This window comes from Peromyscus eremicus, chromosome 5 (assembly GCF_949786415.1).
Source record: "Peromyscus eremicus chromosome 5, PerEre_H2_v1, whole genome shotgun sequence".
NCBI lineage: Eukaryota > Metazoa > Chordata > Mammalia > Rodentia > Cricetidae > Peromyscus > Peromyscus eremicus.
This window is the reverse complement of record NC_081420.1, coordinates 92,882,087-92,954,175: the sequence shown is the minus strand read 5'-3', so window position 1 is coordinate 92,954,175 and position 72,089 is coordinate 92,882,087.

Sequence of the window (72,089 nt, the reverse complement as noted above, 5' to 3'; positions counted from 1 at the left end):
GTACAGGGTTGCCACCACCCTATCATTGCCTTTGCTTTCAAACAGTAAACAGGTTAAAAAAAAAAAAACTAAAAAAACAAAAGTAAGGTAGAAGCTTCTTAGAGCACATCATCCCAGGAGCTAGGGTGTGTTAAAATACTTGCACATGATGATAAAGAACACATTGGGTGACATATTCGAGGCTCTACATTTGGGGTGGCAGGCCCTGCTGCTCATCTTTTGGGCCATGCCTTTTATTGGTATGGTAGGACCTATGGATGCTAATTATTTGAAATCTGTGTGATGATGTGGAATGAGTAAGAATATTCTTTACGTGGGTACCTACCAGGATGGCCATACTGCCCGTATACTGTCCAACACCCCCCACATTGTTGGTAAATCATCTTGCCCTAGGATGCTCAGGTGTCACACCCTACCTCCCACCAGGATTCTCAGTAAACTCACCACCAGAAGAATTAATACTACTTTACTAGAGGAGGGAACCTTCCAGAGACATGACCAGGGCTCCTTCAAATTGGGCAGCAGCAATTTTTAAATATGTCAATGTCATCCCTGTAAAAGGTCACACATAGGAGCAGTTTTAAGACCTTCCTGGTCCCATTCCACCAGTGAAGAGCCTTGTCCTTGAGTTACCACCTTGTGTTGTTTCTTTCTCTGTGCGCTAATTCTGTTAATGAGGATACAACCTCACAGGATTGCTCTCAGGACTGAGTGAGGAAAAAAACACAGGACCAGAGTCCATCTCTAACATATTGTGGGTCCTTAAAAATGAAACAGTGCTCTTTGAAATCTTTCTTGATTGGAGACTTACTGGTGCTTGATACTTGCATATATTTGTGGAGTGCAGTGTGATCATGTGGTTCATGGATTCCGTGTGAGTGTTCCAGCCAGCATAATTAATCTTTCTCTATCCATACAAGTTTATCATTTCTTTGGGTTAGGAAACCTTTAGACTCCGCTCTTCTTGGTTTTGTTTGTTTGTAATATATAAACAACATGTGTAGAGCAGTATCTCCCTACTCTGCTGTGGAATACTGCAACATAACTGTCTTCTGGTACCAGTTATTCAACCTTCACTGCCCCTCTCCCCGCCCCAGCCACTGGTGACCCTTGGTCTAATAGCAGCTTTTCAATCGTGAAGACCCCACTCTTGAGTTTACATGAAAGCTCACAGCCTGGCAGGAATGAATGGTGGGAAGAAGAAGGGAACAATCATGAATGAGGAACTCAGGCTAGGAGAACTTGAACATGGACCACCGTTGACAACTACAGATACATTCATTCTTCCCCATCACTGTGATCAGTTATTCGATCGAAGCAACTCAAGGAAGGTTTATTTTGGATCCTTCCAGACAGGGAAGGCCTGGCAGAGTTCTCGGCAGTGGGAGCATGTGACTGGGACTCCTCCCATTTCTGAGAACCTGGAAGCTGAGGGAGAAAGGCAGAGGCTGGACTGTAACCCTCAAGTGCCACCCAGCCTGCCTTTGGCCCACTCCCTCCAAGTAGACCCCATTTCACAAACTCACAAAACAGTGCCCCCAGCTTGGAACAAGGGGAACCTGGGGTGCATTTCACTTCAGCCCTAGCAGGGATCTTGATCTCATGCATTTTGTTGTCCTTTCCAGCTAGCCCTGTCATTGCAAGTGGCAAAGCGCATGTCACTTTGTGGATGCTCTTGTTCTTTTTCAAAACTGGGCTTATTTAATGTGTATTTGGAACCAAAAAAAAAAAAATCAATGAAATGAACAGCTCTGGGAGCCAGAGTGAAGGCAGTTGAGAAAGGACAGAGCTCCAGAGGTCCCGTAGGCATAATTCAGGATGCTCTGAAGTTTACTGAGTCCTGGATTCTATAAAAAGATTAGTTAGGCAATAGTTTACCTTAGGCCATTAGAAGATGGACTGGAGCCAAACACCCTGCCAAACACGGGGCAAAGCTGGAGGAAGGAATTATTTTTAGTGTTCTGAGGTATTAATAATATTCCTATAGGAGGCTCATTAGTTATTGGTACTTTGTACTGAATGGATAAAGCTGTGTGTGTGTGTGTGTGTGTGTGTGTGTGTGTGTATGTGTGTGTATGTATGTGTGTATGTGTGTGTGTGTACATGCATGTATGAGTTTATGAGTATGTGTACAGACACATGTGTGTCTGAGGTAGATACATGTGTATGCAGGTGTGTGTGCCCATAGAGACTGGGTGAAGATGTGGAGTACTCTGCTCTCACCCTCCTCTTTATCCCCTTGAGTCAGAGTCTCTCTTGAACCTGAAGCTTGTTTCTTCACTAAGCTGTGTGGTCAGCAAGCCTCAGCAATTCTCTTGTGCCTCCCTCCCCTAATCTCTGGGGTTCTAGGCACACATGGCCATCCCCAGCTTTTATGTGGATGCTGAGAAACCAAACTCAAGTCCTCTCACTTTACTCAGGAAATGTTCTTACCCACTGAGCTTTCTCTCCAGACAATTTCAGTATCTTCAAGCCTTCCTTTTCACTCTTTTTGTTCATACATTCCTTTTCTTTTTCCTTTGGTTTTTTTTTTTTTTTTTTTTTGAGGTGGAGTTTGTAGTATGTAGTACTATGTAGTACTGGCTGTCCTTGAACTAACCCTGTAGACCAAGATGGCCTCAAACTCGGAGATCCGCTTGCCTGTGCTTCCCAAGTGCTAGGATTAAAGGCATGCCCATGCGTCTGCTGCCGGACATTTCTCTTTTAAGCCACAATCAAGCACCCACCATGCCTAGCTTTAGGACATTAAACAAGGAATCCAGTGTCAGCATGATGTCCCATGATTCTCTGTCCCAGGTCTTGCTGTCTTGGCACTGTCACCCCACTGAACACCCTGACTGCACAGAAAGTAGGGTCTGCAGAGGTCACAGGATGAGATGTCTCAGTCTTGCCCATCAGAGACACCAACTTTCTGCCTTCCTCTCTTGGGGATCACTCACTGTAGGGGAAAAAAAAAAAAAAAGCTACCATGTTGTGAGGTCACCTGCATGGAGAAGAGCCCAGCCACTCCCTCTTTCCACATGAGGGAGCCATCTTAGAAGTGGATTCCCAGAGCCCTAGCCAAGCCCTTGAGGACTGCAGTTGGCTCCAGTTTTGACAGAAGCTACCATGGTGGCCCTGAGCTAAGCAACTCCTCCCTTTCTTATTCACAGACGCCCTGTGTGAAATATGCATGACTGTTACTGGTGCAGTCTGTACAGCTTTCGAATGGTGCTTTACACACCAATAGATAACCAAAATAACTAGGAAAGACCAGTTCTGGCTGCCCAAGTAGAAAGTCCAAACTGTTCTGTTTGGAATTACCAACTAAAAATGAAGTATGCTCTAGCAAGTGTGATCTCACACCTTATTCCAGACACTGTGTGCATCTGTGCCATTCCCCCCCCCCCCCGAGTTTATCTAGTTACCACAAACCATCCAGGACCCTGGCTACATGATGAGCTTGTTAAGACCACTACATTTAGCCTGACGATGGTGATGTGAAACACTTGCCTTTAATCTCAGCACTTGGGAGGCAGAGGCAGGCAGATCTCTGTGAATTCAAGGCCAGCCTGGTCTACAGAGAGAATTCCAGAACAACCAAGGCTGTTACAAAGAAAAACTCTGTCCTTAAAAAAAAAAACAAAAAAAGACACTACATTTTATGGGTAGGTGGGTTTAACTATTTAACAAACAGGTGAGTTAGTCATGCAAGTGCTATCTTGTAAATATTTAAATGTGTAAAAGGTAATCCTCTCAAGGGATTACCACTCACCCCCTCCCTCCATGCAGATGGAGTTTATCATGTATTCTCTGTGATTCTGGATCACCATTATGTGAGGCCGGAAGGGTGGCTATGAAGACAGAAGGTGCCAGCTGTACAGGACATGGCATATCCTGTTATTATGGTTGGAGTATTAAGTGTCCCACAAAGGTTATGTTTAATACTTAGTCCCAAAATGGTGGTGCTATTTTTGGGAGGTCAGGGACACTTTAGGAGGTGGGGCTAGCTGGGAGGAAGTAGGTCATTTGGGGCATGTGGTTGGGCTATATTTTGCTGTCTTCCCTTCCTGTTCTTTGTTCAGCTTCCAGTCAGAAATGAGGGGAAGAAGCTTCTCTGTCACCTGTTCCCACTACCATGATGCTCTGCCCAAGTGCTTGGAGTCACATGACCTCCGGACTGAGCGCTCTGAGGCTGTGAACCAAAACAAATCCTCCTGTTTTAATGTTCTGTCAGGCATTCTGCCCGATTAATGAGAACAGCAGCTGACACACCTCATTGCTAAGCAATGTAGGACTGTTGAAGCCTTTTCTGTGACATTTCTGACACTAACCTCACAGCCAGAATGCTGTGTCACAGCCTTACTTTCCACAACTCTAGAAGCCAGAAGCTCACAACCATTGGAGCCAGCATGGTAAAGTTCTTGGGAAGACACTCTGCCTGGCTACCAGAGGCTGCCTTCTTATTGTGTCCTCAGAAGGCAAAGAGTGAGAGGCCATCTCTTCTATACGGCCGTGATGCCATCCAGGGAGGCTCCACCTTCATGCCCTAGTCATCTCCCAGAAGGCTGTACCTCCCAATGCCACCATCTTGGAGGTTAGAGGTTCATAGACCTTCAGCTCGCAGCACTGACCTTGTGCCGAAACATGCAGGATGCTCCTTTCCAAATTCCTGTCAGTCTTCTCCTGCACTCCCTCTATGCCCTTTTTATTTAATTTTTAAAGCCTTTAAGATTTCATTAATATTGAAAATTTTTCTCTAAATCAATTCATAGATTTATTAACTTTGTTTTAAAAGGAATCTTTCTGTCTCTGTTGCCAAGGGAAGATCAATATGATTTGCCAAAAATAGATAAGGATAAAACTAAATGCTGTAAAAAATAGACAGATATTATTCATTCCAAGAAGCTGTGGGAGCCAGAAGAGAGCTGAAGACCAAGGCTCATTCTCTTCATGTGTAAGGAGGTGGGCAAGGTGGTGATGGTGGAGATGAACTGATACTAAAGCAAGATTCTATCCAATCAGAAGGACGGAACAAGGTCACTTAACGTGGACTCCGACTACCACCCAAACCGTGGGGAGACTGGAGGAGCACTCCCTCCATCAACTCCCGTCAAAGCAGGTGTCCCCAAGTGTGCTTCCCTTGTGTATCCTCTGATTGGTCAATACCATTCCAAGCAAGAGCTACAGCTCTGCGTGATGCAAGCCCTCAGCCTCAGGGCTCTAATCATATTCTTTCCTGGTCTGGACCATGGAAGTTGAGAACTCCAGCTGTGGTACATATGCTGTCTGCTCTCGCTGTGTGATTCTGAGCAAGGCAATGGACATTTCTGAGCCCATTGGTAAATGAAGATGATAAGAAATGATCATTGGATTGCTGAGATGATCAAGGGTCATGGTGCATATGACATTTGCCTTCACTATAAAGAGGTTACATCTCTGGTGCCATATTTGCAACATGCATTTGAAGATACTGTGTTTGAGTTCCAGGAAAGCAGCCTACATTTCCTCCCTTCCTCCCTCCCTCCCTTCCTTCCTTCCTTCCTTCCTTCCTTCCTTCCTTCCTTCCTTCCTTTCCTCTTTCCTTTCCTTTTTTTTTTTTTTAGAAGAAAACTTTCCCTTTCTGACAATCACCAGGGCTAGAGGTTTTGTGAGTGGCATCTCTAGTTCCAATACCAGCTGAGCCATGGTCAGAACTTCCTCACACTTGGTTTAGATATTCAGGTTGCACCTGGCTGCTGACAAGCGATCTCTGCTGATTTACCTGCTTACCAGTGCAATCAAAGGGTGATGCATGGGAGAAGCAAGAGAGGACTGCATGGAAAAGTATCAGAACAAGTTCATCCACTGACACCCACCCCCTGGGAATGGCAGGATGCTGTCAGGGTGGGAATAGCAGAGAACTAACCTGGTACCTGTGGGAGCCCTTTTTCAGGATTCCAAGTGGCTTTACCCAGCAGGTCTGCATAGAGAAGATGATTGGACCACGGGCCTGAGTGCAGGTGTCTGAGATGGTCTGCACTTGGCTGTACTGGGGGAAGGTCTTTTACTCCACCTCTTGGCATTCCTTTATATACCCTGAGACAGTCAGTCCCTGCTGGAATAGGGTCCAGGCCCTCTCAAGGCTATCCTGTGTTTTCTATCTGTTTCTCCCCACTCGAAATCCTTCTATCTAATATTTCCTACTGCTCCTACTCAAGAGCACTCTGGGGAAATGTGGGGGTGGTGGGTAGCTAGTAAGAAGGTGCCAAGCTCATAAGAAATAAACTCTTAAGTGCATTGATTATGAAAAGCCAGGTGGAATATAGAGGATGTTCTCCTCTGTTCCAACACACAAGATCCCTTCACTTTTTCACTGCTTCCTCTTAACTCCCTGATGTTCACGGTGGGACTTGCCCTAATATACTAAGGCAATGAGCATTTTGATGCCTCTATATACAGTGTCATTAAGGAGCAGTGGGTAAACCTGATAGGTCAGGCTCCGAGCTAGGACCTCAGGATTATTTTAAGGAGCAGTCTACAGAATTCTCACCCCGTGGACAAGGACATGGAAACTGGGGGGTTGAAGGTGTGTGTCCTGCATTGGTTTCTTGTTTCTGCAGTAAACAGATTAGCATAAACTCAGTGTCTTGAAACAGTACAGATTTTACTCGCTTTTAGTGTTAGTGTCACAATCCCACCTCACAAGGCTACAGTCAAGATGTTGGCAGACCTGGCTGCCAGAGGCTCTGGAGGAGGAGTCCATTCATTGCAGCTTTCAACTTAAGAGCTGCAGATGCGCCTGCACAGAGTGCTTACCCAGCATGCTCAGTGCCCTGGGTTTCATCCTCAGCATCACATAAAACCCAACATGCTGTTGTATCCCTCTAATCTCAGCGCTAGAGAGGCGGGGCAGAAGATCAGTAGTTCAAGGCCAGCCTGGGCTATATGAGACCCTGTCTTGAAGGGAGGAAGAAGGGGAGGGAGGAAGAAAGGGAGGGAAAAAGAAATGGGGAGGGAAGGAGGGAAGAAGAAATGGAGGGAGCGAGGAAGGAAGAGGGGAGGGAAGAAGGATGGGAAAGTAATTGGTTGGTTTTTGGTACCATGCATTTCCTCTCAGTTTCTTTTGATTATTCTCTCGGCACCTCTCACTTTGTCTGATACCCCCACTTTTGGTGAAGACCAATCCAGGGCCTGATGTTGGCATGGTGAAGTTGTCGCTCCCTTTCCTCATTGTCCGTCATCTTTGGCATCTCTGAATGGGATTATGCAGACCCTCGAACCTAGAGCCAGAGAGGTCTGCTCTCCCTTGCCTCCCATCCATCAAGTGCTAGTCTGTGTTGGATCCCCGCCAGGCTGTGCTTGGAGTGCACCATCTGCACAGGATGCGAGCAGTATTTGTTCTAAGGGGTCCAAAAGCAGCGACCTGAGTAGCATCAGCTGGTGCTTCAGGATGAGCATCATTTCGCCATCTTTGTAGAAAAGGCACCGTGTTCTCTTGCACTCAGCAGTTTATGGGGTGCCATATTGTCTTTACTATTCCAGCCCCCCCACACCCCACTTGCCTACTTCCAAATGTGTCTGCCTGTTATTAAACAGCTCCATGTTCCTGTCAGAAAGAATCATTTCATGGAGAGGGAGGCCCATCCAGATCAGTGAAAGATACCTTTTTGGTTAGCATATCTGAAGCCTACAGATCCCAGTTCTCTGTGGATCTAAAAAAGCCTCCATTCCAGACCTCCTGGACAGTCACTCATCTGCCTTGTAGAGAAAGAGCTCCTGACTGAGGGAAGATGCCCTTCTGCCTGATAAACTCAAACCTGCCAGGACTGGCAGAAAGGGATGTTCTTCATCCCTCCCAGGTATTTGCCAAACTTAGAAAATGTTCGTTGGCCTTGTGTCTAAGCTGTCTTCAAGGTGAAGAATCCAGTTTATTAGTCTTTTGTAACTCTAGAGGAAGTAGACTCATAGCAATGGCTGTTAATCTGTTCTGTGGATTTAATACTCAGGTTGCATGGTGGCTATTTTTTTTATTATGTCAAAACATAGACTAATATATCATATCATATCATATAATAACATATCATGACATATGTTAACTCTATGTGGGGGTACTTATTCAGTGCCATTATGTTCATTTACGTCTCCACTATCTGTGAGAATCCCTCCTCTTCTTCACTTGCATTCTATGCTTTCAGCTACCCATAGTAAACCATATTCTGCAATTACTAAGTAAAAAATTCTACAACTAAGCAATTTGTAAGTTCAAACAACATACTTCCTTCTGTAAAATGATGAAATATCATGCTGTCTTGCTCCATCTCACACAGGACATCAGCCAGCCCTTTGTCTAGCGTATTTACACTGTCCACACTACCCACCTGTTAGTCACTTAGCAGCCATCTTGAATGTACAATGGAATATCCACAGTGTCATGGTGATTACACGTAGGGCCATGCTCTTTGCAGCTTCAGGCACCCATTAGACATCTTGGAATGTATCTCTGTAGATAAGAGAGGGTATCTATTGCATAGCTAATATTCTCTCATTGTCTCAAACTCTGTTTGTATTAAACATGAGTAATGTTCTCCTTGATCCCTGTGATAACCTCTGCTCTACTTCCTCCTTCTGTGAATTTGCTCCTTCTAGGTATTGTATATAAATGGAATCTGACAATATGCTCCAGGTTGGTCAATTAACACCTACCATCCAGGTCTATCCCTATTGTAGCATATGTCAAGACCCCACCCTTTTATTTGTTTATTCTCTGGTAATTTCATACATGAAGACAATATGTTTAGATCCTATCTCCCTTATACTCCCACTGGTGAGTTCCTTCCCTCTTCCTGTTAAAGCATTGACTAGCTTGATGCCATGCAGGTCTTGTGCTGACAGCCATAGGTGCTGTGAGTTTGTGAATGCAATGGCCCTGTCATTTCCAGAAGACATGATTTAGCAGCAGTCCTCCCCATGTACTGGCTCTTACAGTCTTTCCTCTCCCCATCATCGATGATATTCCCTGAGCCTTGGGGGAAACAGGGTGCAGTTCCTTCATTTTTTTTTTCTATTGGTAATACTCCTTTGTACAAAAGGCAGTTTAGTTGGCAGATGGTTGGACTTCCTCTCACTTTGGGCTGGGGTGAGCGATGCTCTTATGAACACTTTCACACAGCCAGCTGTCTAAATCTTGCCCTCAGTTCCTTTGAAAATTGATCTCGGAGTGAAGTTGCTGGGTGGTAGGCTGGCTGCATCCTCACCTCTTCCCAGATGTCGTGACTGTGTCGTTACATTTGCACAGGTAGCTTGTAAGCTTGTAAGCCAACAGCACTTGGCTTCCCTTTCTTTATTTTTTTAAGTTTAACCTTGGTTTTCATTTTTATTTAAAAAGTTTTGTTTTTAATTATGTATGTATGTATGTATGTATGTATGTATGTATGTATGTATGTATGTTTGGGTCTGTGTGTGGTTATGTGCACAAGTGAGTGCAGGTGCTTTCAGAGTCCAGAATAGAACCCCTGAAACAGGAGGCAGTTGTGAGCCTCCTGATGTGTGTCCTGGGAACGAAACTTAGGTCTTCTGTTAGAGCAGTGTGCACTCTAAACTGCTGACCCTCTCACCAGCCCTTGCCTTCTTAGTTTAAAAAGGGATATCTCACTGTGGCTTTCTCTTATATTTCCCTAATGATTAATGATGTCAAGCATCTTTCCACGTTACTTCCCCCCTCCCCAAGTTTCCATTTTCTTTGAAGAAAGTAACATCCACATCTTACACTCAGAGGCCATTTCTCTTCCTTGCTTTCTCTTGGCTTGTGGCTACATTCCAACAACTCGAGTTTCAAGGGCACTAATTTCTTCTGCTGCTGTTTAGAATTTGAGGTAAAAAGAAAACAGTAATTGAAATAGACAGTCGTTATTTACATCAGGGAGGTTGGTATTACACACCCTGGTGCTCTTTCATTAGCTGTATTATGTTCTTATTATGTGTTTTACTAGGTAATTGTAATCTGTGGCTTTGGGATTTTGTAGCTTTCTTTTTGGTTTACTTTATAAACAGACAGCAGTGTGAGTGTAAAAGAACCAGGCCTTCATAGGAAAAAAAAAAAAAAAGAAGAAGATGATGAAGGAGAATGAAGTCTCAAGCAAGCTAGAAGAGATATGGAAGCCAGAAATGAAAAATCAGCCCTTCAGAGGTTACTAATCTTCAGATAGGTTTTCTCTATAGTTTTCAGAGGTGACCAATTGAGCTCAGTTGCTTGGAATGTAGTTTGTCGCTCTAATTGCGAAGCATTTTAATTATCCGGCACGTTTTATGCTGCTATGAAATGCTCATTCCAGAGTCTGCTGGAACGCCTCTCTGTGCAATGAGAAAGTGAATATTCTCACCAGAGATTAGGTGGCAACATAGGCAGGACTGTCCAGTCAAAGAGAAAGGAGGACACGACTCACTGCCGTTGTGTGCGGGCAGGAGATGGTCACTGCACCAAAGAGCAGGCGAGGCAGATTGTCACCAATCTGTGTTGACCATCGGAATCGAAACAAGCCCCTGAAGGTCTGGTGATGGACTGCAGATGCTTTCCTCTTCCAGCCTCTGCTCACTTTGGCTTTGTTATGCTGCTTTAAGAACGTCACAAGACTGGGTCTGGTCCTTAGGTTCTGGCATTTCATGGTGAGGTATTTTGATATTCCAAACATTTGGTAGAAGGATGGAAAGGTTAAATGGAAATCATCTGAAGGCTCCAAAGAGATTAATATTTAGTGAGTGCTTAGTATATACCAGGTGCTATTCAGGCCATCTACTGACAACTGAGAGATTAGGGGAGGGTCACCATCCATCCATTCATCCATCCATTCATCCATCTATCCGTCCACCCTTCTATCCAACCATCCATCCATCCATTCAGAAAGCCAGGAAGTCATCCATCTATTCGTCCATCCATCTAACCAATCATCCATCCTACTGTCCACCCACCTATCCATCAATCAGTTCATCCCGTTACTCATTCATCTATTCATCCACCCAACTGAACTATCCTCCCATTCATTCATCCATTATCCATCCATGCTCTATTCTTCTGTTTTCCTTTACTCCCACCCTTTCTTTTCTTTCTCACTTTGTTACTTCTTATCTACAAGAATTCGCTCAGTGCTCATAACACAGTGCGCATGCATCCTAGCCTTTGCTGACACAGTAAATAAACAAAACAAGGTTTTGTATTCTGTGAGGCTGTTAGATAAAACGGGTAATTAGTAAATACAATTCTCTCGACTGAAATCCTCTTACATGTTTGTTTATTTGTTTCTAATATATCATTTACGGTGTTAGCCAGGAACTAGATGGGAGCCTGAAACTTTACCCTTCTTTTAACAGGATAAGTTCAAAATTAAAAAATTACTACCCACTGTAGGCTGTAGACAACTAAGGGACAGAGAACTCTCTAAAACTCCAGGACTCTAACTTTGGGAGTGCTGAGGCAGTGCACCCAAGTGAGGAAGGAGTCAAGTAGGGAATCCTGGGGTAAGACTGAAGCAGGTCCACCCAGTAGATGGTGATTCCTTCTCATTGAAGTCCCTTGCAGATGTGACTCCCTTGGAAGCCACTCTCTTTAGTCCCAGGTAAGGATGTCTCTGGAGAGCCCTACCTTGAAAGCCACCAGGAATCTGCCAGTAGGGGTACCTAGGAAGGTTCCTGATTAGAGGGACAGAATTAAGTTGCCCACAGGGTGATGCCTCCAGAGAACTTCACACTAGAGCCTAAGGCCTTCGGTGTCCCTCTAGTGCCCTCTACTGGCATGTTTGACATGGTGCCAGCTGGCAGAGAGAAAGCAGTTTTGGGTCCTAATCCGGGCCAAAGCAGCTGGGTATGTCAAAGACAGGTCATCAGTTGACAACTGGGACAGATGTTCGTAAGTACTGTGGGAAAATAAACCAAATGAAGACAATGAGAAGGGCCAGGTGTACCATTTGATAGAGAGTATTCAAGAAAGGCCTCTCTGGAAAGGTGGCATTTGAATGTGGTCTTAAGGGAGTGATGTCACTGGTGGAGCATTCCAGATAGAGGAAATAGCAAGTGCAAAGGCCCTTGGGTCAGAGATGATATGACATGCTTGAAGAAGAGGCATCAGTGACACAGTGGATGTGAGTGAGGACTTAGAGATGCCTGAGAGTTAGCGTGCGGTCACAGCATACATACTAAAAGAGGAAGGCTTCCTTCTGGAGAGCCTGGTGTAGGGAAGCTCCTCCGACTGCTTTCTCTTCTTCCCAGAGAGCCACTGAGTAGATTGGCGAGGGGTGGGGCGATGTGGATGGAAACAGAGACCCCACCGGAAGCTCTGCAGTGATCCAACTTAGAAAAGACCTTGGAGCCAACATAAATACAAGGTCAAAGTGGTTTCAGTTCTGTTTGGGGTGATGAATGAGCTTGGAAATAAAGGTGGAGTTTGTGTACATAAAGCACTCATGAGGACTCTTATAATGATGAAAATGGCAAATTATATGTTGCATTTGTGTTCCCTCACTACAAGGCACTTAAGAAACAGAAAAGCAGTGACATGACTCAATTTCCTGATGAGACTAACAGTGTGTATGTGTGCTGGCCCTGGACCTTCTCTCACCTCCATCACTTGGCCAGTGTAGAGATGGTCCTCACCTCTAAGCTTTCTCCTTATAGATAACACATCTGTAGAAAATCAGTGGCTGTCACTATGGCGTAGCTAGCATCTCTCACTGTATTCATGTAGACTGGCTGAGCAGCAAGCCCCAGCGACCCTCCGGTCTCTGCCCGTCTTATGCTGGGATCACAGGAACATGCCACAGCACCCGACCGATTTTGTGGGTCCTGAGGATCCACGTTAAGGTTCTCATGCTTCCACGGCAGGCACTGTATTGGCCAAGCCATCTCCACCTGCTCTAGTTCAGTATTTGTTGCCCTAAGACAAACCTAAATGTATGTTTTCTAACTGTACAGCCCATGACCTTTTCTCTGTCACCGCTGTCTCTGGCTCCTCCTGGACTGTCGTTAATTAGGACTCCCCACTCCTGCAATCTCAGGAACGACCAGCTGTTTCCTAGCATGGAATGGGGACTGTCCCTGATCCCACTCATGCTAAGTCACTGGCTGGGTGGGACACGGACAACAAATATTTGGCTCTTGGAGAGACATTCCTACCATGTTTCTAACAATGGTGGCAGCCGTGTACGCTGTCCTTCATGTGAGCTGAAGTTTTATGATTCTGTGTTTATGGGAAAACGCTGTTACTATTCTTAGACTGGCGGTTCTCACTTATTCATAGCTCGGCTCTGCTTGTGGGTGGAATGAGAAGTTATAATAGAGCGCAGGTGCCTCGCATTGTTTTCCGTTCCTCGCTGGATCGTGTTTATTAAAAAGGAAATCACAGTGGTGTGTCTGGAACTGCCTCTGAACAAATAACCCACAGGGAGGAGTCCCAGGAAGGTGGGCAGGAGGCAGCGCACCAAGAGAAGCAAAAACAAGTTTGTGCTAATTGGGATCAGGCGCTACTTTGCATGAGAATGCTGAACAAGAGCGTGGCTGCGACATAATTACTGGCCTCAACCTTTGTTGGCATACTTCACATACTTCCACGGGAAGAGCCACAATTTGAATTTAACACATTTCTTGCCCCCGCCCCCCGCCCGGGCCTTTAAAGGAATTTGAAAACAGGATTGCAGAAGAGGTCTTTTCTAAACGTTCAAGTTGCTCACGAATTTATTGATACACACACTACCACCACCACATTGTAGACAACTCTATCTCACTTGGTGCTATTTGGTTCCTTGGAAAAGCCATTCTGACTCATTCAGAGGAAAGCTGGAGACTTTAATTCAAATGAGATGTGACTTAGCTGTTGGAATCCACATCTCCATAATCTTATGTCAGTTTTCAGCCAGATGCTTGAAAGACTCCATGTGAATGTGTGTTTCTATATGTGGATGTGGTGTGTGTGCAAAAGGCAATCCCTGGCCCATGTCATTGCTTTGGTCTTTGAGGCACCCGCAAGAGATGTTCCAAATCCCGCCACAGAGCCATGTACCAAATGTACTTCTTCATTCAGAAGTCACCGCTTTGTAAAAAAAAGATAAATTGGACATAACCCATGGCACTGGTACTCATGGTCCTGAGCCGTGGATAGAGCAATATATCCATAGGAGCAGAGCACTGGGGTCACTTGCTGTAGTTTTAAGGCATTGGAGCGGAAGAGAACAGTTCATCCAAATGGGGGTACGGGGTAATCTGCATGTAGATACCACATCAGAGGACACTGAGGAGGTAAATTAATTAATCTTCCAGTCTCAGGAGGACTGGGAAGGGCTTTCCTCATGCAGAGGCATGAGCCTCAACAAACGGGGACACCTGAGGACATTGACACATTTAGGGAATAGCATAGAGTCCTCCATGGCTAGCATGTCCAGTTTGTCCAGGGGATGCTGGAGAGACAGGGAAGCTGGACAGAGAGGAAGGGACCTCAAAGCCCACATCCCTGACAGATGAGAAGAGGAGGCATGGTCACCAGCCCCCCCATCAAACATGGTCCTATTTTTAGAAGGGGTCTGGCTCCTGAAATACCTCGGCTCCTCCCTGGCTCCTCGCCTCTCTGTTCATTGAACTGAGAAATTATCAGGGCTATATTCAGCCCTCACCAATAATAACATGTAACCAAAATATCTCATGGATTTGCGACTTAGGAGTGTTTTGACTGTTCCCAGCAGACTCTTTGAGAGTCACAGTGTGGACCCCACCCCCAACCCTGTCTGGCTTTTTGATGAGTAAAAATGAGCCTCTTTCTTTTCTCTCTCCAAAGTGATGTTCTTTTGTGGCTTGTCTGCGTCTCCAAGAACAGCCATACTCAAGCGCATTCTTCATCTCTAACTGAAACTGAGAAGCCACCCTGGCACCCTTCTGGGCTAGGGGTGGGTATCAAGGGTGTAGAGGCTGCCCACCTTTCTGCAGTCTGGGGAAGGAGGTAGTTCTTAACCTCTGTTACCACCTTGCTCCTGTCAGGATAGGAATGTCATCTTTATGGACAGGACATGAACCTTAACAACAAGGTAGCAGCAGTAATTTACACAGGAAGTGGGAGTCCATTGGACGAGAAGCATTCTCATAATCTCTGCCATCATTTCCTCTGCAATTCTAGCTATTGTTTCCTTTAGCCAAAGGAGCTTTGACCTCTGCCTCACCGCTTCCTCGAGAATCAAGAGCAGACTATCTCCTTCCAGCCTGGTCTCATTGACGTTGCTCAGTGAGTATATAGTGAGCTTGTGTCCTTCTGAATCGAGGTCAGTGGCAGCCACTAGCACTCTTCAATGCAGGACCATGTCATAAGGCTGGCTACTCTTCCCTGTGGAGATCAGATGTTTGCCCTATAGATTATGGCTTCAGAAGGCCCCAGGTCAGCTTCCAAACACTGAAAACCCTTGGGAAGTGAATTGGGGAAGAAGAAAATGTATAGCATGTTTCAGGGATATGAGGTGGCACTTTCAGGGTGATGCCTAGATTGGATTGGACAATAAGCATAGAGATTGGCGCTCTGGCATCTAGAACCAGGCCTGCTTGCCTTGGGTACTCACTCGCTTATTCTGATTTAGCTTAAACTGTGCCTCAGTTTTCTCATCTGTCAAATGGGAATCGGTCCTAGTCTGCTTTCCGTTACTATGATAAACACCATGGCCAAAAGCAACTTGGGGAAGGGTTTATCTGGCTTACGGGTTACAGTTTGTCACTGAGGGAAGCCAAAGTAGGTGGTCAAGACAGGAACATCAAGGCAGCAACTGAAGCAGAGACCATGAAGGAATTCTGCTTACTTGCTTGTTCCTCTTGGTTTGCCTAGGGATGGCACCACCCACTGTGGACTGGGTGGACTGGGCCCTCCCACATCAATCGATAGTCAAGTCAGATATGCCCACAGGCCAGTCTAGCGGAGGTAATTCCTCAGCTGAGGCTCCTTCTTCCCAAGTGACTCTAATTTGTGTCAAGTTGGCAAAAGCTAATCAACACAGGATCCCAACTGTAATTATGAGGTCTCAGTGAGGACCCACGCACCGTGAGAGTGGCTGCCTATTCAGCAGTAGTCTGTGTGACCCACTGAGAAGTGTAAGTTTTTCTCTTTTAGCAGCCTTGGGGTTGAGCACATGGCTTTGCCGATGCCGAGCAAGCTCTCTCTTGCTGAACTGCTGCCCCAGCCCAGAACTGTAACCTTTAGAGGTTTAGTTCACTTGGAGTCCTCGTGGACACTTAGTTCGCCAAATCCTATGTTTACACACCATGAATGTTTTCACGATACCTCTGAGGAAAAGGAGGATATATGAGCATGAGTGCAGAGCAGGCATGTTTCGGGGATTGGTGTTTAGGAATCACTGTTGCTTGGTTTCTTTATTTCATCATGCTCTTGGCTGTCCTCTCTCCCTCTCCTCCCTGTCTCTCCTATATAACAGACATTGACATTGAGCCTGTGCCATCCATGTGTCCACACTGCCCAGCAGGACATTGTATAATAAATTGGAGGTGCTTTATGTCTGTATGGTTCAGCTCAGTGGTCACCCATAGCTACCACGCACTTGAAATGTGGCTAGTGTGACCGAGGGACAATTGAAGCTTGATTCAATTGACTTTAATTTAAATAATTTAAGCAGCCAGATGTCCCTGGTGGCTGTTGGAATGGACAATACCATGGAGGCACTACAGACTCAGACAAAAGGCAATCTGTGCCTTGCTGCTGAGGACCTCTGGTCCTACAGGGGTCAGACATCCTGAGTGACAATCAGCAGCAGAACGTTCCTGAGCATGGAGATTGGTACCTGGTGCTGGGAAAACTGGTGTGGCCATAGTATCCGAGAAGATGCTAGCACAGGGTACAGAGCTTCTGTGAACTTCTGTTTTCTCCTAAGATTTATTTTTTTACTTGTGTATATGTATGTGTGCCCGAGTGAGGTTTATGCACACCACATTTGTACAGATACCTGTGGAGGCCAGAAGAGGGCATCAGATCTCCCAGAACTGGAGTTATAGGCAGTTGTGAGCTACTCCATGTGGGTACTGGGAACTGGACTCAGGTCCTCTGCTAGAGCAATGACTGCTCTGAACTGTGGAGCCATCTCTCCAGTCCGTTTGCTTGTTTTGAAATCGTGTTTTTACCTGTGTGTGGTTTTGTGTGTGTGTGTATTTGTGTATGTGTGTGTGCAAGCCCTCACACATACGCATGTGTGTGTGTGGGATGTGTGAATATAAGCACATGTGTGCTGTGATGCACACGTCGTATGAAACAGGATCTCTCTCAGCGGTCACTGCTGCATAGGCCATGCTATCTAGCCTGTGCATTCTCATATGTTGTCTCTGTTCCCCAATCTCCTGGCAGGAGCTGCTGCTTTGGGGTGGCTTCTGAGGATCTGAATTTAAGGCATTGTTCTTGTACAGCAAGTGTGTTCCTGACTGAGCCATCTCCCCAGCCTGAGAAATTAAAAACAAAAATCTACTTATTTTATGTGCATGTGTGTGGAAGTCAGAGGACAGTTTGTGAAGTCTGTTTTCTCCTTCCGCCACGTGACTCCTGGGGATGGAACTCAGGTTGCATGGCACATGGCAAATGCCATTCACTTGCCAAATCTCTGGACAGCCACTTTCTGTAAATGCCAACACATTTCCTCTTGACGGGGGCTATTACTACCAGCCACATAGATGACGTTTCTCAGATTCAAGTCTGTGATTCTTTTCTTTCCCAACTTTGGCTTATTATCAAGGGGAGCCTGATCCCCTCGCAGCCTGCTGCCTGATTTACCCTTTCACCTCTCCAGCTCCTCTGTTGGGTTCTTTTTCACTCCAGTTCTGGGTAACCACTGATCCACCCCCATTAGTCCTCACCCCTGCGAAAGGCAAGTTTCATAGAACTGGCTTAGCACTTGGTAAAGAAGGCGGTGACAGCAAGACCACAAGCTAATAAATACACTGGTATTCACCTCATGCTGGACCTCAGTATGATTGATGCGTGTGTTGTTAAAGCAGGGTGTCACATGTTCATGCTGTCATCCTAGTCTCGAGATGACTGTGAGGATGGGGCCAAGTCATTTCACAATCTGGGTGAGCGTTCCAAGCTTCTCAGAAGACCAACGCAATAGAAACTCAAGGTATGAAATTAAAGGTGTGATCTCCCAGTCATTTTACTTAGCACCTTCTCCATTGTGTTTTCTCAGCACATCGGGTGAGAGCTTCATTCACCTTCCCCTCTCCCATGTGAGTGCACAAAGAAAGGTTTACAGTGCTCTTAGAAGGAACGTTTCTCTGGAAAAACCATATAACCTATTACATTTGTGTCCCCGCTCCACCGCCCCCCAAGGCCTGAGCCACTTCTGTCCTGTCCACTGGAAGGCACTGGTCCATCAGCCCCCAGCATCAGCTCCAGGCTAGCTCTTTTAAGGAATGCCCACGTTTACCCAGCAGTGTGCATTTCCCACAAGGTGGCTCTTGGCAGGGGTATGATACCTCCCCACCTCCCGGCAGTCACCTGCTTGGTTCATTCCAAATCCTAGTTTAGATTCCCAGCTATTTTGGGGGGAGTTGACAGGTCTGAATTAAAGCGATGAACTTAATCTTCTTGTGGGATGCTGTAGCTGGAAGGGGTTCACTGAGATCTCTGTAGTGTCTAAAATTATCTGTCCTGCATATCCCACCATTGGGAAACACAGACATGGCTCCAACAGGTCATTTTTATTTTAAAAAATAAGATATTAAAGTCCAGAAAAGGCTGCTACCAGTAAGGCTAGTCAACACCACTCACTTGCCCTGTGGAAAGGTCTGTGTACACCACTTTGTGTAGATATTTTAATGCTTACTTGTGTAGCTACAGGCTGTATTACAATCTCCACTTTAGGGCGGAGGAGTCCTAGTAAATGTCGGAACTGGGACCACTCACAGTCATCCTTTTTTTTTTTTTTTTTTTTCTAAATCCCAGGCAGCAAGCTGGGGGCAAAGGTGGGATTTAAACCTTTGTCTTCACAGGACAGGAAAAGGAGAGCAGCCTGGGAAGCGGGCAGGCTCCGTGGTTGTTTCTCCCCCCTCTTCACCTCTTCACCTCATGTGCTGCTTGAAACCAAAGGCTCCAGATTGGAGACACAAAGGAAGAATTTGGAGCCACTGCAGTGAGCCTTTTTGAGCTAAACTGCATGTCCCCAAGGCCAACGTCTCCAGAACACAGTTGTGAACTATAGCAAAGGGAAGCTGTATTATATAGCAGGCCTTTTTCAAGTTTTTCTGCAAGTCCAGTGTTGGGATTGCAACCTTAATCATAGCACCGTCTTTCTGAAGATACTTCCAATGTTGCGCTCATTGTGGGGAGCAGTGATGTATTTATTGACACCAAAATGGAGACTATGACTCAGACATTAAAAAAAAAATAACCTTTATATGGGTGAGAGATGGATTATAATGGTTGCATGGTACCTAGGGTATCTACACCAGAACTGTCTGCTCTCTTAACATCACACATATAGATGCTGATGGGCTTCTCTTGAGCTCTGGTTACAGGACACGGCACCTGTGCAGTTTAGTGCTAGCATGGCATGACAAGGCAAACAAAGGCAGGTTTGGGATGATGGGGACATGCCTGGCCTTGAGGAGGAGGCAGATTGAAAGATGCCGCTGCCAAGAAAGAAAGAAGACAGAGAGAATTTGCACCCACACCCAGTGACATGCTAGGTGATCATCTCTGCCTAGCAGATCACTCTGCACCAAAGCAAGGGCCCCCAGCAGGGAATGGGACAGGCTGGAAGGAGTTTGTAAAAGTTGGAAGGGATATAGGGAAGCAGAGGAGATAAGTGGCATTTACTAGGCACAAGGATGTGCCTGCCATGGCTTGTGGGGCTTTGTTGTTGGTTTGTTTTGTTTTGCAAAGACATGAATGTCTTCTAAGTAATGACAGTGGCAATGATAACGGTGATGCTGGTGACAGTGATATCAGTTCTGATGATGATGTTGATGGTAGCAATGATGACATTGGGGTGACATGTTCCCCAGACTCACTCTGTCTCACGCAATGTCCCCAATTCTCTGTGTGCAATGGCATGCTGAATCACTCTGGTCCTCAGTCTCCTCATCTACAGAGTGGGAGGAAATAACAACAGTGACTTCATCAAAGAGTGTTGGTGAGGATTACATGAGGAAGTGCACACTAAGCACCCAGATAACACCCTGACATTTGCCAGACTCTCAGTCAGTGGCAGCCGTAACATTGTCACTGTGATTGATTGGTTGGTTGGTTGGTTGGTTGGTTGCTTGGTTGATTGATTGTGTGTGTAATGTATGACTGTACTAGTATTGTGTGTATGCATGTGTGCATGCACACATTTGTGTGTGTGTGTGTGTGTGTGTGCATATGTGTGTATGTGCAGAGGCCAGAAATTGACATCAGATATCTCTCTCTGTTGAATTTAATTTGCTTTTTGAGACAGGGTCTCTCACTTAACCTTGAACTCACCTATTGGCTGGGCTAGCTGGCCAGTGAGCTCTGGGGATCTGCTTGTCTCCTCTAGCCTCAGCTCCACCAGTGCTGAGAGTGTAGAGATGTGTGTTCACGCCTGGCTTTTTACACATGAGTGCTAAGGATCTGAACTCAGGTCCCCATGCTTGATTCCAGGCATTTTCCCTACTGGGCCATCTCCCCAGCCCTGCTAGCATTGTTTTAGGTACTCCTAAAACAATTGGGCTTATGAGAAAGAGCCCAATGAATAGTCTAGAAAGGAAGTGCTTGACATCTCTGTCAAACCTATTGTTCCAAGGCCTTTCTTCTTATCCTTAAACATCCACTATCAGGCCTGAGGCTGCCCAGGGGTACTCTTGGCTGGCAGTTATAGAGGTTCTCTGGAAGAGGAAGACTATGTCTGCGATGCCTGACATCATATTCAAAGCCTGTGGCCCCATGGACAAAAGCCATGTAGCCAGCTGGTTAGAGATGCCCAGAGGCCAGGCTGGCTGGATAAGTGCAGGTAAAGGAGCCTAAACCTGCTCCCAGGTGGTCCAAGTAGCCATAGTGATTAGAGCCAGAGAGAAACTAAATTCTAGAGGCTTGCACTGTCTCCAGGGAATACACTAATTGAGAAATAACATCCATAAAAATAATTCAATAGTTGTATGTACAGCTAAAAACAATAACCAAGTGTGACTGGCTGTCTAAGAATTAAGCTAAGTGAGATGAAACATCTTCACTGGCGGGCACTCCCAGTGAAGGGCTGTGGCACTCCTCGCTCTTCCCACCACCGAGGGCCGGGGACCTCTTCTGGCTGCAGAAATTGTCACTTCTTAGCAGCAGCTCTCAGCACCTTACTCCACAGGGCTCTTTGAGTGGCAGATGCTAGGAGAGACTCAGTTAAGGCTGTTTCTCAGAGTACAAGGTGACAGGCTCACCCAGGGCCGGTGGTGGTGGTAAATGCTTAACCACCGGATTTCTGAGGTAGAGCTGTGTACTTAGTACATCATAGACACACCAGCATGAGAGTACAGACATGAAGTAGGCACAACCCACAGCTCACAAATAATAGTAAGAGACACGGTACTCTTCCTTGCAAAGTCAAGATGGTCAGTTTTCACCTGGTGCTTTTGCTGAATTTTTCCCTACCTGCACCTGTGTTGCCCAACCATCACTGAGTATGTGATTGGGACGTGTGTCTCCAAAATGAATATTGGTTGGTATTTTTATTTGCCGTAATAAGTCAAAGTCAATGTGAAGTGCTTGAGGTATGAACTGGAACACTGGTTGCTTGTTACAGATGTGACCTCCTTGCTGAGTTGCTGTTCACAGTGAAACATCAATAGACATGTCACGCTTTATCTGAATTGATAACGTCCTACATCCCACTCTTCAGTCCAGACAATAGATAAAACTGTGAAATCATAATAGTCTCCAGAGGCTACCTACTGTTTCCATGGCGTGGATGCCACTGTGGCCAGTTTTAAAGTTAGTGTGACATTACCACACAGGGGGTGGGGAGACATGGCATCTTCATATAATATCTCCACCATGCATACACAATATGGACAATGACCTCGGGAGCATAAATAAGAGGAAAACAATAAAATCATTGATGTTATGAGTTTTGAGCTTTGTTTTGTTTTTTACTTCTTAGTAGCATAATTTATCAGGTTACACAGTGTAATTATTGCTTTCATTGGTATGATTGAGCTATTTCTCACATACCTTGCAAAAAACCCATTAAAATGTGCAATTCAGTCATGGGATTGTGCCTTCTTCATCGTGGTCTAATTTTATAACAGCCTGTCTTCCATAAAAGAAATGCTGGGACTGGAGGGATAGCACAGTGGGTAAAGGGCTTGCCGTTCAAGTTCAGATGTCTGATAGCACACTTCTGTACTTCCAGGGCTGTGATGAAATGGGAAGCAAGAACAGGAAAGTCGCAGGTCCGCCAGCCTCGCATGTGCAGAGGTGGACAAGAGAACCTGCCTCAATCAAACAAAGTGCAAAGAGAAGACAGTCCTCTCTCTCTCTCTCTCTCTCTCTCTCTCTCTCTCTCTCTCTCTCTCTCTCTCTCTCTCTCTCTCTCACACACACACACACACACACACACACAGAATGGGGAAAAAAGAAATTCTTCACTCACAGCTGTCAATCTATTACTCTTTAACTGTGTTCTTTAAAGAGTTGATCTTTGTAACATCATTTACAGCATTTCTTTCATGCCGGGAACTTTTCTAATATATTTTGTTGTGATAGAGTTGACACAATAATCACCCTTTTACACAGTAAAGTATAAAATCCAGTGACTTTTCTTACGTTTTCAATACTAAACTCCAATCAACAGTCAATTCCTAAATATTTTATCTCCCCAAAGAAGTCCTGTACCCATTAGGCTGTCATTTCTCATTTCCCTCTCCCAACCCCCAATAGCCACTAATCTAATATTTGTATCCATGCACATGGCTATTCTGGGTATTGTGTTTACATGGAAGCATGAGGTGTATGACCTGTGGTGTCTGACTTCTCCACTGGCAGAATGTTCTCAAGGTTTATTCATGTTGGAGAATACATCGCTATTCCATTTTTCTTATTCTGAGTGACTAATGTTCACTGCGTACTGTACCTTATTTATCCAGTCACTGGTCGCTGGGCATTGGGTGGTCTCTGCTTTGGGGCTATTGTGAATTATGCTGCTATAAGTATTTATGTTCTGGTCTCTTGTGGGCACCTGTTTTCCATTCACTTGGGCATTGGAATGAAATAGCTTGGTCATATGGTAATCCTATATAAAGCATTTTAAAGAGATATAAAATGGTTTTCCATGTTGGCCACACCATCTATATTTCCAGTGGTGAATGTATGAGGGTTATAACCTCCTCTTACCCTTTGGCAATACTTGTATTTTAAAAAATTATAACCATCTCAGTAGGTGCTTTTGCTTTTGCTTTCTTTACTGACTAATAGTGTTGAGCCATTTTATGTGTTTATTGCTTCTTTGTTTGGGGGAGAGTTTTGTAGTTTTCTTTTACATTTGTGTGTGTGCATGTGCGTGTGCATGTGTGGTGTACATGTGGAGGTCAGAGGACAACTTATGGAAGCTGGTTCTCTTCTTCCTTCATGTGGTTCCTGGGCATCAAATGCAGGTTGTCAGGTTGGCAGCAGGTGTGTGCCCCTGCTTAGTCATCTTGCCATTGCTTGTTATTTGTATAAATACATTGGAGCATTACCTATTTAAGTTCTTTGTCCTCCTCTCTAACTGGGCTCTTTGTCATTTTGATTAAGTCATAACATTTATTTATATATTTTGGACATGATACCTTTACCATATAATTACTGTGTGGTTTGCAAGCTTTTACTCCCATTCTGAAAGCTGTCTTAATAATATTGATAATGTCCTTTGAGTAGCAAGATATAAAATTTTAATGAAGTCCAGTTTATGTCTTGCTTTCTGTTCTTATACTTTTGGTGAAGTATCTAAGAAGCCATTGCCAAATTCAAGGTCATAAAGGACTTACCCCGAGTTTTAGCCTCAGAGATGAACAGTTTTTGCTCTTACGTTTAGATTGTTAACCTATAGTACATTCATGTTCATATGTGGAATGAGAAGAGGGTTCGCCATCATTATTTTGCATGTGAATGTCCACTTGTCCCAGCACCATGGACTGAGAAGACTGCTCTTCCCCCATCAAATGATTTTCGTAACCTCAGCAAGGGCTGGTTGTCCATCAAAGTAAGGACCGTTGTCAGGACTCTCGGTCCTATTCCACTGACCTCTGTGTCTCTCCTGATGCCCGCCTTGCACTGTTTCAATTCTTGTCCCTTTGAAATGATCTTTGAATCTGGAAATGTGAGTCATTTGACTTTGTTGGGATAAGTTTGGATTTTAGGGATCCCTTGTGTTTCTAAACGAATTTTAGAATCTAGAAAATTTCATTTTAATCAAGGCTACATTCAAAAGTTGGGTTATGCAACCCCTCGAAATGTAAAGTGCAGCTCCTGTGAACCAGTATGAAACAGCTTCTGCTCATCAGGAAGTACCCTTGCACACCCAGATCCACTTCCTATTTCTCACTTTGAGCCCTCGGTATTCATGTATTTGTTAGTTCTCCTGTTATTCATTTGCTCTATAAAAGATGTTATAGCAGAACATCATAGCTACAATCTTGGGATTCCAAGGCAGAAAGATCTAGACTCAAACTCTGCTTCTATCACATAGCTGGGTGGCTTAGGGCAAGATACTTCAGCCCCTCAAATCCCGTTTCCCTGACTATAAAATGGTAACAGTTGTTATCCTTTCATTGTGCTCTTGAGTGGATTAGAGGGAATTTATAACACCAGGCACATAGGAAGTCAGTAAATAAAACAAATCACATCCTTTGATTATTCGAGGGTGTTTAGTTTTTATCCTCATGCAGTAAACTTGTATCCACTTCAGAGAAGCAGATGCTCTATGTACAGCCCAAGGAATTCTGCCCAGGGAAATAAACATCTGCTGGCATGGATGGCCATCTTGGACATTGAGAAAATGAGTAGAAGCTGAAAGCTTGTGTGTGTGTGTGTGTGTGTGTGTGTGTGTGTGTGTGTGTGTGTGTGTGTAGCTGGATTGTTTTTATCTTCCCTTCATACACTGACCATGAAACATAACCATAAATGTTTCTAGAAAATCAGCACATTAAAAAAAATGAAAAAAAAAATCAGCACAGGATTACAAGTTACAAATCTTAGAAAATACCAACTCGAGTCCTCATGATCCTTCAGATGAGTCCCTATTCCCTAAGAAAGAGGATGAGGGAAGGGGGACGAGTAGAGTGTCATTAGTGGTAACTTAAGCTAGCTTTAGGTTTATTGTGCTTGTGCACTGTGGACAGTTTAAGGAGGAGACACCTTTGTGGTATCGCATTATACATATAGATCACTTTCTCTTCCCTCTACCAGGAATTGAATGCTGGTGTGTGTCTGGTAATATACTGGCTGTTCATGGCTGATCCATGGTTGTAAAGAGTTTTGGGGCTTAGTCATTCAGAAGTGTTCAGTAGCCAGGAACAGGCTCTCTGGGACCAGCATGAGTGATGGAGGCACCATTCATCTCTTTAAACATGTAATTTAGAGGAGCTGGTTGCAGGGCTGGCTTAATGACTCAGTGATCGCAAGGCTCTTGGCTTGGCACTGTGCCACTTTCATGTCCCTTCTCTTGTGATTACCAGATGGATTCCACTGGTGCAAAGGAGGGGACTTCCTCCCAGAAGCCAGCAGCGGGTTTTATCTTATCTCAGACTGGCCAAAGGTACTTCATACAGTCACCACTAGACCAGTGACATTTGTGTAAGAAATCAAGAACATGCCATGCATCCGCCAGCAGGTCCCGCAGGCTACTGAATCACTGGTTACGCTACAATCTCAGATGCATGTAGCAACTAACGGTTTATTCTCACCATGTCTGGATTTTCCTGAGCCTGGTCTAACTCACTTGGAGTGCTTGCTAATCTCGCCCATGAGTCTGGGATTGGCTGATTAGTGGCTGATATTGGCTGTGTTAGGGTGAACCACTATGCTGAGCCTTTTCACAAATGGTGGAAACACAGGAAACTGAGAGAGACGTACAAATCTCAGAACTGGCACCGCATCACATGGGATTCCTTCTAGGCTGGAGGAAATCATATGGTCAAATTGAGGTATAAGCAGTTATGTCTCACCTGCAGAACGAGAGTTTGTACAGCAGAGGTTATGGATATGGGACCATACACACAAGTTTACTGCACAGTTGGTTCAGATCGACTGTGATCCATCCCTCAGGGCTTTGCTACTCATTAGTGGTGGAGTGGGGTGTTGAGGGGGGTAGAGTTTACTGTGTATATCTGTGGAATATGTCCTTAGTAGAAATCTAAAATGGGATTTGAATAGATGTGGAGTAGCTAAGGATGGCTTAGCACCCATCTCTGAAAGGGAATCCCAGAAGGACCCAGGTCACATGCCATGACTAGACATAATGCTGTTCTCTGTTCACTCAGAAATCTGAAGTTTAGTAATGACAGAGCTCAAACAAGAAGGATGGAGGGCTATGCAGCCAGCAAGAAAGACACAGATCCAGCCCTGATTAAGATCCAAAGACTAAGAAGCTCAAGTAATATTGCCAAACCCCACAATGTGCAGAATCCCTTGCTCCTTTTAGTCCAAGTACACAATTCTTTTTAGCTCCAATTTGGTGAGGCTCAGTATAGACTCTGGCTGCTCTCCACGCAAGAGTACAAATTGAACATCCACTTTTCTCATTTTTTATCCAATTTTGCCTTCCTGGGACCCAGATATGACTTCATTTTTAAAGTGAAATTTTTCAGGTCATTAGCCCATAATGATTAAATGATTCTGGTTATTAGCATAAAACACAGCTGTAGTACATGAGAGGTTACCTCCATTGTTTAAATATTATGCAGTGTGGTCACATAGCACACATCAAAAAAATTTTTTTAGACTATGCAGCTATTATGGAAATGACTTAGGGTTTCATTCAGAAATACTAGAAATGATATTTATTTCCTCCAAAGGGTAAACATTGTTTAGGAGAGTTTCCAAGGGGAACCCATGTCAGAGACACTGCCATTTCTGACAGGGAAAAATACCTAGTATGGGTTGGACCCCCAAAGTCCCAAGACATATGGCAAACTATATTGCGACTTAGATATCCCCTGCTACGATGTGAATATGTGTGTCCCCAACTTCATTTATTATGAAGTGTGCCCTTCGGGGAAGTGGTCAGATCATGAGGGCAAAACCTTTATGGATATCAGCATCCCAATGAAAGAAGCCCCAGGGAGCTTCTTTGCCTCTCTGATCACATGAGGACATGTCAGGAAGATCATGTGTGAGCCTGTGTCATCAGCTTTCCATAGCCCCCCCAAAAAACTGAGGAAATCAACTTAAAGAGAATGGAAGAGAGGTTTTGTTTAGCTCCCAGGCTCCACATCCCCAGTATGTGGTTGGTAGACCCTGTTGCTTTGGCCTGTGGTGAGGTAGTATATCATGGTGAGAATGTTGGTCTCCCTAGTGGTTCAGAAGCAGAGAGACAGAGGAGGAACCAAGATCTTAATGTCCTCTTCATTGACATCCCCTGCTCAATGACCCAATTTTTTTCCCAGTGGGTTCCACCTCCTGGCAGCCCACCATCTCTCAGTAGTGGCTGGCAATCATGTCTTTGGGTAACATTTCATATACTAACTATGAAAAGAAGTGAGCCATCTGCAGACATCAGATTTGCTGGTACATTGATCTTGAACTTCTCAACCCTCAGAAATACAAGAAATAAATTTCTGTGGTATATAAACCCATGGTATTTGTTACAGCAATCAAAGGACCATGTCAAATATTTCCTCTGTACCTCCTTGGGTAAAATACTTCAGTTCTCTGAATATCAGTGTCTGTCTGTCTCTCTCCTTTTCTCTTCTCTCTCTACTCTGGTAACTAACATCTCAGAGTTACAGAAACCATTTGTAGGTGGTCTGTCCAGTCTCAGGAACTTACAGATGCTGTCTTGTCGCTGCTCCAATGCTTGTCGTCAGCTCCATTGTCAGAGTTTTACTGAGACCACAGAAGATGGAGACCCAGGTCACAGGGAAGTGAGTGCAGGCAGTCCCTGAGAATGCAAAAGGTTCAAGCAGACCTTAGGACTGTACCCATGGCCTCTGGTACCTGCCTGTCCTTGGCTGTGATGGTGAACAATGAAATTACTTTCCCCTGTGTACCTGCCCTGTGCCTTTCATTTTGCAAGTCTCCACGGTTGGTAAATGAATCTTAACATCGCCATAAAAACATTTACCAGTTCCGAGGGCTGGAGTCTTCAGGATGCTCTTTGGACTAGCTGTTTCTCTCGCCAGCCCATTCTGCCTGCTGATGGTTAAGAAGGTCCTCTCTGGGAGGAGGAGCTGATGCTGGTGGAGATGCTGGCAACAATATTATAGACAATTACAATTACTTGAGTTTACTGAGTTCTCAAAAGGTGTCAAATACCATTCTAAGGGATCTGTCGGCATTGTGTCATTTATACTTTGTGGACATTTTCTTTCTATAGGCAAGAAAACTGAGGCACAATACTCTATAATTACATGGGCTCTTAAGGAAAAATGTTATCTATAGGCAACCTGAGCCTTGAAAGTTGGCTCTATAGCTGTGTATGCCTCTGTCTACCTGACTGTTTTGTGAAAGGAAACCCTTGGAGTCTGAGTGCTACCTATAAGTTAAAGGAAAGATTCTTTTTTGACTTCTGACCTGATAGAGTACACAAAAAGACCTCTATGTCACTGTTAAGGCCATTGATAGGTCTTTAAGAGTCTAAAGAAGAATAAAGGGTATTGCTTTTCACATGAATCTGTTGGAGAATATTATTTTAAGGTATGTTACTTTTGTTTATGTTGCATTTGTTTAACTCTGTGGAGGTGCAATACTGTGCCTGTCTAAAACACCTGATGGTCTAATGAAGATCTAAATGGCCAATAGCAAGGCAGGAGAAAGGATAGACAGGACTGGCAGGCAGAGGGGATATATAGAGGGAGAAATCTGAAGATTAAAATATCTAGCAGCCAGAGAAGGAGGAGGACTCTAGGGGCCAGCCACCCAACTACACATACAGCAAGTAAGAGTAAGATACAGAAGTAAGAGAACGGGAAAAGCCCAGAGGCAAAAGATAGATGGATTAAGTTAAGTTAAGGAAAGCTGGCTAGAAACTAAGCCAAGGTAAAACTGGGCATTCATAAGTAATAATAAGCCTCCCTGAGTGAATTTATTTGGGAGCTGGGTGGCAGGCCCCCAAAAGAGCCAAAACACAACAACATGAATCTTTGAGAAAATGCTGCCTGGGAATATCACACCTCAGTCATTAATGAAAACACATACTCATTTTCCGTCCTTGCTCTTGGATTATTGTTGCTTCACTCAACATATACACAATGCACCCTGAGTGTATCTCTGGGTACTGAGTGTACTGGGTATGTCTCTTATACTTTATAACTTCAGTTTTCACATCTGTAAAACGGGAACAACAGCAACATCTACCCTTGAGGACAAGAGAAGCCATTGTCTCTAGTAGAATGACTGACAAGAATCAATGTTGGCTATTATTGTTGTGATTCTTGTGAGATGGAAGCAAAAATACAAGGCTTGAAGAAGAAAACAAAACCAGAGATGGTTGATGAAGAAAAGCAGGTGATTTCTAGGAAAAGGAACAGAATCTTTTGTGAATGTTTGTCCAGAAAGACCCCAGAAACAGCAGGGCAGTTCCTAGCCACACTTGCTCCAAGAGGGTCTATATACTATATACTATATACTATATACTATATACTATATACTATATATTGTATAGAGGGATAAGTACGACTCTTGAGCCAGGTATGGTGGTGCATGGATTTGATCCCAGCATAGGGAGGAAGAGGCATGTGTCCCTCTGTGAGTTCTAGGCCAGCCAGGGCTACATAGTGAGACCCTGTCTTGAAGGAGGAGAAGGAAGAACAGGGGAAGAGGAAGAGGAGGAGAAGGAGAAGGAAGAGGAGGAGAGAGAGGAGGAAAGGGGGAGGAGAAGGAAAAGGAGAGGAGGGGGAGGGAGAAGAAGAAAGAAGAAGAAGAAGAAGAAGAGAAGAATTGGGTCTTGAGGGTTGGAGAGATGGATGGCTCAGTGGTCACTGTTCTTCCAGAGAACTTAAGGAAAAGTATAAAAATCTTGCCACCTTCTGGTTAGAGGCCAGATGTCAGAACCGTGAACTGAATCGGAGGGACCCAAGGTTGTAATAGACAAATAAGAAAAAGAAAAACAAGGAAGACTAGTGAACAAAAGATACATTATTAATATGAAGTGTTTTGTTACATGCATATATCAGGAATGATTGTACAGGGGCCTTAGACAGAAAGCTCTTGTCATTCACAGACTGAGCTAGACAATAGATCACTCCCTGCCCCCAAGGGAGGGGTGTGTGTGTGTGCGTGCGTGTGTGTGTGTGTGTGTGTGTGTGTGTGTGTGTGTGTGTGTTTTAAAGAGATTTACAACAGTTCTTTTCCTATAGGGTTTTCTTGAAACATATATATTTTTAATTTCTCCCCGTCTCTAGGGTAAATAAATATATTACAATAAGCTATGGGATGTATAGCCGAGTATAACAATGATAAATGATGTTGTGTGTAATTTTTCTACTATTAACATAAAGTAATATAAACTGAAGGACACTGGTCTATTGAGAGACTTAGAAGCTAATGTTCCGTATCAGATGCAGCCAATGTCAGGACTGAATACAGATTAGGCAGTGTCCTTTTCTCCCCAAGGGAATGAAAGTTGGAGACACCACTCGCTGCCCGTGGTTTTACGGCATTTTGTTGGGGCCAGTGGTGCCTTTCTTGGTCTATTAATTCAGGAGCCGGTAAATGACAGTGTGAGCGAGATGCTTTTCCGGTGGGATGCATTTCATTTATGTGTGCTTGTACGGCCTCTACCTTGCCAATCCTTTCTGTCACAATAAGTGTTTTTAAATTGTGTAGATTACCTTCACTTCATTATGATCCCTGGCATGGGTGTCTCATGCAAAGCTATTATGTAAAGTTAGGAAATATTTAAAACTCGGCCTGCCCAAAGAAACAGGGGGAGGGGGTGGCAAGAAAAGTTTATCTGGAGTTAGTCTCTGCTTCTCAGCCTTGAGTTCATGGTCGGGGTATACTCTGCAAGATGCAGAGAAAATCCTTAGGGTAGGTGCTTACAGGCAGCATGGAAAAAAAAATAGATTCCTGGGGTCCATCCAAGTTCATGTTCAAACAGATGTGATGGTCAGAATTTTAAGAACTCATCCATGATGAAGATATTCTCAGATAAAAAATGATAGTCATACCAGTGAGAGAGCCTGAAAGCTGGAGGCTTTGTGCTTTATTTTGAATAGATCTTCATTATATTTCGTCTGAGATCAAAAATCTGCTCCAAATCCTTCCCTATCGAGATGTACAGATCAAGCACTAAAGAAGGCCAGAGACTCCTCCAGGGTCACACAGTTCTCTGGGGGTCTTGCTGAGCCTTGAACCTCACTCTCTCTGGCAGCTTGGCACCCCCTTCCTCCTCCATGCTGTCTCTTCCCTTGATGCTGTCACAAAACACACTCCCCAGGAGAAAGAGGGGCAAGTGGCCGAGTCATTGGAGGAAACGATCTGATTGGATGTCTTTGGCTGTGTTGATGGGAACTGCCCCAGTGACACCAGGTATAGCCAGACTGCCCTGCAGTGGACGTTCCTTTTGGGGAACTATAGAAGAAAAGTAACTGGATAATGAATACTGTGAAAGCATCCGGAATCTCTGGCACCAGTTGAGGGTACCCCTCCCCAATCCAGAATTGAGGATGGGGCTCCTGCTGTTTTTTTCGTCCTGCCGCTCTATTAAAATGGCCAGGAAGGAGCAGGCATTTGGGTTTCGCCACGAAACATTGTTATCCTTCGGGAAGGCTCTGAGAGGATAAGTTTGTCACGGTCCGTAAATTTTATCTTTGCACTAAAAACAGGGGTAGAATATCTTCAATGCAATTATAAAAATGTATTAAAACTGGGAAGGAGAGAAAATCCTGTGGTAGATGCGATTTTAATGATTGTGTGAATGTTCACTGTTCCGTGGCCAAAAAATGTTGAGGTTTTCAGCCCCAATATTTCAGAGGGATGCCAGGGAAGGGACAGGTTTTCCACAAATGAATGTTGTGCATTTTGAACCCAGAGATAAACATTCAGTCTGAAGATCTGCTTGGAAAATGGGTGGCCAGATGTCAGGGAATGGTGTCTGGAAGTTCTAGGTTGTTTAGAATCACTAGATACCTGAATTGTGTTCCAAAATATGCAAAATGATATTGTGCTATGAAAGCAAAATGTCCCTCATCGTGTGTTTGAACATTTGGTCCCCAGCTGCTGGAGCTCTTTGGGATGGTCACGGAACATTTAGGAGGTGGAGCCTTGCTGGAGAAATTATGTCACAGGGGGCCCAGCTTGGGAATTTTCAAGTCTGGCCCTGCTTCATATTGCTTCTCTACTTCTGGGCGTGCTGATAGAGTGTGATAGGACAGCCTCATGCTTTTGTTAGCCTGATAGAGTTTATCCGTCTCTGGAGCTGGAAGCCAAAAAGAACCCTTTCTCTCTTGAATGATTTGTTGATATTTTATCACAGAAGCCACAAAAAAGTAGTGAGCTGCTTTGTACCGTTTCCTTGTACAAATTGGAGGGTTGGAGAGTGAGGGTCTATTTGCACACTCAGAACTAGCTGTGGTACGATTCACCCCACAGAGTCCATCCTCATTGGTAGGACCTGTTGTTGGCTCCCCTGACTCACTGGTTTGCAGTGGCCACTGATAACCTGAGGAGGAGCCAAGAGAATCAAAGACTCAACTGCCAACACCAGAGGGCTTCCTAGATGCCGACCGGTTTTAGAATGAGAGATGTTCTTGAAGAAGGTCTGAGTGTCCAGTTGACGTCAAATACATGACCCTCATGATCAAACTCTCTGAGGACACAACATTGGCCATCTGCCCTCACTCTGTCTGTTGCTGCTGTCCACAGATGGGCTGATAGTTGAGAAAGTTGTGGCAAGATATTTCCCAGTACAAATCATTAAATACCAGGCTCCCTAATGGCAATTCTGTAAAATAAAGTGTTAAAAAAAAAAAGTTGGGCATGGTGGTGCTTAACTATAATCTCAACACTTGGGAGGCAGAGGCAGGAGGATTGTTGTATGTGTTTCAGGCAAGTCTGTTTGACCTAGTGAGTTCCAGGCCTGCCTAGGCTACATGGTAAGACCCCGTTAAGGCCCCCTTTAGAAACAAAACACAAATTAGGAAACTGTGGGCCTAGACCTGGCTGCAGGCAGGAGCTGACTTCTATCTTGCCGTGGACTTCTGTGTTCCGATTGGGAGTCTCTCTCTCACTCAGGTGGTAAAACACCTGCCTGTTTCCTTCCCATCAGTGTGCTGATTCTCTTAGCAGCTGAAGTCAGTGAAGAATCTCATCCTTAGGTGGCAGGTTTTGAATTTTCATCCCATACCATCAGGTTGTTGCTTTTTCTTTATTTACAGAGTTACCCACAGAATTCTAAAGTTGGTGGTGAGTTTTTAGGTATGGAGTTAGTTAGTTAGTTAGTTTGTTAGATAGCTAGGTACATAGCTAGTTAGCTGGTTTCTATGAGACAGAGTCTTATTGTGTAGCTCTGGCTGGCTTGGAATTCCCTATGTAGACCAGGCTAACCTCCGACTCCTAGAGATCTACCTGCCTTGGTCTCCCTAGTGTTGAGAGTAAAGGTGTCCACCACCACACTGGACAGGTACCGGCTCCTTAAAATCCTACCCACTCATACACTGTCCCTCTCTTTCCTGCTTAAAAAGCTAAAGCTGTGCTGAGCTTATGGGTTGAGTCTTAACAGTAGTTCTAATATAGGTATTTGGGTCAGATTCCTCTGATCTAAGATGTGGTGGTTTTTTTTTGTGACTTGGAGTAAGTATCTTAACTTGTGTCAACATTTAATCAGCAAAACAGAAGAAACAGAGAACCTGCCTGATACAGGATTAAATATGATGATGTAGATGAAGGGTGTACCAGGCAGTCTGACTCAAAAGTTACTGATGTCAGATACCTATTTTCCCACAATTCAGTCCGCAGCTTTACTTACAACATCTATTAAGAAATCTATCCTAAGTGACCTCATCAAATTGCTCTGGAGAGTGTTTAGTTCTGCAGCTGCTGCTTGTCCTTTCTGTCTCTCCGCCCTCCCCCATGTGTATATGATGTATGTACCTGAATGTGGGGGTATTCCCTTGTGTGCCCACCAGTGCACATACATGTGTATGTGCACATATGGAGGCATTTGTTGAGACAGCATCTCTCACTGAACATGGAGCTTCTCAACTGAGCTCTGCTGGCTGACAGGTGAGCTCCGGGGATCTGCCTGTCTCCACTCTCCCAGTGCTGGGGTTACAGACAAGCACCATTATGCCTAACTTTTCATGTAGCTGTTAAGTATCCAGTTGTCATGTTTGAGTGTCGGCCACTTCACTAACAGAGCAACGTCTTCCAGCTTCTGCCTGTCCCTAGCTTTGGCAGTGCGGTCATTGTAAAAAACAAACAAACAGAAAACTAAGAATGTACACAGGAGTGCATGTCACTCTTGTATCAGGTATGCCTTTTATATATATGTACATTTTAAACACGCAACAGTTTCTGTGTGTGTGGTCGGTTTGAAGTATTTGGGGGGGGACGCGGTAGGGGGATGTCTGATATTTACAAGCTGCCAGGCATTCTTACATAGGCTCTGTGTAAGATATTTAATATGAGTTTTATTTTTCCAGCAGTGCTATAAGACATGGTAAGAGACGTGACTTGGTCGGGGAGAGCCAGGATAGGTGTGAGAGTGGAAGTGAAGTAACAGAGTGAATGCTGGGGAAGCATGTAGTTAATAACAGGAAGTCAGTAGTTTGTGGAAGACTTTGGAAATATACTCTGCTGCTTTGAAACTATTTCCGTGTGAGTCAAAATGAGTTGACAAGGAGACCAACCATTTCCCCCCACAATTTCATCCATATTTTTGTTCCTAATACACATTAAGAAACCTGTAGACAGGGCTGGAGAGATGGCTCAACAGTTAAAAGCACTCGCTGCTCTTGCAGAGGACCCAGGTTTGGTTCCCAGTGCCTACATGGCAGTTCACAACCATCTGTCCCTGTAGTTCCAAGAGGATCTGATGTCTTTTCTGGCTCTGTGGGCTCCTGGAATGGGTTACACATACATGCATGCAGACACAGACATCAAATAAAAATAAATAAATCTTTAAAAGATGGTAAAAGAAAACTCTGTAGACAAATAAGTTGGTAGGTCAAGTGATCTAAGAAATCTGTAGTGAGGGACTAAATGAATGAATGAATTATTGAACAGGTAATGGAGAGGCAAGAAGGAAGAGTAGATGTTCATCACCAGGTCTAGCACAGACTTTATGGTGCCTAGCACTTGCCAGGTTCTTGGTATATTTTCAAACATGCATTAGAGTCAGTGATATTTTAATATCCATAATATAAAACTGGTGTCTGAGGCCACAACTTCCATTCATAGAGCAAGTTATTTCTATAAGTCCCATGGCTTTCCCTTCAATAAGAAGTTATAAGCCAGGCGTAGTAATACACACCTTTAGTCCCAGCACTCGGGAGTCAGAGGCAGGTGAATCTTTGTGAGTTTGGGGACAGCTTCGTCTACATAGTGAGTTCCAGGATAGCCAGGCTACCCAGTGAAACTAGCTCAAAAATAAAATTTCAAAAGTAGTGTCTATAAAGAAGCAAGTCATTTCTTCTCCCTGGCCACTGCTTGCTCATTTGTATTATTGTATTGGCTTTGTGAACGCTTTTGGCCAAAGAACCTGTTGTCAAATTGTTCTCCATTTTCAAAAATTGGATTTATTTTTCAGGCTCAGAAAGAATTTTGTGTTATATGGAAATTCTGCATCTGTGAAGAATGGTATTGTGTAAGTTTAAAGGATATTTTTTGAAGCATAGTCATGGAGAATCTTTTGGCAACATTCCAGTAGGGAAACTCAGCCGAAATTCAACAGCTAAGAGCGAGAACTCGGGCTGGAGAGATACTCAGCAGGTAAAGCTCATGTACAAGCTTAAGGATTGGAATTCTGGGTAATAGCACTCAGGTAAAGAGATAAGAAAAAAAAAAAAAGAGATCCCCACAGCATGATACAGTGAGCAATAGATTCAGGAGGCACTGTGCCTTGTATAAGGTGGAGATGGCTAGAGGAAGTTACTAGACATCAACCTTGGGCTGTCAAATGCATGCACATTCATATGGGTGCACATGCATCACATGCATGCGCACACACACACACCCATACACCTACACATGTAGACAAAGGTTAGAATTTCAGAAGGAAATATCACTCTCTTTGGCGTCCATCACTGTCAGCAGACTGAGATGTGTACACAGCTGGAGGAGATGCTGGTCTTGGTGATGCTGGATTAACCAAGGAGCAAGTCATCCTTCCTGATTGGTGGTGGAACCATGATGGGCATGCCCTATTACTGAGTTGAAAACTCTTTTCACTCTGGGTGATATCTCTCTAATCCCAACCACATATAATCCAGAGTATAGGTTGGTGACAGGCAGGTATGAGAGTATGCACCTTGTGGCCAACACCGTGTGTGTGTGTGTGTGTGTGTGTGTGTGTGTGTGTGTGTGTGTGTGTGTGTGTAGGCCAAATCACAACCATGGCTGTCATTCCACAGATGCTGTCCATCTTAATTTGTGAGACAAGGTCTGGAGCTCAAGGTCTACAAGCCCCAGGGATCCATTGCCTCAACTCTCCATGCCCCGCTTTTATATGAGTGTTAGGGATTGAACTCAGGTCCTCAAGATGGTACAGTAATCACTTTACTGACTGAGCCGTCTCCCCAGCCCCTGCCAGCACCACTTTTTAATAAGGCCTGGGGCTCCCCTTGAAAGGCCCAGGAACTTCAGTCCCTCAGCTGCACCTGTCCCTGAACACAATGTGCCCTTGCTAATAAATTCCGAGGGCCGACACTGCCTGAGCCTGCTGGTCTTTGCCCTCAATTTCATTGAGATGGGCCATTGAAAACTCATTACAAGCTGTTTAGACTCTGACTTTGACTTTTGCTCGGCAGTGAACGGAATTAACAGCTCTTGGAGGTAGGGGGAAAAAAGGCACTCCGCCAAATTAAAAAAAAAATTTAATGAAAAAATTGAAATGATGAGAGAACACTTTTAATATTATCTCTATCAGTCATGCAAACAAGCACTCATCTGCAGCATGTGTGTTCTGCATGTGGCTCTCATTCGGAGCCTGTTGTGGAGCGCGGTTTCCCCACTGAGGAGAAATTCTTACCCAGGTCTTGCAAGCAGCTCAAAATTTTTTACATGCCAAGCAATGAGCCTTTGAGTGTAGCAGAATTGCTTCATAAATTTCACTATCACTTTCGAATTTCTGTTTTTTTCTAATTTAGTGCTTGATAGTTTTTTATGTGATAATTTTAAAATGCTGTTTATAGCAAAAGTTACCTTGATGGTACAGGTGTGCAGAGAAAATTCATAGCTATCAATAAAAAGAGAGGGGGAAACATTCCTGTTTATACCTTAGGCATGTCGTGATTCTAAGGATGTTACTGTGACGGCATTATGGGTTTAAAATGCACCCTGATTAATCCAAATTTCTTGAAAAGTAACAGTTCAAAGATTTAAATAATTCCATCTGTATTTGGGAAGCTTGTTCAAAATGTCTCTGTCTTCTGATATTTGTAAAATAACTAAAAATAGAATTATTAATATAGTGTATATAGTCGTGTAAATGAAATGAGGAATAATGCCACCAAATAGTGTTTAATCTTTTAATTAGATGATTTAATAATTAGTGCTGAAGACAGACAAAAGAACCTCATCCAGGAAAGGGAAAAATATATACTTGAGAATGGCCTGCTATACTTCCCAGTATCCTGAGATCATCAAGGACAAGTGGATACAGACGTGGGCCATATTGAAGGTGGACAGAAAGTTGTGGTTCATGCTGGGGATGTAGGTTATCCACTGCTAAGACACAAGCAAGGGGGGCTGGAGAGATGGCTCAGCAGTTAAGAGATCTGAACTGCTCTCGCAGAGGACCAGAGTTTGGTTCCCAGCATCCATGTCTTGTGCAGCTTCTAACCATCTGTAATGGCAGCTCCAGAGGAATCTGATGCCCAGCTTTCATGGGCACAACACTAACATATACCCACCCTCCACATCCATGTAACTAAAATAAAATTAATCTTAAAAGAAAAATAAAATGCAAGGGTGTGTTTTGTATAACATGTATGTGGGAAGCGGAAGTCAGAGCACTTCTGCCAGCCTCCCCGTCCGTCTCTGCAGTAGTCTCCCCATAGGACTATCTGGTTGTTGTTTTCAAGTCTTTTCCCAAGCTGCCAGGGGCAGGGCTAAAGGCTGTAAATACAGTAAGAATAAGATGTTCTGCCTTGTCAGATCCCCTTCCTAGCATGCCAGGAACATTTGCTCATCCTCTCAACACTGGGGTATCACCCAATACCAGCTTAAGCCAGGAAATCTTTCAGAGTCAAATTACTGAATTAATTCAGTGTAGATCTTACCAGTCAGTGCAGTAAATGTAAGCCTGGTGAGTTGTTTACTAGCCACTCTATTTTCTTTTCCTTCAAACATCTCATTTAACATCATTTTTATAATAAGTTTTTCAAATCTCAGTGTTTCTCCAAAGCCAAGACCTTTATCTTTTTTTCCCTCACAGGATATCTTTTGTGGGAAGCCATCACTTGGCCTTTGGATATAGTTGATGGGGGAACTGAACCAATCGCCTATTCTAGAGTTTCATTAAAGTTTGACTGTGATCTAGTCACTATTATCTATCACAAACCACCCCAAACTGTAGTGCTCTCAGATGACATGTTTTGGCAAGCCTTGGCGGAGACAGCTTGTTCACCCCCAGAAGCATCAGCTGAAGGAGCTTGAAGACAAAAACAAAAACAAAACCCAAGACAGGGGTTATCTAACCGATATTCTCTCCTAGGTCTAGGAGTTGATGCTAGCTATTGGCTACCTTGCTTTCTGTGTAGCTTGGGTTTCCTCCCAGTATGGCAGCTGGGCCCCCAGTGTGAGCATCTCAAGAAAGAGCCAAGTGGATTCTACATTGCCTTTTATAACTCAGCCTTAGAAGTCATGTGTTTCCCCACTTCTTCTCTGTTCAGTTTGTCCAGGCAGTCCCCAAAGCCCACTCAGGTGTACAGGGAGAGGAAGTATGTTCCACCTCTTCACAAGGCATTAGGATGGTTGTGGAAAAGAATGTGGCATTGGAAAATTACCATTCTTTTGAAAAATGCAATATGTGTAGGGGTTAGAGAGATGCCTTAGTGGTTCTGAATACTTCCTTCTCATGCAGAGGACTTAGGGTCAGTTCCCAGTACCCACATGGCAGCTCATAACCATCTGTAACGCCAGTTTGGGATGGGGGTGGAGGGGTCCAAAGTCCTCTCTGGCCTCTGTGGGCACTGCAGGCATATGCTGCACATAGATACATGCAGGCCAAACACCCAGACACATAACAAAAGAAAACTTTCAAAAAGAAAAGAAAAACATACAGTGTTATTTTTGACCATCAGCAAATGGTTAGCATGCAGCAGTTGTGTATGAGAATAAAGGGTTGTTTGAGAGGAGAGAGGAGTTGGGTTTGAATTCTACCTCTGCCCCTCATTAACCGTGTGTCCAGGCCTCAGTATGCTCCTCTATGAAATGGGAGGGGCACTCATGTTGGCCTCGTCTCTTTGCTCTATGGTTTCTGCATATAAAGTACACAGTGCACAAGCCTCTACCACTGAGGCCTTAGTGCAGCCCAGTTGCTCAATGAATCTGCATCGAGTCAGTTCATTGAATCAGAATCTGCACATGATAGCCATTATTTAGGTTTATTGTGCCCTAGTCTATGCCACGGAGTGCATCCTTGCTGTTTTCATGAATTTTCCACCCAGTCACACCACACCACTGGCCAATGAAGGTCAGGGAGGGAACAGATTAACAGCATCTCATACCACAATGTCAGAATCCTTAAAAGTGTTTACAGAGCCCTGTGACACACAATGAATTTCCAACGAGAAGATTGGAGCCGAAGTAAAACTACCCTTGTCCTAAGCTTGAGCAGAGGCCTTGATGTTTTATGATTGTTTTAAGGTCCATTAATCGTTGAATCATGAGGCCATGTAAAAATATGACAGTTTTAGCATCCAGTGCCCGGGTTTCTTTGAAATGTTTTTGTTTCTACACTGTTCTTAATTAATGGCAGGGGCTAACACCTGCTTCAGATGTGGCAAAAAGCGGGGTGCCACGAGATAAAGCAACTCAATTTCACCTAAAGACATTTTCTGGCTGGCGTGAAGGAACGTTCCCTTAGGCTGAAGGGTGCCAGCCTTTAACAAGCATCAGCTGAGGCTCAGAGAGACGCGCCTACTGTTACCTCCCCAGGAGCTGTTGTCTAATATAGTAGACACAGAGCATGTGCGGATGGATGTTTAAGTGTACACGAAATAAAATGTAAACGTTTGAATGTTCCGACTGTGAGGATAGCTCAGTGGGGAAAGTGCTTGCCTGGCAAACCTGAGGACCCAAGTCCCATCCCCAGCACCCACATTTAAAAGAAAAAATAGTCCGGGCGGTGGTGGCGCACGACTTTAGTCCCAGCACTCGGGAGGTAAGGCAAGCAGATCTCTGAGTTCAAGACCAGCCTGGTCTACAGAGCAAGTTCCAGGACATCCAGGGCTACACAAAGAAACTCTGTTTTGAAAAACCGAAAACATATGAAAAAAAACTAACTAACTAAATAAATAATACAGAAGAATCGGGCGTGGTGGCACACATTTGTCATTCCAGGGCTGGGTGGGGACAGAGGATCCCTGGACACACTAACTCACCAGTCTGCTCAAATCAGCAAGACCTTAGGGTGCATCACAGGGCTTCTCTTGGGCTTTATTAACAAGGGAAGGGGTGAGCAGCAGTCAGCAGTGAGGCCTGACTTCTCACTCTGACTTTAAGATGAGTGTGTGAGAGAGCACCACCTTTATAAGTCTGCAGGGACTTCAGTCATAAGCTGGAAGAAAGGTGTAGAGGCTTGTGACATTCAGTCTCAACATATATAGACGTGGTCATGCACTTGCACACAGGTGTATAATGCAAAGAAGTCCATAACTGTCGTCTGCATGAATCACAGGCTCTCACAGCTGGATAAGTCGTTTGGGACAATTCTGTCTCCTAGACCATTCAAATCACTAGACCTCCATCACTGCATATATATTCACTGCATCTGCTACGTCCATTCTCTCTCTCCTCCCTGTAAATCAGAACAAATTCACCTCAACCAATCACCTGTGGAAATTGCACAGAACATTTGGTAACTAGAGCTCTACAGTTCAATTCTGGAGATCCTTTGCTACTTCTGCCATCGTTTCTTTCTTTCTTTTTCTGTATTTTTATTTGTGTGTTTGTATACAGGTGCCCACAGAAGCCAGAGGACATATTAGATCCCCTCAAGCTGGAGTTACCGACGGTTGTGAGCCTCCTAATGTGGGTGCTAGGGGAAAAATGGGTTCTCTAGAAGACCAGCAAGTGTTCCTAACAGCTGAGGCATCTCTCTAGCCCCTCCCCATCCCCCCTTTTTTTAATAACTCAGGAAAGCTTCAGATCACTTTGGGGACTTTCAAGCATCACTACTTCCTATCACAAAGACTTGTGTGCTTCTCCATCTGTGCTCTCAGGTAGGTCGTCGCCACAGACCTGCTCTGGCTGCTTCAAGGGTGCCCCTTGTCATGGTGGGAGAGCCCTTGGGAAGTACAGTACCCTAGAGAGGTAATAGCAGAGTTGTCCACCCCTTGTCTGAGAAGGGCAGTGTATAGTGATATCAGAGAGAGAGAGAGAGATCATGTCCCCCTCATGAGTTCCTTTAAGCCTCAGCACCTCCCATGGACCCCATGTATAAATACCACCACATCAGGGTTAGGGTGACAAACTTTCAATCTATTATCATTGGTCAAGTGGACTTTTTCTTTCACTTGTCATATTAAGACTTATCTGTTAGGCTGATTTGGAGGAATAAATGGGGTTTTTCCAAAAGGTGGCACTAAGTCGATAGTAATTTCTCAGTAGAGTGATAGTAATTTCTCAGTAGAGGGTAACCATCAAAGCTGTCCATTTGTTCTTGCTGTTACTTACCCTGTCCCATGACAAGGATTTTGGGGATGAGACTGGGTCCCCTATTCTTTTGAACTCCAATGCTCCCAGTCATCATGGGGCCCAGTGTAGAGTAGGCCCCAGTCATACCACATACAAAGAGCCATTGGTGTCTAACTTGGTGACTATCAATGTTCAAAGGAGGCAGGGTGACATGAGAAGACCTGGGAACCTGGGGTTAAAGCTCCAGCAGTGTTCCCGACTCTACGTCCTTGGCCATGGGTTGTAGGCATACATTGCCAGGTGCAGCCTTTCATGCAAATGCAGGGGTCCACACTCAGGTCCTCCTGTTCGTGCATCAGCCACCAGCCAAGCTAGCTCCCCAACCCCTAAGCAGATGGAGTTTTAAAAAAAGATTTCTGACTCACTTTTAGATTTGTCTGAAAAGTAGAAAAATGAAAATAAAATATAAAAATATTGTGAATCTCGGTGGTAAACATAATTAAGGAATCCACCCAAGGATAACTCTGTGCTAAATCCTGATTTCCAGCTAGCTATGGGCAAAATACCTACTTCACTGTGAGTTGTTATTTTCAATTTGCATATAGAGTTTTTTTTTCATAATTACTTGATAGCTTTCAAGGAAAAAAAATACTTGGCAGCTTAAATTCACCTTGTTTTTTGTTTACATTTTTTGTTACATTACACTGTTTACATTCTGACAGGCTCTGGCTAAGACTCAGAGGCTGGCCTTGAACTCTATGTAGCCTAGCTGCCCTTGAACCGAGCAGTCCCCAGACTCCTTAGTGCTGAGGTGGCAGGCAAATTTCCATTTAATACTGCTTCTGAATTTTGTAGTTTCGCCTCCACCCTACAGACTTCAGAGCCTAAATACTTTCCCATGTAATTTTCTTTCTTCTAATTTTCCTTGCCTCCACCTCCCCACGGCTAAGCCAGGGGTATACAGCCCTTTGAAGAACATTGAGACTTTAAGCTAGAGAACCAACCAACTGCCACGCTATCCTTAATACTTTTCAAGTGTTAGATTACTAATGTTTTTATAAGGTGGTGACCGGAACAGAGTGCAATTCTTCAGCTGAGTTTCAGCAGCATCTGGGATAATGTGTTCTAATTTCTGGGGACACACACATTTTTGTCATGAGTAGAAAGATATATCATTATGCCAGTAGAGTTCTGCTCGGCCTTGGCTTCAAAATATATACATGCATGGATAGCAAAGTGTATAGTGTGTGTAGCAATGTGTATAATGGATGTGTGTGTGTGTGTGTGTGCATGTATGTGTCCATAAAGGCCCTGTGATGGATTAATTTAATTGTCAATTTTACACAGCCTACAATCATCGGGGAAGAGAGTCTCAAGGAGGGATTGTCTAGATCAGGTTGGCCCATAGGCATGTCTGTGGGGCATGGTCTTGATTTACCTTGATTGATATTGGAAGACCCAGTCTGAAAGTGAGCAGCATCATTCCCTAGTTTGGACCCCCACCCCCACCCCTCGACGGTCGGTCTAAGTGTAGAGAAAGCTAGCTGAGCATAAGCGTGCATGCATTCGTTTCTATCTGCTCTTGGCTGTGGATGTGCTGTGATTAGCTGTTTAACTTGCTGTAACCTTGACTTCCCCACACTTTCCTGACTATAGAATTGTGAACTGAAACAAACTATTTTCCTGAAGTTGCTTTTTGTCAGGTTATTTTATCACAGCAACAGAAATGACTTTAGGACAGTATTAGTGTGTGTGTGTGTGTGTGTGTGTGTGTGTGTGTGTGTGTGTGTGTGTGTGTGCTTTCACCATGCTCATGAAATGCAAATGCAGCAGCCAAAGGAAGGCTTCGTGGATTCTCCTACATCACTCTCAGTCTTACTCTCTGGAGACAGGATCTCTCAGTTAACCTGGAGATAGGCGAGTAGCCAGCACACCCCAGCCATCTCCTATCTCTGCCCATTCCCCCCAGCACTAGGCCTTACAAGCACATGATGGCTTTTTATATGGGTTCTGGGAATACAAACTCAGGTCCTTATGCTTTCAGAGCAAGCATTCTTACCCATGATCCATCTCCCCAAGCCATAAACCATGATCACTGTAACCTCAAGCCTATGACTTTCATTTTGGTTTGGTTTGGCATTACTGGAGATTAAACCTAGGGGCATCGTGATTGTAAGCCACGAGCTTCTACCACCGAGCTGCAGTACCAGCCCCAAGCTCTTACCCACAGCAAGCAAAGGCCACCGTGGAGACCACTCACATTCACTAGACATTTGTTTCCTGCCACCCAGGACTTGTTGCTGCCTCTTTGTCACAGCTAATTTTGTTTGTCATATGTCAGGCGAGGATGAGAGAGGCACATCCAGATTCAGCTCATTTTATTTTGTTCTTCTTCTTTTTTTTTTTTTCCTTAGCAGCCACCTTTGCTAATTTCAAGCGGTCAGCACATTTAGCAAGTTTTTAGGCGCACGCCTGAGCAAGCCATTAATCTACATTAGAAAATGTGGAGGATTCGAACCTTCCTGAGGCTGGCAGCCCCTCCCCATGTCTGCAGATGATTCTGTGTCTCCCTTGGTTTAAAATGCCTGCCATTTCTGTCCCGAGTTGGCCTTTTCCTGGTGTGTTTCAATATCTGCATTTAATAACAACACGGCGGGGGGGGGGGGGGGGACACGACACATGAGACTGTGTCCATGGTGTCATCACTATCAGCCTGACAGTGTCATCACGGGCTGCCACAGAGCTCAGCTGGACCCCTCCTTTGCTGGCCACTGGGCTCAGGACCAAGAAGCCTTTCTAGTTCCTTCTTCTGGAGAATTTTGGCAAAATATGCTCCCACTGAAATGCTTTCAGTGTGCATCTGTCTAGAATGTTATTTTCTTTTGTCTTTCCTTCTCCTTTTTATCCCCTACGTGAACTGTTTTCTCTTTTCCTAAAAATCTTGGAAAACAGAAAAAGAAAAGAAAGAAAGGCATCTTCCATCCTAATTGAAACGAACTATTGTGTGGTTGGTGTGTGTGTGTGTGTGTGTGTGTGTGTGTGTGTGTGTGTGTTTAATCTTGAGATCCCCTATGGCCTACTTTTAAGACTACAAAAATAGTCCCTCTTTTAAAAAATTAAATAAACCCTTGAAAGTGTTGACTTTCTTCACATCTGCATCAGAAAGGGGGTCACATGGATTTGGATAAAGAGGGCTCGGTGTTCCAGAGGTATTCATTGAGTAAAAATCCTGCCTGCTGCACAAGCCTGAGGGCCCCAGAACCTATGTAAAAGCTGAATCCATATGAGGAGCACCCACAATGCCAGCTCTCCTACGGGGACATAGGAGGCAGACAGGAGAGCCTTTGGAAGCACACAGCACAGCTAGCCTGCGGTATACAGCAGGAAGTAAATAAAGAGACTGTCTCTAATGAGGTAGAAGGTGAGGACTAACACCAGCACTCTTTGCTAACAGATACCCAGAGGACCTACACACGTGTGCACGCATGCACACACACAGGCACACACACCAGTACTATTTGCTAACAGGTACCATTTAGAAAACATGCCTAACCTCATCCTAGCCAAAGCCCCCAGTCCTCACTGGTGTGCAATCCACAGAGTGGCACCTCTCTCCCCAGGTCTCCCCCACTGCCCGGCCTGGAAGCCTGGCCTCTTACCCTCTTCCTCAGGTTGGGTAAGCAAGAGTGAGAACCACCAGGGCTTGATAGCAAAGCAGGGTCAGCTTCTTCAATCTCCAGGCTCCTTCCCTCCAGGTGGGGTTGACTGCCTCCCTCTCTAGAAGATTCTCTCTCCGCAGTCGTGCCTGCTCTTAGAAGCTCATGATACTGCAGGAAACTTTCCCACATTCCTAAAACCCTACAATCAGCCTCTGCAAGCAGCACTTCTATCAAGCACTTCTCATATTTGAATACGCCGCCCCACTGCATCTTGCCTGGACCCTGACTGACAGATACCACTGGAACTCTCAGATCATGAACTATCTTCTTTACCCAGTGCACGATCTGTCATCCAAGGCACATATTTGTGGGAACAGGGGAAGTTTCTAGAAGTAGATTTCAGCAGAATTGTAGCTCCTTTTTCTCCTGAGTTTCAATTCTCCCTCTTCGTGCTGGCCTTTTACAGACATTTGGAAAAGGCAGAAGAGCTTTAGAAGCTCCGTGTCTGTGTCTGAGCTCAGGGTAGCTGCTGGCAGCCCCTCTGCCAGGGTCCCACTGACACTCACACATCTGGCTGGCTGCCTGCCCAAATGTAACCTTGAAAATGGCTTGTATGATCTCCTCAGGGCCTAGAGGCTCTCTCTCCAACCCACTCACTGGCCCTGCCCTCTCCCAGATGTTCCCAAGTTCCCTGTGTGACCTTGTGTGTCCTCCGTGGAATGCCAGTCAATCATCTTAAGGACTATAAACCAAAGGAGTTCTAGAAAACTTGGCGGAATAGGGATATCTGTGCATCTATTCTGCTTTCCCTGTGTGCTTCGTCAAAAAGACCCCTCCACATGAAGGCCAGACCCGTGTTTGTTGTCATCAAATCCTGAACTTGACCTCTTCTATTGAACCCTCAGATACAGAGTTAGTTCATACAAAAATTCGGGACACAGGTCAGATGGAGGAGGCAAGAGGTATACCCTGTTCTCTCACAGCACTGACTCCCCACCCCCCCACCCCGATACACACCCAGACATGAAGGTACACGTGCCCTCCCTTCATTCTTCCTAATGTATCGGAGCCTCCAGATGTAGGCTCATTGGTAGTCTTGGTGTGTTCCTCAGTGTTTGTGCTTTTAATAGATATTGCAAGTGTGTTTAATGTGAAAATAGAAACGGAGGGCTTTTAAAAGAGCTTACTCAAAATCCTGCCAATTACTGAAGTGTACCAGACAAGAAGGAGCCACTTTTTTTTTTTTTTTCATACAGGGAGGATGGGGGCATTTCCACAAAAGCCTGGCCCTTTGTCTTTAAAAATATCCATCTCTTAGGCACTGAGTTATAATAACGAACACAGATGTAGCTGGGTCACATTATAAAGCATGACCGAACGCCGATGTATAGGGCACCATTGTGTCATGTTGTCATATGTCCTGCTGCCTACAAATGCAGCTTCTCCATAGAGGAACCGGGTGGCTCTCACGTGGTGGCTTAGAGTCTTTTGTGCTTTAGAGAAGACAACCTGTATTCATTCATTCATTAATTTAATGCGTATGTGTGTGTCTGGTATGAGTGTGTGCATGTTCAAATATGGATGGATGGGCACATTTCACGTCTGGGTACAAATGTGTGCACTTGTGTGACTGTGTCTGAAGTGCCGGGATAGCAGGTGGCCACCACATCTGCCCAGCTGTTACATAGGTTCTTGAGTTCTGAACCCCAGACCTCAAGCTTGTGCTGAAACTGCCTTATCCACTTAGCCACCCCTGCGAGCCCCATCTTAAACTCACAGCCATGTACAGCCAGTTGCCAAACTGTATCATCACCTTGCTTTCTGAATGTTCTCCATCACCTGGTTACATGTATCCAAAGGCAAGACATCTCCAAGATTCCCCTGTAAGTAACTTGTCATTAGACAGAAACAAAGGCCTGAGACATGGCTCACAGCAGCCCCAGGTTGGCTTGGGGGGTCTATCCAACTGCCTCTGAGCCCACCATCTGAAGTAAGTTTGTGCCGATGCAGAGGTTGAATCTTCCATAACCGTCTGCAGCCCCTGGTGGACTGGTGGAGCTAAGGAATTAAAGTTGCTTAAGCCTTCTTCCTCTTTCTGGTTCTTAAATGCCAGCTCTGTTCTATTTTTTTCCTCGCAAACTCTGACTCCTATTCTCAAAGAATAAGAAAGCTTATCCAACTGCAATTTCAAAGTATTGCCTCTTAAGCCCAGGCCAAGTGTGTAGACTTGATAGAATTCTGATTAATGCAGCATATTATATTAATTTTCTGAGGAGCCTGCAGGCATCCCTCCCGTTCCTAGTGCAGGCTGGCCTGCCAGAAGCATTTGTCTACGTAAAGAGCTAATATCTTCAGCTACCAATAACCATAAAGCTGGAAATCTATTGGAAGGGTTGGCGTCTCTCGACATGCATAAGGCACACTACAAAATAGATATAGAACTTGGCTGAACTTTGCTTCAAATTTGCCAATCAAAACTCAGGAGCCCCTGCCAACTTGGCTCCAGAATCTCTTGGTTGGAGCCAGCACTAATTATGTCAACAAGTAGCTCAAGTTTGGCCCCTGTTAAGTCCTTCACTCCTGGGGGTCGGGACTGTGCCTTTGGTGTGTAGGCGAACTGGCCCTGTGCAGATAAGCTTCTCCTGGCTTCTACCTAAATCTCTCAAGACCTCCTGACTCACCAATTCTTTCTGTTGCCCCTGGAGCACACCACTCATGTCTCTATCTTCGATAGCAAGGGTTTTAGAAAGACAGACAGGTCGCCCCAGTGAGAGATTTTCTGATGAGGCCAATCCTTCACAATCATCTCTGCGATTGAGAAACCTCACTGGGCAGTTGGGGAAGTCTACTCTGTAGACTTTGCAATGTATAGCATCACTTAGGATGAGTTACTACCTGGGAAAGGGAAGGTGGTGGAGATGGAGTGGACAGAGGCCAAGCTGAGCTGAGATACAGGCCTGCAAGTCTCAGCTTAACCGTTGGGAAGCTCTTGAGCTCCAAGGGCCCACCAGAGTTGATCTGCATTGGGTTAGGACAGCCATACTTTTGGGCCTCTGCCTTGATTAGTCATTGGGTAGACTAGCCCAGGAAAGACACAACCTTGAGAATATCATCTCTCTGAAGTCAGGGACTCTCTGGAAGAGTCTGTAAAGCCTTCCTGGTAAGGAGGCCTAAGCTACACGTCAGAGTCTGGCATGAACACACCCCTATCCTTGCTTCAGCTCTGCTCTGCCCAGCTCTTCCACACCATCACCTCCTCTAGAACACAGACTTCCCTTCTGTGGATTAAGTTTGGTAGGAGCTGTTCTGCATCCCTTGTTGATCGAGCTCCTGAAGCACATGTCTGAGTGTGCATGGTGTATGGGCACATATGTGTGCAGGTGCATGCATGCAGAGGCCAGATGACAATACCAGGTGTCTTGTTCTTTCACAACTCACCTCATTCTCATGAAGCAGGAACTCTCCTCAAACCTGAAGCTGGATTAACAATCAGCAAGACCCAGAAATCCTCATGCAGTGCTGGGCTTACACACTTAGCCATACCTTACTTTTCATGTGGGTGACAGGTATTTGAACTTGGGTTCTCATGCTTGCTCTTACCAACTGTACAGTCTTGCTGACCCCCGCAAGCTTCTGATTCTAAAACTGGACCAAACCCTTGAAAAAACTGCAAAATAAGCCCAGCCCAGGATAGTGCCAGATGCATCCAGCATCCTGGATTCTGGCTTTTCAGCCTGAAGCAAACCATTCCTCACTCTAGCTAGAATTTTCCATATTAGAACAAACTGTCAGGCATGGAAAATTCTGATGAAACTGGGTAAAATTCCCATCTCTAACCAGAATGTTAAATATGTTAGGACTAAGATCTGCAGAATTTAGACATTCACCAGAACCAAGAGGTACCAAATGGCTGGCACAAGGCATGGACTCTTCACACACCTTTTTGTTTTGTTTTGTTTTGTTTTCTTTTGTTTTGAGACCTACACCACAGGCCAATTTCCAGAAACACTGTCACCGCTGAACCCACAGACACTTCCTCCTGTTTAGAGTGGACTCCAGGGGGAGGTTGGGGGAGATTCCTCGGGAAGCCTGCTTTCTCTTCAAGAAGGGAATGGAATTCAAAGGTAATCCTTAAAGAGTGTCCATTTGTAAAGGAGAAAGGAGAAAGGATTCTAACTGAACCTCTTCCAAGGCTGCCTTTAAACAACAGCCACAACACAAAGAACTCAGAAAGAAAAAGAAAGAATCCTCGTTGTTTGTGAATTTGTAAATAAATCTGTTAAAGCAAATCCTCGATTCATATTCAACGTGAAAAACAGGGAGAGGCCTTCTAAGGCATGCTTAGAAGTTTGAATACACTTTCAGTAGCTCTTCGTTATCTCAAATTAAATCTTAAATTAAGCTTGTGGTTCCGTGAATTAATACTCAGGCCTTTCAGCCTGGCTGCTGAGGTCATTCAAATCTAATGGTGGAAATGGTCACAGGGTCAGGACTTGGCTGCTAGTGTACAGAATGCCTTTATGATGCCAGCAGATGTTTGCATTCCACAGCTGAGGCTGCCAGGCACTGAGGTGGGGGTTGGAGGCAGCAGGGTGTAGGGGAGGGGCTTGCTCACCCCGTCATTGTATCAGCAGCCCCTTGTGTGAAATAAGATGGAATCCTACCACATCCCGCTATCCCATGTTGAAATAGGCAAATGGTTCCTAGAGTAGAAAATGTGAGGCTGCATAGTCACCGTCACAGGATGCTGTGGACAGAGAAGGGTCACCTGTCTGCAGAATGACACAGAACAACTGAAATACCATCCACTCCAAGAAATGTTTAATGACAGCCTCAGCTGAGGTTTGGTAGACAATGTTTGAGAACACAGCTGTGGCCCTCATATTGGGGAACTTAGATAAATGTACACACATCTATGCAAATGTACACTTAAAGTTAGCTGAGCTCAGGCTGGTGTGAATCCTTAGGAAAAAGAAGCATTGTCTCAAACTTTAAGGCATCTACAGTGTAGCTGTGTGTGTGTGTGTGTGTGTGTGTGTGTGTGTGTGTGTGTGTGTGTGTATATGTGTGTGTGTGTGTGTGTGTGTGTGAGAGAGAGAGAGAGAGAGAGAGAGAGAGAGAGAGAGAGAGAGAGAGAGAGATCAACATTGTCATTAAATGTCTTCCTCTATTACTCCTCACCTTACCTTTTGAGATGGGATCTCCCACTGACCCTGGATCTCACCCCTTCAGCTAGACTGGCTAGTGAGCCCCTGGGACCAGGAGTGCACAGCCACATTCAGCTATCATCTGGTTGCTGGGGATCCAAACTCACAGCCTCATACTTTCTCAAGAAGTGCTTTACACGCTGACCCATGCTCCCAGCACTTCATTCTAGCTTTCTTCCCTTTGAGTCCAATATTTTATTTTATTTTCTAGTTCCTTTTGATTTTTGAGACCAGATCTCATGGAATCCAGCATGGTTTCTAACTGTCTATATCTAAGGGTGACCTTAACTCCCGCTCTTCCTTCCTTCCTTCCTGTCATTGGCCTCTGGCCTCAGAGCTCTTTAGAAATACCATCTGAGGTCTGATGGGGATAAGAAGAGGAAGTATAAGAAGGGGTCAGTGTGGCTTTAGGGCCAGGGATATAATCTCTAGGTCTCTCCTGATCTTCACTTCCTTCCTAACATACCTCTGGCCAATTTAAGGACAGGGAGACCCCCCCAGGATTGGAGGCATCTTGCAAAGTGAGGTGGGAGAGAAGCAAAGAGAATTCACATTCATATACCAGGTAGTGGTGCTACTGCAGGTCAGGGGCAGGCCCACCCCGCCACCTTGTTAGGAGTAGGCTTTGGGGGGTGTATCTGTGAGTCTGAGGGGGTGGGCTAGCCGGCTGACAAGTGGGGAGAGGAGCCACAGTGAAAGTGTCAAGTCATGGAGGGGAGTTAGCTGCCAGGTATCAATAGGTGCAAATTGCTGCAGGCACTGGTGACTGAGAGCCCTGGTGTCTCTATTAACTCCTCAGGCCATGAGACCTTAATGACACCCCTGCCAACGACAGAAGAGGCAGCAAGTGACAGACGCAAAGGAAGATGCCAGCTAATCTGAGCCAAACACCCCATGGGGCCCGGGAACTCCCAAGGCCTGGCTCCTGTTGCCTGTCACATGGTGGCAAAGAGGATGACACTACAGATCAGCCTCCAGAGACAGGGGCCTTGGGTGGACATGACGGGGGGGGGGGGGGGACCAAAAAGGGGGGATGCCAAACTGGAAGTGACTCTGTGGACATGTGGAGGAAGCTGGGCTGGGGGGACGGCTAAGGAAGATGGGTAAAGATCTGACATTACCCCTGTCGTTATTACTGCTTCTTGGAATCTAGGGGACATCTGATATGTGTCCAGCACATAGCAGTTCAGTTTATTATAGTAAATCCTATTTGTAAAGGTCCTACTGTGAGCCAGACACTAGCACGTGTGTACTAATAATAAACATGCATAATTGGCATGTCATTGTGCACCAGGCCCCTTCCTGTACCCTCTATCAGTATGGCCTACGTTATATACAAAGTATTTTTGGAGAACTTTCATTCACTGCTGTTGCCACCATCCTTACTAACCCTCCAAACCTACAGAGTGGGCAGTATTATTTCAGTTTGCAATTGAGCAGGTTGAGACTCAGTTGGATTCAGAGGCTTGTGATTCACTAAAGCCATTGTCCTTTGAGCTACATTTCCTACACTGTGTAAGGAACCCTTGGGTTAATCTTAAAATGTGGCTGTGGCCCTTCTCATTGTCCAAATGGAGAAATCAAAAACCATAGAGATGAAGGAGCTTGTTGGAGGGATGGAGCTATGGCTCTGCACTCTTCCTCTGCCATTCTGCCGCATTGCGGGAAGTTGTGAAGAATGTCAACTCCCTCTTCTTGAGGTTCCAAGGACAAACCAAGTAGGATGCCAGCAAAATTGACCAATATGTTTATTGGGCTTCTTTATAGAGCGTGAGTGAGTTACAGACAGAAGTGTAGGTGATCCTCGAGCAGTCATACTAGAAAGTCTCCATCCAGCCTGGATGATGGCATCCCCATAGTTGCATAGATGGAACCCCTTCCTTCAACCTTCTCCAGCCTATATACTCTAGTACCTCCCAGAGTCCCCATCCATAAGCAATTAAGACTAGGTTGCATAAAAATGTCTGACTGGACCTCAGGTAAGTAAGTGCTCATCGATACCCCTCCCCAATCCCCTCTTTCTGTGGTGGAATGCCAATAGTATACCAATCTGGAGACCTAGTATATTCTTACTGGGATCATCTGGCACACAGACACCCAATATAAAAATTAACCGTCTGTACTAGTCAGAACCTCTGAGTTATAGAACTAAGAGGGAAGACAGGCATAGATATCAATACTATCATTGACGCCATGGATACAGACTGGGGGAGTCAGCTGCCATGGAGATTGAGAAGTCCCAATACCTGTAGTCAGAAGCTACAGATACAGCGGAGCCAGTGGTGGAGTATGTCTCAAGTCAGAAGACCAATGTCCCAGCTAAAAAGGCAGTCGTAGAGAAGGGCTGACAAAGAGAAAGATACGCAGTCTTTCTTTTAGTGTGTGCATGTGTGTGGGGTGTATGTTATGAGTGTCTACATATAGATGAGGGTGCATGTGGCACAGGTGAGGTGGACATGCCAAAGTTCGTTATTTTTCAGGCTGGCAGGCAGCAGGTCCCAGAAATCCTCCTATGTCTCTACTACCTCCCTTTCCCCAGTACTAGGGTTACAGAGCACAGGGACACCCCTCGCTTTTTATGTTGGTAACTGAGATCTGAACTCAGGATCTCATGCATAGCAAAAGCTTTTAACAGCTGAACTATCGCTCCACCACCTCATTCGTTCTTACTCAGCCTTTTGTTCGGTTCAAGCCTTCCACAGGACACTCTCACCTGGGAATCTAGACTGTCGATTCAAATGTGAGGCTTGTCTATAGATAGCTTCACTGGCCACACCAAGAAATCACAGGCACCATTGGGGGCTTACTCAAGTGGACACATAAAATTAACCATCATCCTCCTGCCAGGTTCTCTGAGGCTTCTAGAACCATCTTCAGTCCATCCCCAGTAGGTCCATGTGTCATTATCCTTCCCAGCTGAGGGAGACTGAGAGTGTGGGCAGGACCTGAGGATCCTATAGCCCGGGAGGGCTGGAGTGGAAATGGAAACTCCTAATCCAGAAGCTTCCCCTTCCCATGAGTGCCTTCCGTCTGGTGGTCATGCCAAGGAGTGAAACTGCCCATAGCACAGCAGCACAGCCTCCTGGAAACGTCTCTGACACACCCAGTCAGCAGGCATGACACACATAGGATGAGGCTCACTGTGAACTATGCCAGTGACATCAGCTGCAATAGGAGAAAGGAGTGAATACCATCCTAGAACTTTCATGTGGGTGTGATGACATAGAACTTTCATAGAAGGGCTTATGGTATTCTAGTTCTCTCTTTACATGTATGCATATTTTGTTCATGTGTTCTCTTAAAGCCTTTGGTCTTGGGCTGGAGAGGTAGCTCAGTGTTAAGAATGTTTCCAGAGGATTCAAGTTCAGGACTTAGCACCCATGTTGGGCACCTCACAACTGCCCGTAACTCCAGCTCCAGGAGATCCAGTGTCTTTCCCTGGCCTCCACAGAGTCTTGCACACATGTAGCATGCACACACACACACACACACACACACACACACACACACACACACATCAATAAAAAATAAAAATATAATGTATTAAAAAAAACTCTTTGCTCCTAGCTTAGTAGTAATGTGTGGTTTTCTTGTTCTCTCTCTCTCTTTCCCTCTTCTCTTTCAGGCTCACTCTCTCTTCCTCTTCTTCTCTCTCTATCCCTCTTTCTTGCCTCTCTTTCTCATATAGCCCTCATTCTGATTTGGAAAGAAAATGATAGTTGCTATCTGACTATTTTCATGGCTTCCCCCAAAGGCCTGAAAATTAAGTATAAATAAATTATCCATTACCAGAGAAGCCCTGTCCTTCCCACATACCCTCCTCGACACATTCCCATCTTCTTCCTTCACCTCCAAGAGACATTTTCCAAGGTCACTAAATTAAGCCTTCAGACAATCGAAAAATTGAATCTTGGTACATCTATTTTCCTAACAAAATTTCTGCAGCGCGGATTGGGGCTGACAGGTGCGGCCGCATAGCCTTCTGGGCTGTTCAGGTCGATTTGGCCAAGCAGGACAGCATCAGCTAGGATTGGAGGGAACATCTGAGCCACTCAGGCCCCTTGGGAGTCACAGAGTCCCTTACCTCCTTGCCACTATAAATGACTGTCCCTGTCGCTCTGGAAGCATCCCTTTTCCTCCTCTTCCAGCTCCATCTTCACCCCCTGCAGCCAACAGTTCAAAAACCTCTTCCTTAATTATTTATCCAACAGATCCCCACAATCATTGCAAACATGTTTAAACAGACCTGGAAACTGTTCTTTGCAAGGACTCTAATGATGCCATTGGAACCTCAGTCCTGGGTAGAGGAGACGGGCAGGGAGGATAGGGGATATGAATTTGTGAGAGAAGGAGGAGAAATTTGAGAGGAGGAGATTCACCCACCCCACCCCACCCTAGGCTTTGCAGCAGCCACAGGCTAGGTGGCTAGCCAGGGGGCATGAGTCACCCAGGTCCTGAAAGCTGGGGATCCTGGCTCAGTATGTGCCAGACCCTTGACTCCAGAGGTCACTTCCTTTCCTTGGGCCTCCTTGCCTTATCTAAAAGCTGTATCTTACCTGACACTTTCAGCATCCCTTCACTTGGTCCTCCTCAGCCTCCAAGACTCATATTAAAAGCTTCTGGAAAAGTTTGCATTCTACACAGGTACCTGTGTTAATGTCAATGCCACAACAAGACTTTAATCGGCTTCATACCTACTAGCGTGTGGTGTGGTTAGAAGACAAGCTGAGTTGATCCTTGGTTTTGAGTAGCCACTAGGAACCTGCTTGGGTGCCCAGGTGCCCATGGCCACCTGTACAGTACCAATGACCTCTACAAATGAGTGCAGGCAAGACCAAAGTGTCTCACAATATTCCAGTAGAGTGAATGACTGAAGCCATCAGTCGATTCAAAACAGTGCTCACACAGCCTCCCCAAATCCAGCTTTCAGAGGCTTGGGACTCAGCGGCATGAAGCCCACTCAGATGGCTGCTGCTGTGGCCTGAATAACAACAGCATGTGAGCCTTCCCAGCTTGTCATAAATCTGGTACATCTGCATTGTTTGTGCCGAAGGGTCCATGCATTCCTGTAACAAATGCCAGGAGGCCAGCAAAGCTGATCTGGGACCGAGTCCCCATCCAACACTGGCCTGTGCTAAGTCTGCAGAATATTTAAATAAGGGGTTAATTTATAAAGTGAGCCACAGGAAACTTTCCAGAATTGTCGTGCCTATGTCTCATAAATCGGCACAAATTGAATCTAGGTTTCTGTGCCCGTCAGCTCCTGGGTAAACCAAAATTTATTGAGAGGTGCATAGGTTGCTGTCCAAGGAAACATAGTAAATGAGAGAAATGTGTCCTCCAGAGATCAGTAAACAAGACAAGGAGACGGGTAGCAAGGACGAGACTGCAGAGTCAAATGTAAAATCCCCTCTACTCCAGATTCCAAAGCTCAGTCCTGCTGGAGGCAGCTGGAGGCTGGCTTCCAGGAACTCTCTTTTTTGTGTGTGGATATTCCACTGACTCTAACAGACTTTAGTCAGTTGGTCTTTTGCAGAGGAATCTACAGATGGGGATACTGGGCGATGAGGATCAGGAGGATGGCTAACCTGAGGATTATGCACATGAAAATCTTGCAGATTGTTAGGCTGCTTTGTCCAGAACCACAATTATTACTGGGAACATGCATCTCTCACCATGGCTGCTTATCGTAACCAGACGTGTGTCCCTCAAATTGAATTAATCATAACAGCACCTCATGTGTTTTGAGGACCAACCATGAACCAGACGCTAGGTTAAGTTCTGTACAAACTTTATTTCCAGTCTTCTAAAGGGTGGTTTCTCTGGGGGTAGGTTGAAGGTTTTTATTGTACACAAGCAACTGTTTTTTTATTTTTATTTTTTTTACTTGCCATTTAGTTTGCAACTTTTATTCATTCACAACAGTTAAACACATGTGCAAAATCACCTGGTAGTGAACAGAGCCTTTACCCCCTACACACATGTAACAGCCATATCTAATACTATAAGGACTGGGACATAGCACAGTTGGGAGAGTGCTTTCTTAACATGCTTGAAGGCCGGAGTTCAAGCTGATCCTCAGCACTGCCTAAATGGTGCATGGTAGCATACACCTATAATCCTAGAACTTGGGAGGTAGAAACAAGAGGATCAGATGTTCAAGGTCAACCTCAGCTGCATAAGGAGCTTGAGGCCAGCCTGACGTATATGACACCCTACCTTACAATGAATGAATAAACCAACAAATAACTTTAAAAGTAAACACAAATAAAGAGTGCCTTGAGTATATTTATAGGCCATTTCATTATAAGCATGTTCAAGAGAGAGCAGAACTATGGTGAGCTTCGTGAACTCTCACAATGTAATGCTTAAGAATATTCACATGGTTTGTTCCACACAGATAGCTTGCAACCTGTGATCAGTACTGTTGGCTAGACTAGTCATCATGGCAGCTTGGCCTAGAAAGAACAGAGAGGCAGGATAACTTGCATGAAAGCACACAGCAGCCCCAGAACTCTGCCTTCTCTAGTCTGCTCATAAAGTAAACCAGGCTAGTGGTATTAAGGGGACTTAAAAAGGAAAACACTGCTAAAATGCTTTTAGCAGATATCCAGTGAAACTTCCTGGACTTCATTTGATAAAGGAAAAGGCAAAATTCAAACCTTAATGCAATGCGTATGTTGTTTATTTCTGACATTTTATATAAGTAGATCTCTCATCTTTATCCTCAGATATAGCTGAGACCAATAAGAAAATATAAAATTATTATACTATCTGAGCTGACACTTCTTCAAAGCCTTGTTATTCTTGTTCCCTTCGATGTATATCAACTCCAAAATACACAGTGACACGAAAATTGTGTATTCAGATTGTGCTATTGATTCATGGAGAAAGTGACCTTGTGTGCGTTCGTGGAAAGGAAGAAATCTATATATACTGCTTAGACTCTTCTCCATAGCAGTGTGTTGCACGAGAGCAGATAGTGACTGTTTTAATACCTACATTTACTTTGCCTTTGCACAGATTTATAGGATAAGGGCATGGGTCCCAGGGAAGGACCTGTAAATTGCCTAGGTGTGGCCTGGGAGGGGCACATGTGAGGTCCTGTGTTCCAAAGGTCATATGCAAAGCCAATGGTCAGAGCCAGAGATAGGATATTTTCTCTGTGACCTGGACTATGGTTTTCTCAGGACCGAGTTCTTCATAAGCTTATGTGTCCAGAGACATGTAGCATGAATTCTAATTGGTCTTAATAATAAAAACCCAGAGTCAGATAAAAGAGTAAATGCTGAAAGATCAGAGAGACAAAGGAGCAAGCCACAGTTACTTTTTACCTCGACAACTCCTCAGCCTACAATGACTCCTATATAAAACAGAGCTTCTATCTCCGCTCACCTTATATTCCTTTTTCTGCCCAGCCATATCACTTCCTGTTTCTTCCTCCCTAGTGCTGGGATTAAAGGTGTGTGCCACTACTACCTGGCCTCTACGTGGCTAGCTCTTCACTCTGATCTCCAGGCAAGCTTTATTTGTTAGAGCACAAATAAAATATCACCACAGAGTCCTGGCACTAGGAACCCAAGGAAATGGCATCATCCACTGTTTTGTTTTTATGGTTTTTTTTTTTTTGTTTTTTTTTTTGAGACAGGGTTTCTCTGTGTAACAGCCCTGGCTGTCCTGGAACTCACTTTGTAGACCAGGCTGGCCTCAAACTCACAGAGATCCTCTTGCCTCTACCTCCTGAGTACTGGGATTAAAAACATGTGCTACCACTGTTCTAATGAGTTGGACTCTTCCCATACCTCAGCCTGTCATAGTGCTTAATGAGTCCCATTATGTCATTTGCATCTGTATTGGTTACATCTCTGGTTGCTGTGACCGACTCTCTGATGCAAGTAACTTAAGAAATGAAAGGTAGCCCGTGGTGGCACACACCTTTAATTCCAGCATTTGGAAGGCTGAGGCAGACGGATCTCTGTGAGTTGAAGGCCAGCCTGGTCTACAAATGAAGTTCCAGGACAACCAGGACTACACAGAGAAATCCTGTTTGGAAAAACCAAAAGGGAAAAAAAAAGAAAGAAAAGAAAGAAAGAAAGAAAGGAAGGAAGGAAGGAAGAAAGAAAAGGTGTATTTGTACCTATGGTTTTAGTCCATCATGGTGGGGAGGTGTGGTGGTGGGAACCACCACTGTGGAAGGCCTGGGTGGCAGAGATTCTCCAATAGTGGCCTACCAAGAAACAAACAGCTTAGGCAGGAAACTTGAGTGGGGATCCCCTTCAAAGGCTCACTTACACAAGCCAGGCCCAGACTCCTAAAAGTTCCACAACCTTCTGAAACCATGCCCCATCTGGGAAACAAGTGTTTGAACACAGGAGCCTGTGGATGTTTCACATTCAAACCTTAACAACAAGAATCATACCACACATGATGCCCTGGAACTGGTTAACTGTGGTCCTTAACTTACTCTTACAGCTGCCTTCAGCTTGAGATCCTCTCAGCACCTGAAGGTGGAGAAAGTGACATGCATAGACCCCAGAGTAGCTTACCAGAAGTCAGGTGGCATATAACAGAGATGGGGTCGGTACTCCAGATCTCTGATCCCAAATCAGATCTGCTTAATTATTCTCTATATCCAAAGTCCCTGAGATTCAAATTCCTCATCACAGAACTTTGCCAAGAACTTTCCCATTCCTTTTCCCAAGTTCAGAGTCTGTGCAAAGAGGTGTGAGAAAGAAGGTGAAGGGGGGAAAAAAAAGAAAGAAATGAAGAGAGCAGAGGCCAAGCATCAGCACAGAGAAGTCAATTCTGTATTGCATTCAATAGAAATCAGAGTCCAGCTTCTATTAGCAGGAAGTTCTACAAGTTCACATTGCACTTGGCTGCCTGGGAAGGGAGGAGGAGGAGGAGGAGAAGAAGAAAAATGAGGGGAAAAAATAGCATGTAGGAAGCTTAAAAAGTGGTTGGCTATATGTAAATGGCTTTTATTATAACTGCTGGTCTGAAGCGGCAGACTTGAGCTGTGTAAAATGCCACTTGCTCTTATCACGGTTCATAGAGATTACCTTTCAACGTGAGCTTCATGTTCATTTCTTCCAACACTTAGGGAGGCAAGCGCGGCAGTGACTCCTTCATTTCCCAGCCCTCGCCAGCGACCGGCACCTTCCTCTGTGTTTTGTGTCCACCCTGTATGATATTGCATCAAGGCAATTCACGGCAGTGCTTGAACCAAAAGCAATTTAAGTCAAAAAAATGGACAAATATGGATGTCATTTCTAAAGCTTGTTCAAAGGCCTTTGACATCACTCAAAGCCTGAACACTTCTTAGAGGCTAGACATTCTCCCCCGCCCCCACTCCCCCCCACAAACCCCCGGCAATGCAAGATTGGAGATTGAACACGGCAGAAAATGCAGGGCCCAGAATGTATTGCTTGGAGAAGCCTGGATTGTGTATCACATATTGAGAAAGATTGATTCAAAACCGAAGTAAATTCCCAAAGGTCAATTAATATTTATTATTTCAACATGGTTTATTTGTAGCAATAATAGGCACCACCTATCAATATTTATTATAGATGAGCATGCTGTTAGAGGACTTACTTTTATCTAACTTAATTTTCATAATCACCTTGCACAGAATGTCTATAAACATTAGTCTATAAAAACAGATGTTATTATCTTGATCTTACAGATGGGGAAACCATGTCTCTGACCAGCTCATAGCACAGATAGAATTTTGTTTTAGTGTGTAAATATGTATGGGTGTATGTATGGGTGGTGTGTGTGTGTGTGTGTGTGTGTGTGTGTGTGTGTGTGTGTGTGTGTCTGTATAGGCCAGAGGACAGCCTATGGTATCATTCCTAACATGGCATTCTGCCTTGCCACTCACCAAACAGGCTAAGCTGATGGGTCATTAAACCCTGAGGCTCTGCCAGTCTCTGCCTCCCCAACTCTGGAATTACAAGTGTCAACCACCATGCCTGGCATTTTGACATAGGTTCTATGGGGCTCAAACTCAGATGTTCGTGGTTAGAAGGCAGATATTTACTGACTGATCTATCACGGTGACCCAGGCTATGGAAATCTTGAGAGTGAAGACCATGATGTGTGGATACAGAGGTCTCTCCTCATTGTGCCCACTTCTCATTTGGAAGAAGACTGGCAAAGTGGGACACAGGGCTTTGCCCAGGCCTTATACCTTCCTCTCTGTGTCCAGGCATATTTGAGTCTTAGAATGGTGAAACTTATACACACACCCACACCCACACCTCCAGAGAGAGACAGACAGACAGACAGACAGAGAGACAGAGAGACAGAGAGATAGACAGAGACAGAGAGAGGAATTGTCTTCTTTTGGAGGGGAAAAAAAAAAACTAAAGCTAGTGGAAAAAGCCAATCCCTGTGGGTGATATACTGTAGGATTCATTTACATACCATTCTGGAAATGTCAAAATTATACAAATGGAGAGGAGGTCAGTAATGGCCAGTAGCTGAGAGGAGGGTGGTGTGAGGAGGGCAAGGCGGCTATGGAGGGCAACTGAGGAATCCTGGGCCCTCCAGAAATGCTCTGCATTTTGACAACTGTTGCCAGGGTCCCCACTGTGACATTGTACTAGAGTTTCATGTCCTTACCTTTAGGGCACCTGGGTCAAGATGTGTGGGCTCGCTGCATTATTTCTTACAACTGCCTGTGAATCTGCATGTATAGGTACTTCTAAACCTAAAGTTTAATTAAAACACAAAGAATTATTGGACATTTGAGGAAGCAAAAAGCTAACCACCAAGAACATTTCAATGGTGTATAACATATATCCTCTCTTACCCAAGTCCACTCCCACTTCCACCTCATTTGCACATTACAAAATGCAGAGGCTTTAAAATGTAGACACACCTACATGCTGGGCAGTAGCCAAGCTCTGGCCATTCTCAGAAAGGTCAGAAGGTCATGCTGAAGCTTGGTACCTTGGCCTTGATTCAGATGGAAAGAGAGAAATGAGACCCCCTGGCCAGGAGCCCTTGTGATCACTGAGAACCAAGAATGGATGTATTTTATGTGCAAAGCCGTGACCTTATTTTCCCCTCCTCTTGCTAATAGGTGTGAAGGTTTTGCAATAAATATTGCTTATGGCTGTTAATTGAACTGCAGCCCAGATGGTCAGGACATGTTTATTTTCTCATTTTTAATTTCTCCAGGTTCTTGCAGTCATGGAAAGTGGGGAAGGAGTAAACTAAGTTTACACTGGAGTCGGATCTGGTTTGGAGTTTATGCCCCAGTGATATTCATACCAAAGAAAGCACTCGGTCTATATTGTAAATTGGGACTGCAGAATGAGTTGGGAAATACATTGAAAACTCTGTTCCCAGCACCGCTCGATCTTCTATGGTGATCCTTTTCCCAAGTGTCTCAGGGGCCTCAAAAGGAACTCTCAGCTCCAAGTGCTAACAAACACAGACAAGAGCAGAAACTCTTCGTTTCCTTTTTTGTTATTACCAATGTGAAGAGCACTGTTAGCTGTCAGCTTGACAGAACCTAGAATCAGCTGGGAGATGGGTCTCTAGACAAGCCTGTAGAAGACTCTCTTGATTACAATAATTAGGGTGGGAAGACCACCCACTGTGGGTAGCACTATTCCCCAGCTGGGATCCTGGCCTGTATAAATGGAGGGAGGGAGCTGAAGAGAAGCATCCACTCATCACTCTGTTCCTGACTGTGGATGTCATGTGGCCAGCTGCTTCAAGTCTCGCCCCTCTGACTTTGACTTCCCTGCCATGATAGGCTGTACCCTTGAACTGTGGGCCAGAATAAGCCCTGTCCCCTTAAGCTTTTTTTTTAAGTTATGTTTATCACAGCAACAGGAAAAGAAACCAAGATAAACACTTCATAAGATAAAACTGCCTTTCTTCTGGTCCCTTTTGAGGCCTTACGCTGTTCACCTTTCAAAAGGGCATGTGGTTTCAGATGAGTTGACACACATGAATAGGATTCACACATACAAGGGTGTGTCCAAAACCAAGCAGTCATCAGTTTAAGATGAAAAGACCCAGTGCCTTCTAGTTTCACCTTTCTTGCATTCTCATAGAATATTTTTGATGAAAGAGCTTGTGTAGCTCTGGCTGGCCTTAAACTCATTAAGTAGCTGAGGCTGGCCTTGCATTTCCAATATTGTAGTCTCCATCTCCCATGCATTATGATTACAGGTGCATGCCACTATGCCCAGCTCTTTCATAATGTGTGTGTGTGTGTGTGTGTGCGTGCGCGTGTGCGTGTGCGTGCGCGTGCGCGTGCGTGTGTGTGTGTGTGTGTGTGCGCGCGTGCGTGTGTGTGTGTGTGTGTGTGTGTGTGTGTGTGTATGTACAGAATAAGTGTCATGGCATGCATGTGGAAGTTAGAAGACATGTTGGGCGGCGTCAGTCTTCATCTTCCACCTTGTTTGACACAGGGTCTTGTTTTTCTGCTACTTCATGTGCCAGATGAACCAGATCATGAGCTCCCAGGTATTCTGTCCCTGCCTCCCATCTCACCATAGGAGTGTCAATTATAGACACATACAACAGAATCTAGCTTTGCATTGATTCCGGGGATCTGAACTTGGGTCCTCACACTTGCCTGGCACGCACTTTACCCACTGAACAGTCTCTTTAGTCCCTTGCTTCAATGATTTCTAATCAAAATACTTACGACCACGGACCCTGACAGTGCACACCCCTAACTCCAAGGCACTGAACAAAAGCCAGACACTTTGTATGTCATTTGTTTCATGTTCTGATTTTGGAAGGAGATTATGCATTGATCTGGGGAAAGACGGTGAAAGGCGTAACATATAGTAAGGACTCAATAGGACTGTGGGTGACAGATGCAGTAACTGTGTAAGTGATGGACATGAAATTTGTTATGGCTATGTAGGATGGTTACAATGAGGAGGGATGAAGGCAGTTCCCTCAGTGCGATACCATGCTACCAGAGACCCATTAAAGACTCAACAGACCCTGTGGTTTCTCTTGTATCATTTGTATGGACACTAAGGAAGATGCCTGCTGGTCACTCTTGATGTTCTCCGTCTTACCTGGTACTTGCTCATCTATGATGGGCTTTCAGATCACTCAGCCCATGGAATCTTGTTAAATGCAGATTCTGGTTCAAGATGTTTTGAATTCTATGTTTCATGCACAGAACCCCAAAGTGATGCCAGAGAACACGTTCTTAAGTCAAAACCTTTACAGACACTCTATAATAGAGTCAGTATTGCTGGCTAGAGGCATTTGGGGAATGTGTACATTTAGGGGCCTCTGGACATTTAGTGGATGATGTCTATGGGTTTATCCTGTGATGCATAGGAAGTTCAATACAGCATAGTTGCCCACAACTGAAACACACCCCTGGGCCACTGGGCATGCATGTCAGTCTGATACTTGTTTGTGAGGCTCTGAACTCAGAATTCACTTTTCTTGACACAGAAACACAATGCTCCCCAAGTCTCCCAGAAAAGCAAGAGCCTTCTAGATAAAAATTGTACTGTGTTATGTTCCAAATACCAAGATTTAGGAGGCATCTTGGGAAGATCACAGCAGTTGAATTGCCATGATGTCACTTGCGTGTACCAAGACTTACTATACTAACCATTAAGTGAACACTTGTGCCATTCAGCTGCCCCTAACCCCCAAGGAGAGGAGGTGTTTCCTATTTCTTCTTAAATCTGTGTTCAGAGATATGCTGGTAGTCTGAATTTGACCACATTAGAGTATTTATACCATGGAAAGTGGCAAATATTACCAAGCAGAGTGCTTGTTTCTGTTCTGGATTTCCAAATAGCTGGTTGGCTGTGACATTTCCTTTTTCCCCCTTTATTTTATAAATCAGACATTCTATTAATTTTTGGTTGGTTATATGTGTGGATGGGTTATGTTATTCATGAATTTCATTCTAAGTCCCCAATAAAGACACCAAGACACTCTTTTTAGAATAATTATGTTATAAATCACTGCCCATTCCCATGCTCATGTAAGCAACTCTCAATAAAGTCTGTGGGTCACAAAAAGAAAAGAAAAAGAAAAAAAGTGTGAATAGAGGAGAAGAACTTGCTGAGAAGAATAAGAGGGTCATTGGAAGGGGGAAGGAGGTAACAGGATAATGGGGTGATCAAAGTGCATTATATATTTATGAAATTGTGAAAGAATAAGTAGATTTAAAAGTATTTTAAAATTGATATTTTAAAGATTTATTTTTTTTTAAAATTCAAGTGTATGTATGTATGTATGTGTGAGTGCACATGGAAGCCGAAAGGGAGTGTTGGATCCCCTGGAGCTAGAAGTATATGCAGTTGGGAGCTGACCAATATGGGTGCTGGGATTTGAACTCGGTTCCTCTGGAAAAGTGGGAAGTACTCTCAACTGCTGAGTCTCTCTCCAATCCCATGGGTTAGGGTGGGGTGGCATTTTAAAGAAACATAGAAAAGAAAAGCCTAATGTAGAAAAGCTCATGTACAGACATGCATTCGTGTATGCACACACATGCACACACAAATGCACCCCCCCACATGCACACACAGTCATGTGTGCACATACCTGTACACATATGCAAACACATGTGCACACCAATGTGCATACACATGCACATGTGCATGCACACACACCCTCACTCATCTTAGGATTGGCGAGAGGCAGTTCATCACCAAGCTGGTTGCATTGTAAATGCTACTAACATTGCACTCGTGTTTGAGACCTCACTTTTGGCAATCATTTCTCCTCATATTATTTTTTGTTCTTTCTGGCACCAGAGTCATGTTTCCATAAATAGCACATCTAATGGAGTGTGCGACTTTATTGCTCTCAGCTACTATAACATTGGAGGAAAATTCAATAAACATAGAAGCTAAGACCAGAACATACAAGGACTTCTCACTCCAGAAGTTAAGTGTTGTAACCTTTCTAGTCACTCATGAAATTCTGACTTTTGGGAGTAAGAAGCCACCCAGATTTGAGCTGGGTTGACAGTAGGTATTTGGCCAGGTTTGGAACACATTCAAGATGATGGTGACCATTTTGTTGACTTACAGACCTACCCGCTCTTCCCCATGGACTGAGGCTAACCAACTGGAGGGGATGAGATAACTGTTAAATGTGCCTAAGCTTTGGGCACTGGCCGCCTTTGCATGTAGCAAACCCACAATGAAATGTCGTAATTCTTCGCCAGGATAATTGGGACTCTCTTGCTCAGCTAGACTGGGGATCCAGAGTAAAGGATGAGGCAATTTTTTTTTTAAAGAGCATAAATATGTGGGAAAGTGAGCAAATCAAAGTAATTGAGGAGAAAAATAATTCATTCCATGTCTCTGCCTCAGCATGGATGCAAATGGCACATCATTAAGTAGGTCCTCAATACAAAGGCAGCAGCTTAGCCATAGCATCAAATATTTAGCCAGAGCCAAGAGCAATTTTTTATTATGTTTTTATAAGTTTGATTTACTAACCTTTGGTGCATTCCCTATTTTTAGAGGTTGGCTTATAGTTTCCATTTGTTTTCTCTGAAGCTCTGACTCCTTCCCAGGGTTTCAGCTGTCCACTCAGTTCTTAATGGCAGAGCAACACTGAAAAGCATAATTACATTTCCTAATTATGTGTAATTAGGCAAAACCCAGATGATGTATCCAACGTGCTCTTGGAATAGCCAGGGGTCAAGGACTGCTGGAATTCAGTAACATTTTTATAAATAAGCCAGTGCATTAGTTAACGTTGAGGTCCAAGGTGGTGCTGGGTGCCTTGTAGACCAATATAATGGCTGAAATATATAGCATTCATTTATTTAGCCAAGTAAAGCTGTAATTGATTCCCCGCCTCCTTACCCTCCTCTCTTTTTAAAAAACAGAGCTTAGATTTGCTATTCTTAGCCTAAGAGCAGCCCTCTACACTCTGAGCCACAGTTCTGCTCACTGACAGTGTAAGTGATATTTATTTTTTCAAAGCCTAATCCTTTTGAAACATGGAGAAATAAATACATCCTTTTATCTACCATATGCCTGGGATGGGAAATAAATTCTTATTTTCCTGCGGTGTGGTACCAGTGGGCTACAATGAATAATTTGGGCAGGCTCCCTGAAGATAATAGGGAAGCCTTCTCTATTACCAGGGATAATTATGAATCTCATAATAGAAAACATCCCGAGCCTGAACATCAATCAGGGAAGATAAACAATGGGAAATGATAGGTATACAAAAGGGAAAATGGCACCGGCACTCATGGAGGGAAAGACTGCAGGATTCTGGTGGGGTTATAAATCATAGAGTCAAATAATTCCTATGCAATTAATATCCTCAAATTAAAACATACATTTTTTTTTAAAGCAAAAAAAATTTTTTTGGCAGACTTTTTTGAACCAGACAACTGGTTACCTTACAAGATTTCATCCGGGAATCCCAGAGTGAATCTTGTATGGGTATCTCCAACCTCTTCCACCCTCAACTTCTCTACCCCTCCCTGGGTTGGTTGGGGTGTCATTAACCATGTTACCATGAGTACTCACCTGATGACCTCAAGCTGGTTGCAGGGACAGGCCATGAGCTGGCAAGGCTGGAGCTAATGGTGGGTGACCCTCATGGTCTCTAGCTCTAATAAGACAACAAAGATTGGCTTATTGAGTTGGAAGTTGACCAGCTTGAACAGCCCAGAACCTGTCTCCAGCCAATGCACATGCAGCTTCAGAGCTACAGACAAATGGAAAAACTTTCATCCCTAAAGGATCATCGTCTCTTTCTAGTGAATCACCCTTCATTCATGCACTCTCTTGTTTCTTTTAAAAAAAAAAAATCACATGCTTAAGGTACTTCTAGGGACTTCTCTTTCAAATGACAATAAGGTTCTTGATAACTCTTGGAGAATCGTGCCTTGTTAGTCTACTGTTAGTTTCCAAAATCGAATATAAGGTAGTATGATTCAGTTATCTGCCCAGTCATGGGCATAGACCAACAAGGTGTCCAGCTTTTTCTCATATCTTCTCCATGTAGAACTTCAAAGAGGGACAAGAATTCAAACAGGATTCTTCCATTTCCTCCCCCGTCACAGATAGGGACTCTATTTGAGTCAATTGTCAGATATGTCTGGAAGGCCACAAAATATGCTCCTGGATTTTGTTTTATTGGCCTCATCTAATATTTTATAAAACATATTTTTAAAGAAATATATAATTTGTCCCCCAAAGCAAGGGTTTTCCCATGCCATATAATTTGCTAAGTGTGGCTTTACTGCACCATAGCCTATAATTTATAGTCAGCCTCCACAAGGCAAAAAATAACTCCAAGCTATGATTAAGTAAGTAATGGACAAGGTAACTAATATTCCCGGAAGGAAGCCCTTCCAGACACTCATTTTAAGTGACAAAATGGTTGAAGGTTGAGATGTGCAGTCCTGTACTAATTTAACTGGGTTGTGTGCAGTGGAGACGCACGATGATAAACTGGCCTATCTGGACGGTGAAGACATGAGCTGAGCTCGATTCTACACTCGCATCCTAATGAGCCTGCGCCTCATTTTCCCTGTGTCAGGCAAATGGGTTTGTGGCTAATTGTGCTACCGGTTTGCCCTCTAAAGTAATTCTTGGGGAATGAGTATTCTAGGGTAGCGCAAACCAGTTCTGAGGTAGCAGTCTATGTTGTATAGATGGAGAGGTATGACAGAGTAGGGTAGACTTCAGAATGAGACAATCCTGGGAGCTGGGGAGATACCTCAGTCAGTAAAGTGCTTATCCTGCTAGCATGAGGCCCCGAGTTCATTCCCCAGACCCACATCAAATATGAGGGCATATGGTGTACACTTATAATCCCAGTGCTGGGGTGGTGGAGACAGGCAGATCTCTGGGACTCACTGACCAGCCAACCTCACCACATGGGTGAGCGCTAGTGAGAGACTCTGTCTCAAAAAACATGGAGGGATGACACTCTGGTCTTCACATGCACATTTATGTGCATTCACACAGACAGATGCATCAACACACACATACACACACACACACACACACACACACACACACACACACACAGAGTCGGGGGGGGGCGCGAGGGAACGAATAATACAAGGCTTGGGAGATATATGGCAAACTAAAAATGACACTCTGCCAGTGGTGGTGGTGGTGGTGGTGGTGCACGCCTTTAATCCCAGCACTCAGGAGGCAGAGCCACGTGGATCTCTGTGAGTTCGAGGCCAGCCTGGTCTACAGAGCAAGATCCAGAACAGGCTCCAAAACTACACAGAGAAACCCTGTCTCGAAAAACAAAAACAAAAAAACAAAGTGAAAATGACAGTGTGTTACAAACGGGAAGGAAGCAACCCAGGTCTGCCCACTCTCTTGCACCCCTCCCACAGCGAGAAGTCGAGCCCATTCCCTCGCCATGTACAGCAGGCTGACCACGTGGCTTGCATTGGCCAGTTGGAACTGTCACCAAGTCAATGTTGCCAGAAAGTGGCTAGGTCCTGGACCTCTTTTTTTTTTCAGCTTACCACCCTGAGACCACTGTAAGATCATGTCTGGTCTGGCCTGCTAGAGGATGACGGGCCATGTGAAAGGAGCCTTGTTATCTGAGCTGGTAGCTTGCTGATACCCTGTATATAAGAAGGTTGTTCTAGAATCATGGAATGATCAACTAAGCTAACTGTAGAGACCAGCCAAGACTGCCTGCACTAGAGAAGGAAGCCTGCTCTTGCACGGTCACAAACAAACTGGACTCAGGGAAGAGAGGAAGGTGGCTGTTGTTACCCACTGAATTTTGGAGAGCTTTAGTATGTACCACATGCTAACAAATGCAGAACGAACACATGGAACAAGGAGCTCATAACTTTACAAAATGAACTCTCAGTAATTCAGCTTTTAGCTGTTGATGTCATTTCTGAGAAAAACACCAAGTACTGAGAGCCCCCCACTACCATCCCTGTTCGTCTGACCAGATGAGTGTGCATATTGACTGTTGGAATGGGTCATTTGACTAGACCAGTGCCTTCAGGAAAAGCCCAGGTAAGGATGAGGCTGCCTGTATTCTTCAGCCCTTGCCAAGGCAGAAGCAGAGTTCTATAGATTTGGGGCATATAAACACTGGGGATTGGGAAGACCTTTATCTGGTGTTGCCTAAGGGTGTAGTGAGCCTGGCCTGGTGTAGGGAGGAAGGAGGGTGCCCTGCAGAAGAGCGAAGCAGGAGAGTGTCTTAGCAGGCCAAATTTAGCCTAATTAACAGATTTGCCTAAGGCTGACCCCGAAGCAGAAAGTGAAGCCTAGATCAGCCTGCTCAACTCCCACCAATAAGGTAATGATGAGGTTGAACCACCAGTTCTCAATCTCATAGAACGGTTTCCCAAAATAGACGGGAGTTAGACAAAGAACACCCCTACATTTCTTACCTCTTCTGAGTCCCTATTTCCTTAATGACCTAACGCATTTGTTTAGCACAGTTTTTATCCTCACAGATGGGTGTTTGTGGTTTTTTTTTCAGCTGCCCGTGATTTTGTTTCTACTTGGTAGTGGGGTTTGCCAGAGTACCTCATAAAATCAGTATCCTCCTGTCAAAGATGGATGGGTGGCTACTGTGTTGTAATATGCTTGGCTTCTGGAGGGGGACGACAGCATTCTTGACTCTGCTTTAGGATCTGCTCCGTAGCCTGAAGAGCACTTCCGTATGGTAACTCATCAACGAGCGCCCAGCTCCCCCACTTGACCCTCCTTCTTCCCACACACACGAGGAAGGGTAAGAACAAGACATAGGTCACCTCAGGATAACTCTTCATTCTCCCATATTACCCGGGTTGACTTCATTTCACCACTGAAATGTCAGGATGTACCCCTAAATACTTAGAAGCCTGGAGCTGTCTAGAGAAGGGGAGAAGAGACCTCACAGTCACCAGCCACTGAGGGAGGTGCTCTCTGTGATCCTCACCTCGTGGGTTTCATGCAGTAGGGTGGTCTCCTTTTACTCTGAACTGACAAGACCTTGGTAACTGACAAGGGAGTAGCAGATGTGACATCTGAGGTCAGATGACAAGACCTTCAGATGCTGCCTTCCTTTCTCCTGGATTTCTGGTTCTGAGGAGAATTGTATACCACATTGTGAGGACCTTCAAGCAGTATGGAATTGAAGTTTGTGTATCAAGGACAGAGACCTCTAGCCAACAGCCAGAGCAGCTTGGCCACTGATACTGACAATGGTTGTCAATTTGATACAATCTAGAGTTACGTAAATGGCTAACCTCTGGGCTTGGGAATTTCTGGATTAGGTTAAATGAGGTGGGAGGACCCTCCCTAAATGTGGGTGGCATCATTCTGGAAATGTGGTTCACAAACTAAATACAAAGCAGAGAAAGCTGGGCACCAGCATTCATCTCTCCTTGCCTCCTGTCTGAGAACATGATGCAATCAACTGCCTACACGATACACTACCACCACCATCACTTCCTCACCATGATGAACTGTACTCTTGACCTGTGAGGGGAAAAAACAACAACAACAAAAACAAAACTCTCTTCCTTTCCTTTTCCTAGCTGACCCTTGCTTTTGTCAAATATTTTTGTCACCATAGTCAAATAAGTAACCAAGACACTCCCTGTGTTAATGAGCCATCTTGGACATATGTCTTCCAGCCCTGGTTAGGCTTGTGAAAGACCACAGCTGAAATATCTTGACTTAAGAGAGACCCAAGCCAACTGCCCTCTAAGTTGTTCCTCAATCCTTTGCCAACTCAAATGGTGAGATAGTCAACTTTTGTCACCCTTTTGAAGTGCTAAGTTCTGGAGCAATGTGTTACCAACCCTAAAGTTGCCTGTCTACACTGCCCGCAGCATCAGTAATCCAAGATATTAACAATTAGAATGAGCCAGGCACAGTAGCATACACCTTGGGGGCAGAGGCAGGCAGACCTCAGTCAAATTGAGGCCAGCCTGGTCTACAGAGTGAGTTCCAGGACAGCAGGGGCCCTGTTAAAAGACTCTGTCTCCAAACAGCAACACAAATGCTCATTAGAATGAGGGAGCGTGTTGGCCTCTCAAAATGCTTTCATCCAACCTTTGACTTTAATATTTACACATTTGTGGATAGAAACTTGTACAAATTATTAAAC